This window comes from Dreissena polymorpha, chromosome 1 (assembly GCF_020536995.1).
Source record: "Dreissena polymorpha isolate Duluth1 chromosome 1, UMN_Dpol_1.0, whole genome shotgun sequence".
Lineage (NCBI taxonomy): Eukaryota > Metazoa > Mollusca > Bivalvia > Myida > Dreissenidae > Dreissena > Dreissena polymorpha.
In genome coordinates, this window is record NC_068355.1 from 33,103,487 (window position 1) to 33,175,575 (window position 72,089).

Sequence of the window (72,089 nt, forward strand, 5' to 3'; positions counted from 1 at the left end):
GTGTATGCGGATCAACCTTTCCCGTTGTTGTCCCGCATATCCGGCCTGTTGCATGGTGGTGATATTTATCATCTCGGTGGAACCTCCAGAAGATGGATCAGCATATATGATGTCTGCTGGGAGTCGAACTTCACGCCCAATTGCCATCATATTTGGGGAGAAACCAGTCGCTTCATGCGGTGTTGCTCGGTACGCACCCGCCAAACTACCTAGGTGTAGATCCCAGCTTGTTTGTTCACCCGCCAGGAAGGACTTTACCATTTTAATAAGTGTGCGGTTAAACCATTCTATCTGCCAATTGCCCTTTGGATTCTGTGCACTCGTTCTGGACTTTGTCATTTGTAGTCTACTGCACAGTTCCTTGAAGAGGTTAGACTTGCAAAAATAAACAATCTCCCTTGTTCTCCAGGTCAACGGGAGTCGCCATGTTCCCGATAACAACAGACTGGTTTATCACAGTTACTGCGTATTTATACGCACAAGAACGTAAAATACCAAAAATAGTACAACCCGACCGCTCAGTGCGCGATGCCATGTATAAAACGCGGAACGTTTAGAAAACTGATTACTGTTCAGACCATTTTCTTTGGATCGGGAATTTTTGTTAAAAAAAAACAATGTCAAATCTAATTTAATTTTTTCGGGGTTTTGAAAAAATACGTCTGCCGGTTTTGTAAACCGATAAATATAAAAGTAGTCGCCTTATGTAATTAACAGTTTGAAGCCATGGAGAACTCATAACTGATTGTAATGTAATAGTCGTATTTTCCACGAGTCCCTCTTTTCTCCGATATATACGTTTCGACTGTTTCAATCGCATACATGCAACTTCTTCCGTCTTTATCCATGACTCGATAATTCAGGTTTTGCCCGTTTTCATTTATTTCAAACGAATTCTGATTAATATTGACGATAAGAGTGCTAAAGAATGTCAAACACAAACGTTAACAATTTTTCGAAAGTATTAAATGAATTTCGGCATATGTTTCTATTTAAAGAATTGATGAAATGAGCACCCAATCAGGGGTTCTGAAATATTTTAAGAGTCTACTTGTCCACGGACAAGTTGGACCCACAAATTCACTTGTCCGTACCCAAGAAGTACTTGTCCGTACTTTTAAGATAGATAAAGGAAAAGGTCATTACTAATTAAGCAAATAATACAAGCATACACTTTTGTTAACTTCTATTTTAAATTATAAACATAGTTAACTAGAAAATTCACATGAACAAAAAATACAAGCAAGATGTGCATATAATAAGATCACGTTTAAGTCACACATGATACCATCTCGGATATTTAATAAGCTCAACATGACTAGACAATTCACTTGAAATAAAATAACCTCCGTCAATTTAAAGTATACAATTATCCGCTAATAAAGGAAACTCCTTACAAAGTTTACATTTACACACATCGGCAACGTTTTCAAGCCAATGAAAATCAATTAGCCAAGACTCAACAAATTCTCGTTTCCGCTTGGCGTCGTATGTTTATCATATTCATACTTGGCTTTTCTCTTCTTTTCCGACGCCGAACTGATTTTATCATTGGTCTGATTAGCGTCATGTCTTGACGTTGAAGTGGTTTTATTATATAAAAATCAAATGCAGGTCGTTAGAACATGTATGCGGCCATTTGCAATGTACGAAAAGTGTTATCTAATGCGTGGTTGGCTGTTGCTATACACATGTGTGCTGGTTTCTCTATTAAAATTTTTTTCTTATGCGTGATTGGCTGTTGCTATATATACTCGTGGACTGGTTTACTACATTAAATAAGTATTATCGGAAAATAACCTATCTCCAGTTGAAAAAGTGTGCCAGTCCGCAGATTAATCATAAGCTATTTATATAAACTTTTGTTTTTGATTTACGGAAAATAGAGTAGTTTCGTTCTCGAAAAAAAATTACCACGGAAATTTTACTTGTCCCCGGACAAGTCAGCTTTCAAAAACTGCTTGTCCGGAAGGGGAAGTTGACGACTCGGACAACTCGGACAGCATATTTCAGAACCCCTGAGTACGGTATTATGGAATTCAGTACGGTGTTATGGAATTTTTCGTTTAAAGTAAGTCTATTTCACACGCAAATTCAGTTAAGGCGAAAAGTGTCTTCCCTGATTAGCCTCTGCGGACTGCACATGCTACCAAGAGACGACACTTTAGCACATGCATTAAGTCCAGTTTTCCCAGTGCGGGACTCATATGAGTCGTGTTCTGAGAAAACTGGGCATAATGCATGTGCGTAAAGTGTCGTCCCAGATTAGCCTGTGCAGTTCGCACAGGCTAATCAGGGAAGAAACTTTCCGCTGTTATGGTATTTTTCGTTTAAAGGAAGTCTCTTCTATACGAAAATCCAGTTAAGGCGGATTGCACAGGCTAATCTGGGACGACACTTTACGCATATGCATTATGCCCAGTTTTCTCAGAACACGACACAAATGTATATCGGGTACCAAACTATTTTCTTTAAAACACTCATTTCTTGTTTTGCATCATGCAAAGATAAATCGTCATGTGGATTCTGAACAATAATTTCTCTTTTTCAGACCGTTGACCTCCTAAAAGTCCAGTTGAATCTGCTCTTAAAGCACGGCACGGCAGAGTGCCCACTCATGGTCATCTTGGACTCGCTTGACCAGCTGGACACCTCTCACAATGGCCGCTCTTTGATGTGGCTCCCGGCCTCCCAGCCGCCTCACTGTAAGATTATCGTGTCATCACTTCCGGAGGAGAATTACGAGACGTTTCCGGCCCTCAAGTTAGCGGAACTTTTATAAAGGCAACAGGTGTACTAGTATAAAGATAAAATACTATGTAAGGGGGGATGTTTATTCATAGAAGTACTCCCGGCTGTACAATTTAAACCTTGTTATGAGTGATAAAGAGCAACACACGAACCTACATTAATATTCAGTTGTCAGGAGCCTGTCTATTAACAGTTATTGTATTATTATTATTATTATTATTATTATTATTATTATTATTGATTTAGTAATTTATTTATGCTGTCATGTGGCTTATAGGGAAATAACATTGATTTAGAACTGAGAATTCACTGTTTAAACAGTAAAAATTATGTTGACGTCCAAATTGTATTATTCCTGCGAAAGTCATCAGTTTATCTCCACATAGGGCGAAAGGCATAAGTAAAGAAAATGTATTACATATGGTAGACTATCGATTTTTTAATCACTGTGACCATAGAAAATCAAAATTTTCACTCATGGCTGCGCCATAAAGTGTTAAGATATACATTGGTTACTGTATATTTTTTCTATCTCTTTAAAACCAGTTTTCTAGTTTACAAAAAATAAAGAAGAGTTATGTATCTACGTGTCCACTGACTATTTTAAACACTGGTGGCCACATTTTGTATTTGATTTGTATTTGAGGAATATGTTACTTTTTTAAAATACCAAACGACATCGAAATCTGTGTAGACCTACAACTTAAAAACACACCGCTAAGAAGTCTTTAAAATAATTCAGCAAACGCAAAATATTTCATTATTAACTTGTGATACATGTTTGCCGTTTTTTATAGAAATTATTTCCTGACGAGGATAGGTACATACAGGTCCCGGAACTAGATCAGAGGGATGCACACAGCATTGTGGCATTGTGGGCGCAGAAACGGAACCGGACGTTGACTCAGACCCAGATGGAACTCCTGCTGACCACATTCCGGAAGTGCCCGACACTGCTGTTCTTAAAGGTGTGTGCACGCAACCCTGGAAAGGTTTTATAAATGGAAAATGAGGAAAATCCGTGCAGAAAATTTAAATACAACGAGCAAAGAATTTTGACACTAAATCGGGCCGATAAAAACCATTCTTTCTCATTTGTCGGTTGTACCTACATTTCCACGAGGTTCATAAGACGTCGCCCTTCAACTTGGTGATTATAAGCCACTGCAATCGCAATATTGTCTTCGATTTGTATACTAAGTAATACATATTTAACGTGTAAATATATTATTTATTAGATTCATTCAGCCGGTAGAAATTCTATAGTGTCATTAAATGTTTGCTTTGCTGCGTTATTATTAGTGGGCTTAATGCACTAAATTCTGCCTTAATAAAAGCGCAAAATGTCTTTCCTGATTAGCCTTTCCGGACCGCACATGCTAATCTTAGACGACACTATTAGCACATGCATTAAGTCCAGCATTCCAAGAACAATGTTCAATTGTTTATCTACATGCTTAAGAAAGTTTTTTTAGCAGAAATTCAGATCAACATGGATATTTACTGCAGCAAATAACGGAATCACCGAGGCGGAGCTTGATGACGTGTTGTCTTGCGATGATGACGTATTGAATGACGTCTTCACCTACTGGACACCGCCCATGCGCAGACTGCCCCCTCTACTTCTCGTGCTTATACGGACGGACATCGACCAATATATCGGTATTGAACATACTGTTATTTTCTCGTTTGAATTCAATGTTTTACGAACGTCGAGCTGTTGAGAAGACAATGATGTCCAATGCATTATTAACGTCGCATATTATTTAAATTAAGATAAAGCGTTTATCGCAACGGTTGAAAGTCTGCCTTAAGAACTTGTGATCATAGGTTCGCTTCACCTTGATGCTTGCAGATTTTTTTTCAGCTGAGTAACACTTACTTCAATGTTCTTTAAGTGATTTTTTATGAAATTAGTATCAGTGGTAAATTAGCTACATTCTGCATGCAATAAGTGAAGGAATTTAAAAAGTACATGTACTTCATACCCACTGCGCGTATTTGTTTCAATGCTCTGTGATAGACTATAATTAACAGATGTGTTGTTGTTTTTTTTCACCGCAGTTGAGCGCGGTGCAGACGGTGCGTGCGTGTTGAACTGGTACCACCGTCAATTTACGGAAAGTGCGCACGGGCTCTACTGCGCAGACGAAGCGAAGAACAAGCGTCTCCATGGCAACCTAGCTGATTTCTTCGCGGGAGCCTGGGAAAATGGTAGTATTGAGCATAATTATGATATGTTTGGTCAGTTAGTCGTTATATCAGGAAGAATATCACAATAACTAGTATGCAAAAATAAAAATATACGTTGATTTTTCAATCAGGCTCAATTTGCTATGTGAGTCTTTGATAATTTTTGGTCCTCCAATATAGAAGTATAATGAAGAACATTATCGTTATCACGAGTTTTTAAACGTTTCATTATTTTCAAATTGCCGCAAGTCATTGCTAAATAGAGAATGTTTATATTGATTTTATTAATTCACTCCCTGTAATATCGAAATTTTCACCGAATATACATGTTAGCAAATTCATGTGCTAGCTCGTGAGTATTTATACAAGTCTCGCTGTAGGAAAACCAGACTTAATGCATGTGCGTACAGTGTCGTCCCAGATAAGCGTGTGCAGTCTACACAGGCTAATCAGGAACGACACTTTCTGTTTTAAGGGTTTTTTTGTTCAAAGGAAGTCTCTTCTTAGCAAAAACCCAGTTAAGGCGGATATTGCCGTCCCGGATTAGCTTGTGCCGACTTTAAGGGCTACTCTGGAAGACACTTTAAGCACATGCATTAAGGCAAGTTTTCCGAGAACGATGCTAAAATAAGCTTTTAAGTGTTTTATTCCAGGAAGAAAAAAAGCCGTACACGAACGCTAAAGGGGAGGTAATAGAAGAGGACATCTATGTGACGCCACAGCCCCTTCGCTTCGGAGAGGATGACTACAACATCCGGGCTCTAAACAATCTGCCCTATCACCGCCTGCACGCGGGTCACGTTGACCTTCTCAAGAAGGAGTGTCTCGCAAACGTGCTCTTCTGCGTTTCTAAGTTACATGCACTTCCTGTTGAGTAATTTTTATGGTTAAGAAATGGCACATCGTATGTTATAATTACTCACTTAAATTGTTACGACCTTATCCTCTATCATTGGTTTTAGTTGTCGTTTACTGTCACTGTTACCACTGTATGTACCATTATTGTATGCGGACTTAGTTACCTGATGTAATTGTAGGCTGATAAAATGACTTTTTTTACCTGTTTAAATACACGTTACAGTGAGACTGCACGATTTTGTCAAATAGTTATGAATTGATAGAAAATGTGTAAAAAAACTTATTATACATATATTTCAATATAAATTGAATAAAAGTTAAGAAGAACATGTATCGAAAAATGCGAAATAAGCCAGATATTTAATTCTGAAATGGAAAATGTATGTACGGTCGAATTCGCCAGCATGTATATCATGCATGTACGATGTGAATCTAAATTTAGTTTTAGTGCAGATTCGTTCATGCGACCCAAAGACACAAGGTTGTTTTACGGATCATTTTAATTTCCTGCAACGATATCTATTCATACGGCACACGTACACTAACTCCAGATCCTAATAAAAAGACGAATGCTTCGGTTATTGTAGGAAAATATGTACGAAAATTCTTCGTCACAATCGGCTCGGGGCGCTAATTTGTGTTTGCTGCATTTTATGAAATTCGTCTTCAATGTATAATTTTTCTTGCCTATTTTGTGTTATTTTAACATATTGTTATCAATATATTTCAATTTAACACATAAAAATCGTGCAGTCTCACTTAAATTTAGATTGTTTGAGTTTCTTATGTGAACATTATATATAGCTCTTAACAAATAAGTAAGTAAACTTTGCTCGGTAACATTTTTAGCTTTTCGTTAAAAAATATCCGAAAATAATAGTATATGTTTTAACTGTCAAAATAAACAAAAACACTGTGTCTTGTATTAACACTGGAACATGAGCCAAACACGTCTTAAAAGTATGTAATTCACGCATGTTTCTCGCGGCTCTCCCAGGGCGCTCTTAGACGACTTCACGGCGGCCAAAGCGGCGTTCCAGGGGTATTCCCTGCTCAAGAACATCCTGGATGCGCTTCTGCTCTCCCGGACGGGACTTCAAACGGATCCGGTTCAGTTCGTGCCACAGCTACTCGGGCGCCTGGAGGACAATGAGGTTGGAAGCCGGACTCATATAAGACTCGTTCTAAGAAAACTATTCTTAATGCATCTGCATACAGTGTCGTCCCAGATTAGCCTGTGCAGTCCGCCGAAACTTGATTTGCGTTTAGAAGAGACTTCCTTTTAACAACAAATTCCATAAAAGCGGAAAATGTCGTCCCTGATAAGCCTGTGCTGACACTTTACTCACGTTGTCCCAGAACAAGACTCATCTTTATTAACATACATTTAGACAATACAAGAATACACAATCATGTATTGTACATATACGGTAGGCATGGAAAATCGTTGAATAAACAAGACCTGATGGTAAAATATCATTATTACTAAAGAAAACCAGCTAATTCAAGTGAAAATATTTTTTTTATCAAAGTAATCAAAACATTCGGTTAGATTTCATAACAACTAATATGTAAACAGCCCTTTTACAAGGCCAATTACTGAACAATATTTCTTAAAAGTTCTTTATGAATTGAGCCGCTTCATGCGACTACTGGTCTTATGCCGTATTTGGTCAGCGAAGCATGCATTCAGTCGGGTCAGGAGCTACCCTGTCTGCTAATGACATCACGTCTGGCATTGACATGATGACGATGACGTCATGTGGCAAATACGTCATCACAGGTGCATTATACGCTTTGTTGTTACTTTATAAAGTACCGGTAGTTGCTGTTTGTTGTTTTTTACGAAACTAAATTGACGTTCTTAGTTAAGCTCTCGTTGACATATAAACATTGTAAGAGTGGATATTTTATTACAGTTTTGAACTTTCTTAATCACCTTATATAAGCGTAATCGATGCCACATATTGCCATAATGGTGAAACAAATATTGCCCGAGAGAAATCCGTATTTACAGTTTAATGGTGTGATGAAAAATTAAATAATTCACAGTCATATACAGAAACGAAACCAAAATAAATTGGTGATCAATTGTAATCAAACGTAAAACGATTAACAAGATGGTCTCCTATACATGTAGAGAGATTATTAACTCTTTACATTCTTTAGTCTGCGAGGAGGAGGAGGAGATCAAAATCTGGAACATCAAGGTCGACCCTCCACGGTTGCTACGCAATGTGACGGGTAAAGCTCAGTGCAGAAAGGTCGCATTGTGTCATGGTGACGAGTGGATCGCCATGAAATTGGGAACGGAATAAAAGTAGAATTTCTGCACACAGGTAGGCATTACTAATAAAAAACTCAATATTGAAATATATATTTTTAATTTTGTATGTATACATGTTTATTTGTACTTTGCTAGTCTTTTAACATTGATTTTACAAACAAACAGAACATCAACACAATAATTAAGCCAAGCCGAAAATGACTTACACTATATATTAGGATAGAACCTGTAACGAGTTTCTTTTCAAACACCCTATTGTTATTCAACAGTGTTGGTTGTTACTGACGAATTTTCGGGGCGAATAAATTATATGAAATGAAATAACAACGAATGTCGGATAATTTTTATCAACAATCAGTTGATTTTACTTTAGAAGAGACTTCCTTTAAACGAAAATTTCTATTCAAGCGAAAAGTGTCGTCCGTAATAAGCCTTTTCAGATTCACAAACCGATCTGGGACGACACTTTTCGCACATGCATTAAACTCCATTTTCGCAGAGTGCGGCTCATACATAATTATATTTTACTTATTTTTAGGGCTGTTTCGTTTCCGGTTTCGTTTCAATTTTAACGTCATTTATTATATTTTATTAAGTTCAAGTTGTTATTTTTAGCGCATGTTTTTAGTCCTCTTGATTCGCGACTTTAATAACATACAGCTTATTTATATTTATTTTTGTTGTAAAGAAATATTTCAGAGAAACGCATTTGCTTTTTATATAACATAAAAATTATATTAGTTAAAGGTTACACATATTCAATAAAACAACAACGGGGACTGTGTGCGCAGAGAGAAAAAAACAACATTTCAATGGCCTCGCTATAAAGTAAACATACACCGCAATAGCATTAAGAAAACTAACAATTATTCTTTAATTAGCCCCAATAAAGTCTGTTTACACAGAAAGTGTTTTCCGGCGGACCACCATAACAATTATATTAGTTAAATGTTTAATGTTACACATTATTGTTTTTAGGAAATATTAATGTTTTCGCTATCAAGTAAAAATACACCGCAATATCATTCGGAACACTAACAATTATTCTTTAATTACCGGTAGCCTCAATAAAGTCTGTCTCCACAGGACGTGTTCCACTGGGCCACCAGGATGCGTTGTTTGTGACCGGCAGTGCGGGAGAGGACTCGCCGAACATAGTCGGCGTGTATAATGTCGGCAGACTGGAAACATTATGTCGTTCAGAATATTGCATCATGAACATGTCATTTAAATTCATTACTGGTTATTTAAATTTATATTAATTACATAAAAAGATGTTCTCGACATGTCTGTATTTCAAACGGTATAAATATAAATATTTCAAAGCGGTTGTCAGCAACATTCACTTTTTGAGCACAAATACGACTTTCATGAAGATCAAAAAGCGAATGTCAAGAAGCAATCAAGCAGTCGCTACTCTCAAGATTGTTATCTGCAACAACGAAATTGGCACGCAATATTTTTTTCAAATTTGTATTGAGGAAAAGCAAATAACAAGAAGCAGTTTAGCTTTCTTTTACCACCTTGCGATGGTCACATCTGAATAAATACTAAATACAGGTGTAAAACAGTTACAATTAAATGCAGCATAAAGGTTAAAAAAACAACAACATTGTTTTCATTGAACATTGAATTCGAAATAGGATTCGGTTGTAAATCAAAGCAAAATCTGAACCATATGACTTAACTAGGTCTGAAAGCGGACAGTGTCGCCCCTGATTAGTCGGTGTGGACTGCACAGGCTAATCGGAGACGACACTGAACGCATATGCATTAAGCCCGATTTTTCCAGAGCGAGGCTTAAATGATTTTACAGATTTAGGATACCAAAGAATTGTGAATGGAACATCACGAAATATACCGGTAAGCAACAAAAAAATCTTGATGCAAATCACATGTACACCCAGATTTCTTCGAGTAGAGCTATAGGTTTGAGTGATGCAATATTGTCATAATAGCGATGGTCTATGAGCCGCGTCATGCGACAATGGGTCGTATGTCATAACCACTCACCTTATTCGACCACGTGGCAAGAGTTTGTACGGGCCATTTAAAACTTGTAGATTATTGAAACAGATACGTTCATAAAAGTTTCGTTTATCTCGTAGAAGAATACATGCTGAGTCCGGTGTATCTGAAAAACACATGGTAAGACCAAAAGTAAGTACATGATATTTCGCATCGGTCTTCATTTGGGTTTTAACAGAGTGATTTGGGTTTATTAAACCACCTTCTAAAACCACACATGACCTATACAGTTAGATAAGTCCTATTCACATTACATTGAATGTCCTTACCAACTTTATCATGTCAATGTCTTTAAAAGTTCGAAATTAAGACAACATGCTATAGTAGAAGCAAAGCAGATATATAACATAGAACAATATTTGACAGAAACGACTGCCAAAGTCAATGTCTTTTTGTGTTTCGACACGATCATCATTAGTTTACGAGGAAATACTTTATCATAAGTTTAACAACAATCAAAGTACAAGGCATCCCTAAGCTGTCGCATGACTTTAACCCATTTATGCCTAACGTCTAGAAAAAAGGCCTTTGCAAACAGCGTAGACCCATATGAGACGCCGCATCATGCGGCGTCTCATCTGAGTCTGCGCTATTTGCTTAATGGAACTTCTGTAAGAAGTATTCTAAATATAGAAATAAATATACTAGACATCCCTAATTTTGGAAATAAATTGATTCAATTTAGAAGGATGGGAGAGTCCACCAGGCATAAATGGGTTATGATACATGTATATTGTTTCTCAAAAGCGATGCGTCCGTATGTTGTTTTGATTTGAAAAACAATGTCCAGTAGGAGCGATTTCTACAATATTTTATTTAATACTAACGTAATTATGGAATGCATTTTAAAGGGACTTTTTCACGTTTTAGTTTATTGACAAAATTAAAAAGAAATGTTTCAGATTCGTAAATTTTCGTTTAAGTTATGATTTTTGTGAGGAAACAGTAATACTGAGCATTTACCATGCTCTGAAATATACATTTTATGCATCTTTTGACGATTTAAAAACCTGAACATTTTAAATTGTTGCAACGCGAAATGACTGAATAATCTGGGGAGTTCTGTTGTTGTCGTTATATTTATTTTATGACACTACGAGAATTGCTTATATAAAGTATAAAATACATCATTCATGGTATGAGAACGGATGGCCGAGTGGTCTAAGCATTAGACTTTAACGTCAGAGGTCAGTGGTTTGAGCCCAGTGGAGGGTTACTTTTTTGTTTCTTTCTTGATTTTAAACAGAAGCTTTTTAGATCAAATGTTTACATTAATTAATATAAAGCATTTAATGATACACTACAATACATGCCAAAATCTGTAAAAACGGTCATTTTGAGTCCATACACAAGTCATTTAACTTTAGGCTTGCTATGCTGTTAAGCATGTACTTAGACAAGACTTCAATACTGTATGGTGTCACATACATAGGTTTTACGTATTTGATTCATACCAAACCTGATACCGTAGGGATGGTAATTAAGCAAATATTTACAAAACAAATATGCTCGATTTAAATCATTATTCCAAGCAATCGCGGTTCAATATGGGAACATGAATGCTTTCGTCATAAAATGAGTCGCTTTCTGAGAAAAAAGGGCTTAATACATGTGCGTCAAGTGTCGTCCTAGATTAGCCTGTGCAGTCCGCACAAGCTAATCATGGACGATACTTTGCGCCTAAATAGGATTTTTGCTAAGAAGAAACTTCATTTAAACGAAGAATGTCGTAAAGAGAAAGTGTCGTCCCTGATTAGCCTGTGCGGAGTGCACAAGCTTATCTGGGACGACACTTTACGCACATGCATTATGCCCAGTTTTCTCAAAACGTGACTCAAATAAATGACAAAATGCTTCCATGAACGAACTGTAACATTGATAGAGCAACGACGCTTGACAGAGCCACGACGCTTGACATAGCTACGACGCTTGACACAGCCACGACGCTTGACAGAGCCACGACGCTTGACAAGGCCAGGACGCTTGACAGAGCCAAGGCTTGACATAAAAACGATGTTTGACATAGCCATGACGCTTGACAGAGCCACGACGCTTGGCAGAGCCACGACGCTTGACAGAACTATGACGCTTGACAGAGCCACGACGCTTGACAGAGCCACGGCGCTTGACAGAGCCAAGACGTTTGACATAGCCAAGACGCTTGACAGAGCCACGACGCTTGACAGAGCCACGACGCTTGACAGAGCCACGACGCTTGACACAGCCATGACGTTTGACAGAGCCACGACGCTTGACAGAGCCACGACGATTGACAGAGACATAACGCTTAACAGAGCCATGACGCTTGACAGAGCCACGACGCGTCTTAGGATTGGAAACACACTGTAACTCGGTGGCGCAGGAGAGTATGTCATCGTTCTGGAACCGTTGTCGGGAGCCCTTCACGGCTGCCCACATTCTGCTACACTGCAACCTCTTTTCATTGCAGAGGCGCCGGCTTCGAGCCGCATTGCACTCAAATGGACTAGTGTTAAACCTTTTCATCGAGGAGCGATGCAAAGGCCCGGTCTTCTCTGTGCTGTCCAAATATCTACTGGACATTCTGATAACTGACAAGAAATTGGTCTTTGGGAAAGAGGCAGTAAATCCCACCAACGTATCATACATCTTGCGCGGAAACATACCCGGGCTGATTCTAGTAATATGGTACCGCATTCTTATAATTATTGGAGTGATAGGTGCAATGCTAATTATAATTAAATATTAATGCAAACTTTGTATAATAGTATAGTCAAATTTTATATTATAAATACAATACATATTAAATGATAGTAACAGTCAAAACAATACTATATTAACACTTACGTACGCTCTGCGTTTCATACCCTGGGAATGTATATTCCAGTATATTCCTTATGCCCTTAGGAATACACTGTTTTAGACCACCATTGTGGACTCAAGAATGGTTACACGATTTTTCTATGATTTGACATAGTGACCTAGTTTCAAACACGTGACTAAAATTCTATCTTTATATAATGTTCAAACAGTCCAATATTTTCTGACTAAGTTCCATAAAGATTAGATGGCAAACGTGGCCTCTAGATTTGTAACGATCTGAAATATTACACATACCGCACACCAAATGATGCTGGACGCTTGACATAGGATGATTACAGAAGCTCACTTTGAGCACGGAGAGACGTTCTTTAAACGAAAAATATCATAAAAGCGGAGAGTGTCGTCCCTGATTAGCCTATGCGGATGGCACAGGCTAATCTGGGACGACACTTTACGCACATGCATTAAACCCCTTTTTCACAGAGCACGGTCCAAATATATTAAAAGATCACTAGTAAGAACAATAAAGTAAGAAAGCATAGATAAACACATAAGTTTATCAATTTATACCAAACAACCCAACAAGAAAGTGTTACTTGTCATAATATACAGTCATGCGCCTTTTATGCTCACTAGAAACTATTTTTATACATATGTAATGTTGATCTTATCAATATCAATCTTATTTTATATTATGTGAAGTTTAATTTACCTTAAACTTAAATGTCTATTTTATTATTTTATCCATATTTCATGAAGTCAATGTCGAAACAATGACACCTGAGTTACTGCACTGATTACCATGGTACCATGTGGAATACTTAATTGTAACATGTACTGTTACAATTTTGTTACACGTATACACTATATGGGCCTTGTTCTGAGAAAACTGAGCTTAATGCATGTGTGTAAAGTGCCGTCCGAGATCAGCCTGTGCAGTCTGGACAGGCTAATCAGGGACGACACTTTACGATTTTTTGGTATTTTTAGTTTCAAGGAAGTCCCTTCGTATCGAAAATCAAGTTTTGGCGGAAAGTGTCGTCCCTGATTAGCCTGTGCGGACTGCACAGGCTAATCTGGGAAAACACTTTACGCTTATGCATTAAGCCCAGTTATCCCAAAACAAGGCTCAAATAGTTTCATCATGTGATCTTTATAAAAGTGGTATACTCTTCTTTTCTCTCTCTTCTCGCTATAGTCCCAAGCTGCAGAGAAAAAATACTGAAATAATATCACGTTATCATATTTATTGTAATAAAACGACGCCAAAGTGTGTCTGGTGCCATGTGGAGTACGTAGTTGTCACGTGAACTGTTACAATTTTTGTTACACGTATACACTATATGTTCATAAAGTGGTTCTATGATCAAACAATATAACGATTTCATAAATAATAAAGCACGCTTTGGCGGAAAAATCTCGATGGCATATTTCACTGAACCTGATTTCCTCGTTGTGATCATCCCCCAACTTGGGAATGTTAAACTCGTCTATTGCTTGTTTTATGTTGTAATGCCCACTTCATACAGAGAATATGTTACTATTCTATCATTGCATAATTTATCGAATCGGCTAGGCTTAACATACCATGGCCTGAAATGCGTATGTGAGTGTTTTGACCCTTTATTACTTAGATACGTATTTTCAGCATGTGTAGTCCCTTAGAAAGTACTTTGAAATTAAAGGCCTTTCTTCAAGTGTGTAAGGCTTCCTTTCCAACACTTAGATACTGGTGAGTAGCAAACAGCATAAAACCTGAACAAATTGCGAGTTATTCCAAAGCTGTTCTGGTTTTATGCTGTTTGCACATAGTCATTTTCACTTTGCTTCTGAATGGGAGAGGGTTTAATATTATACTGCGGGGTTGATATATACGTGAATTCTTCAGCAAATACAAAAGCTTTTTACAAGTAAAAAGAACTAACGTAATAAAAAGTATTTAAAAACATCTTATCCTAATGCTCACGCACGCGCATTGGCAATAATCAAATTGTAGTTCGGCCGAGTTAGATACATTGCTTCTTTCAAATCAGATAGTGTTGCAATCTACTATTGTTCTTATCACTTTCTCGTTTATATGGCTGGAATGTGAGCGGCATTAAAAAAGGTATTCAAGGTCATACAATGGCGAAAAATACGAATCTCGGAATGGACGTCGCCAAATTGTCTGTCACGTGATTGCATCCCACTTTTATTTATAATCTGAATTAGCCTGTTAACCGATTTATTTCTGAGAAAACTGGGCATAATGCTTGTGCGTAAAGTGTCGTCCCAGATCAGCCTGTGCAGTACATTTTCGTTAAAATGAAGTCTCTTCTTAGCAAAAATCCAATTAATGCGGAAAGTGTCGTCCCTGATTAGCCTGTGCGGACTGCACAGGCTAATCTGGGACGACACTTTGCGCACATGCATTATGTCCAGTTTTCTCAGACTCATTTAGTACAGTTACTCAGGACAATGAAATATCGATTGAATGGTTTCAATGTAAAATTGTATTGTTGGTATATATCAAATCGCTCCAAATCGCTTGGTGCAAAATGGTACCACATACCGTTAAATTTAAAGTACACAAGGTACCTTTTTGCACCATGGGTCGAAATAAAACTATGAAGCGCACGCGAATGAAATTGAAAAAAGACTGATCCTTTTATGCTACTTTGAATTTTGAGCTGAAAATACTGCCTATGATTGGTCGGCTAAGTAAGGGCATAAGATTGCTGATGATGGACGTTAGGTTATAAAAGTTAACATATTATCAGAACTGTTAAAATAACTATATTGACTGTGATCTGTGAAAAAGGGGTTAAATGCATTTGCGTAAAGTGTCGTCCCAATGTGGGACGACACTTTACGCACATGCATTAAACCCCTTTTTTTACAGAGCATGAACCCATTATAATCTGCTCTTGGTCTGCCATCCACGAGTGTTATTTGAAACCTTGGCGTTGACCCATGCCAAGTTTTGTTTTTAACTATGACTTGCAAGATTCAAAGGCTGACACTGGGACGGATGATTTAAGTCTATAAGTAAGGGAATATTTAATATATATACCCATCACGTAGTTGTTAGATCATCAGGGGAATATTAGAGGAGACTAAAAGTTGATACGCTCCGCTTATGGAAATTACAGATAATTTTCATAGTTCACAAGAGGTCTCTAAAAAGAGAGTTTTATCGTCCATTTTATCGCGATAAAATCTTCTGTCTACATTACCTGCACATTGAATAAGTAATGAATTTCAAAACGGAAGATTACAGATTAGTTCTGAAGTTTTGGAATCCTACCTTTGCGCAGAGACCCGGTGTGGTTTTATGTGATATGGATGAGAAGAAGAAAGAGAATTGTTATTTTTTTAAAGTGTTTTCAGACATAATTTAGAATTTCAAAGTACCAACTTCTGTTATGGACTACTTGTTTTCTCCTGTTTTGTTTCCATAAATTTTCAGCGGAATTCCAAATGATAGAACGAGTAGGCAGCGAAATTGTAGGTCAAGTAGAACTTGAAGTAATTAGTACATTTAACAAACTACCTAAGCTGTCGCTAAGCAAATAGACGACAATGCACTCTGATTATAAGAGCAAATACAACATTGAAAAAAGAAAAAATATTTAGTTTCAAACAAAGTCCGTGTAATGTGCATAATATTCATGAAAGAACACTGAGTAAAATTAAATGCAGTCGTTGCAAACTCATGGGCAATGGTCAGTGGATACAGAGTCCGTCCATATACCGTATTTTCGTTTTTCGTCTTAAATTTGACAACCTTAATACGAAAATGAACACATATTTAATTCGTTTACCGATTTTGAAAGAACCTCAACTTACAACTACTGAAAACCAAATAATTTTCTTTTTTGTTGTTCTCATAAAACAAACATAAATAAAACATAGCCGTTAATTATACAGGTATGTTGTTAAACGTCAGAATGAGAAATATGAAATAAGACTCTTAATATAATTGCTTATTTATTTTTAAGTTTCATTACTCATTTCCAAAAAAAGATAGTTATCATCTATACAAAAAGTAAATGCAGCTTTATAACAAAAAAAAACAACAACATTATTTTAACGTTGGCGCGTATATTAATTCGGTATATTGAAATTCCTATAAGCTTCTTAAAAACAAACAACAGTTTGTTTATGACTTGAAACTTAAGTGTTTTCGTTCAAAAAAATATTTTATGTGTATTTAAAATATGTCATGCATTAACCCATTTATGCCTAGCGTCTAGAAAAAAGGCATTGGCAAACAGCGCAGACCCAGATGAGACGCCGCTTGAGGCGTCTCATCTGTGTCCGCGCTGTTTGCTTACAGGAATTTCTGTAAGAAATATTCTAAATATATAAATAAAAATACTAGACATCCCTAATTTTGGAATGAAATTGATCCAATTTAAAATGATGGGAGAATCCACTGGGCATACATGGGTTAAAAGTCCCATTGGTCTTAGTTGCGCTATGGCTTTAAACTCCCTATTGTAAACACTATTTTCATATGACAAAATGTTCTTCCTTTGATATTGTATCCGCATTTCTCCTTCCCACATGCTTCAATAGCATAACTTTGATTTCCGATTCTTCTTAAATTATTAAAATCGACAACTTTCCCTCATGACATCATCAAACGTTACTAAAACAAAACTTTTGTTGTTATTTAAGTATCTGGTTGACACATTCATTTCCTCGCATTTTCATTTTCGACCGCCGAATTAAAAAAAAAGTACCAGCTTGCACTCCTCCTGTTCAATATTATGGGCACAAAATACGTTTCACGAAATACGTTTTCTTTCAGGTTATGCTCAATTATTCGTTTACTAATGAAACGCTATTTTCTACCGCTACATTATTGCAGTTTATTGTTAGTGATGTTCCGAATAAGAATTGTATGTCGATAACAGGAGCTCTGAATTATAAGTTCTGTTAATTTATAACTTAATTGAACATTAAATGTACAAGATTATTTTAATTTTGCGCACACCAATACTAATAAGTGCTGCGATTCATTCGAAAGATCCCATGAGACCACATTTTAAAAGGCATTCTAACAAAGATTAAATACGGGCCGTACTCTGTGAAAAGAGGGTTTGATGCATGTGCGTAAAGTGTCGTCCCAGATTAGCCTGTGAAGTCCGTACAGGCTAATTAGGGACGACACTTTCCGCTTTTACGGTATTTTTTGTTTGCAGATAGCTTTTCTTATAAAAAAAAACAGTTGATTTGCCTCTTAACAAATAGTTTAAATAATCAAGCTCGCGTAACGAGAGCCTACACGATTGCAATGTGAATATATAAGTCGTGTTCTGAGAAAACTGGGCATAATGCATGTGCGTTAATGGTCGTCCCAGATTAGCTTTGTAGCCGCACAGGCTGATCAGGGACGACATTTTCAGCTTAAACAGAATTTTTTGCTTAAAGTAAGTCCCTTTTTACCAAAAATCTAGCTTAAGCGGAAATTGTCGTCCCTGATAAGTCTGTGCGGACTGTAGGCACATACATTAAGCCCAGTTTTCTCAGTACACGAATTATATTATTATTGCAATATCAAATTAATTTATGAACATGACTGATAAATGTTATAAAACATCAAATACTTCATATGTTCTTACTTCATGGAAAATTCACGAGCAAATTAACGCCAATACCGACAAATTGACTCGTGTTTGATATATAATTGATTACAATTTGTCCATGTTTTCTATGAACGAATTTGCACAAATTGGGATTACACAACTGAGTACCTGTTTTGAGTACAAGAAAGCAAAACATTATTTGCCATTGAAAAAAAAACGTTACGTTATTATGCTCGACTTCGTTTGAAATGTATTAAAGTCGTTAATACAATATCGTTTTATCGTTTTAAAAATAGTAATACGATCGTATATACGCGTAAGTCCTCAGCAAGTTTTGACTGTACAAACAATATATGCAAGGGTATAAAGCTTTCAGTGTCGCGGTGTTCAGGGACTGTTTCTTCTGAACTTGTATTCAAGCTTATTATAAATTAACGTTTAAATTGCCAGTTACATAGTACGCTATTTGCTGTTTTCAGTAAATAAAGCCTTAGTTGTTTATTTTATAAGCATTCGCTATTTAAATGGTATGTGGGTCATGAAAACTGAAAAAAAAGATTTATCAAAATTACAAAATACGCGATGCAAAACGCGAACTTCACGAGGCAGTCAGCAAAACAGAACAAACTGGTTAAACAGTAACAAATTACATGCAAACACTTTAAACTTACATAAGATTTTTAAAGCACATAATCGGAACGACTGACACAAAATATTTGTTGCAAAATGAGAACTTTTGTGGTTTTTTAAAAACCTTATTGCCGGGATTTAACCATTAATCCTGTGAAAGCATTTCTTAAGTATGTTTTCGTTTCGTATGTATCATATCGGCTGTGCTCTGGAAAAAGGGGGTTGATGCATGGGCGTAAAGTGTCATCCCAGATTAGCCTGTGCAGTCCTAACAGGCTAATAGGGACGACACTTTCCGCCTAAATTGGACTTTTCTAAGAATATACTTTCTTCAAACTAATATTGTAATAAAGGCTGAAAGTGTCTTCCCTGATAAGCCTGTGCGGACTGCACAGGTCAATCTGGGACGACACTTTACGCACATGCATTAAAACCTCTTTTCACAGAGCACGGCTCATATGTATGGGTCTGTGGCTTTAGTATAAATCCCTCTATCTCACGGAAACATAGTAAATAAGAGCCAGTGTATTGAGCGAGGGTGCATCCATGACGTTCAGTTACGGGTTGGTTGGCGGAAGATCGTGTTTGTGATCAGCGGTTCTTGTTTCGCCCATGTTTGGGGCAAAAGAAGACCATTCATGTTGCTTTGGCCCACTTCATTGTGCCCAAGGACTCTGTAATGACGGTATGAAGGTCTGCGTAGAACTTTGTTTTCACTTATTCTGGGTAAAGGCTTAGGAGCTGAGCATAGTACGATGCTTCCTTCCTTTCATAAATGGGAGCTAACTGGGAAGTCTACGATGTCATTTCCGTATCTGACGAGTTCGTTCTATATCAGAGCTATTCTAGTGTGGTATGTCTGTATGGTACCTGCGCACAGGTTTGCGCACGTAAAATACGTCTAACGTGAGAAGAACTGTTCTCGTTCTATTTGTTTTCTTTTTGTTCCGACTGCTGGTGTAGGGCCCCCTTCCAGCCGCGATAAGCAGTCTTGGGAAGGTTTGAGCGAGCAATTTTTATGACACCTTTTCTAGCCCTTTCCTCATACCTGTAAGTGAGCAGTGCATTCTTAAAGAGGGCTGCTCAGTCGTTTATGGATCTGCCGGACTCCACTGCTGCTCCTTGTAACTTAAGGGGGAACCAATAACCTAGACCGCCTGCGTGCAGGATTACGCCTACGGCTTCCAGTGTGCCCGCATCTGCCGGTTCGTCGTTCGCCCGTCGCCACAGCACTTGTTGTTCTGATCGATGGGGCGAGGTTGATGATGGCAGAATGACTTGTGTGATGACTTAGATTTGAGTGAGGAAGATTTTCGCAGTTCGTCGACGAACAGGGTCGAGACGGCTTGAGACAGAGACGGATGTAGTGGACGTCCACGATTTCCTTTGTGTCTTGTCGTGCCCGTAGCGTGCCACAACGCCTTGCTGAGAATCACCTTCTTGCCCGTTGATCGTCTGGTGGTTCCTCCGCGCAGTCCGCCGATTCCAGTATTCACGGTAGAGATTCTTAATTCATCGAGGGTTTAAGAGTACCACCACGCTAGCATGAGTAGGTGCCGTCTTAATACGTTTCGAGTACTTGACACGTGATACCATTGGGCGTTTTTCTTTAAATAAATCCCGTTTTTTTAAATTTTATCCAGAATCCCAAAGTACAGTTTTTTCCATAGACTTATTAAATGTTATAGATCGCACGGGCATACATCACTCTGCAATAGAAACCTGCCATCTTAACTCGTTATATCAACATGCTCAATGATCACATTTCGTGTTTAAAAAGTCCTAAGGCCATTGATAAGCGTCAAATTATCCCAACAAGAGTTGTTCATGATTATGGATAATACGGTTTGTTTGCAATTTCAGATTCAACATAACAATTCTCTAATGTGTGAACCCGCCCGTGAACTTGACCTACACGGTTGCCTGAGAAAATCAAAATTTGAGGATTCACGACTTATTCAATGCAGAAATAACTACCCTTTCTGGAAATGTACATGTATTGTAATATTTTGACAGATGCTGGGTCAAATTTTAAGAAATAACACGATACACAATTCGCGTGACCTACGTTCATTTACATGGACATTAGATATGTACATTTTTAGAAAGGAAATTCATTTCTGCGTTGAATAAGACCGAGTTCATGGAAATCGATGCACTATAGATGAAGTTATGGATGTTCAAAGCGATGTGTGTTTTCGGGTTGACTGTATAAATAAATATATATATATATATATATATATATATATATATATATATATAATATATATATATATATATACATATATATTTCATTGGCGTGTTTTTTCACCGTTTACCTTTTCACGGAGGATTTACCGATTAAAGCGATATTTCAAAGCCAATGTAGTAATGTCTACATTTACATTCACCCAACCTTGTTTCTTAGACAGACGCCGTTAACGTTGCCTTTGGTAAACCTGCCTACCAAACAGACACCAACCGTCCATATACGGCGGACCGTAACGTTGACGAAAATACGAAATCGCGTTTGATTGAAGACCAGTCATGCACCCACACAGCGTCTCACAACGTCTCATGATGGGTGAATCTCGAGCAGATATTCCTCATCCGAAGCGTCAAGATTTACAAGAGGAATGTATGACGTAAGTGTGAACCTTTAATTTGATGAAACTCATAATGAATGGGTTTGTCGTGCGTTGTCATTTCTCGTGTGGAAAATCGTTATGAAAATATATTGTAAAATGTAAAACCGTTCAATCGTTTATATAAAAAGATTGTCAAAATATAATGTTTCGTATCAGAATCTTTTTATGTGTTGTAAGTCAATATGTTTGTTCAAACAATGCCGTGTTTGGTAATGCATATTTACGCAAATCTCTTCGGCGTATGGAATTCAGACATGTCTAGTAAGTCAATATGTTTGTTCAAACAATGCCGTGTTTGGTAATGCATATTTACGCAAATCTCTTCGGCGTATGGAATTCAGACATGTCTAGTAATAGACAACTAACAAGAACCCTAACCATATGAGTCGCGTTCTGAGAAAACCGGGCATAATACATGTGCGTCCGCACAGCTAATCAGTGACGACACTTTCCGCTTTTATGTCATTTTTCGTTTAAATGAAGTCTTTTCTTAGCAAAAATACAAATAAGGCGTAAAGTGTCGTCCCTTATTAGCCTGTGCGGGCTGCACAGGCTAATCTGGAACGACACTTAACGCACATCTAAGAAAAAAACATAAATTCATCTTCAATTACAGGCTACATGGACAAATCCTTGAAGTCGTAGACAGTGCTAAATAGTTAGGTGTTTCCATTTCAGATGATCTTTCTTGGAACAAACATATTACCAACATTACAACGAATGCTAATAAATCTCTTGGTTTCATCCGCAGGAATATACAGACTAAAAATGAAAACATCAGAGAAGTAGCCTATAAGACCTTAGTTAGACCCCAGTTAGAATATGCGTCCTCTGTCTGGAGTCCACATACAAAAGAAAATAGTGACAATATAGAAAAAGTACAACGTAGAGCAGTCCGCTTGGTGAAAAACGACTTCTCATTCTACAGCAGTGTAACCGGTATGCAGACTGAACTTGGCTGGCAGACTTTGAAGGACCGACGTGACCTCTCCTGACTGACCCTTTTTTTACAAAATTGTGTATGGCTTGGTAGCCATTTTGCCGCCATCATATCTTGAGAGGCCTATGAGGATGACTCGTCATATGCACCCACTCTCATTCAGACAAGTCCATACATCAGCCAACTACTTTAAATATTCCTTCTTTCCTTACACCATAGTTCTTTGGAACGGCCTACCGGCCTCAGTTGTACAGCAGGCAGACCTAGAGGGGTACAAGCAGCCTACCGGCCTCAGTTGTACAGCAGGCAGACCTAGAGGGGTACAAGCAGCCTACCGGCCTCAGTTTTACAGCAGGCAGACCTAGAGGGGTACAAGCAGCCTACCGGCATCAGTTGTACAGCAGGCAGACCTAGAGGGGTACAAGCAGCCTACCGGCCTCAGTTTTACAGCAGGCAGACCTAGAGGGGTACAAGCAGCCTACCGGTCTCAGTTGTACAGCAGGCAGACCTAGAGGGGTACAAGCAGCCTACCGGCCTCAGTTGTACAGCAGGCAGACCTAGAGGGGTACAAGCAGCCTACCGGCCTCAGTTGTACAGCAGGCAGACCTAGAGGGGTACAAGCAGCCTACCGGCCTCAGTTGTACAGCAGGCAGACCTAGAGGGGTACAAGCAGCCTACCGGCCTCAGTTGTACAGCAGGCAGACCTAGAGGGGTACAAGCAGCCTACCGGTCTCAGTTGTACAGCAGGCAGACCTAGAGGGGTACAAGCAGCCTACCGGCCTCAGTTGTACAGCAGGCAGACCTAGAGGGGTACAAGCAGCCTACCGGCCTCAGTTGTACAGCAGGCAGACCTAGAGGGGTACAAGCGTTGCCTTAGCCACACTCTACTCACCAGTCGTCCCTGAATGCACAAAACAGGGATTTTTAAACAACTTTTAACCTATAATTATGTTTCTTCTTGTTTAACACTATCACACTTTTATCTTCACCTCACTTTCATGCTTTGAAGTCTCCCTTTCAATGCTTTTAAACCTTTTATTCTTGCACTGACACGCGCACCTGCCAAAAGTACCCGCAAGGGGGTTCCGGCAGTATTGAAAGATAGATAGACATGCATTAAGCCCAGTTTTCTCAGAACGCGGTTCTTATATGCGTCGTGTAGGACATTCGTCACTTGTCTAAAATAAAAGCGGATGGTTACAATAATTTCTGTCACGAGTATGCATCTGCATATAGTGATAATTCCTATACTCAGGACTTGTCCATCATTGCGCGTGTCAATAAAATATCAAAATAATACTAAATAATATGCATTGAATCAAACATTGTCCATATATGGACAATATACTCACGTTAAAGCATCAAAGGGCAGTGTATCGGGCATATCCATAGTTTGAATATTAGCTGTTTATTGGACGAGTTGATATCAAAGTAATTAACGCTCTCGAGTTCGTTTCCTGGGACTATAACCAGTACTTGGTGTTTATAGGGGTAATCTAAAGAACGCTCCCATAGTGGGGATCGAACCCGTGACCTTCCGATCGCTAGGCGGACACCATATCCACTACACCACTGAGACCTCTAAGTCTATGGCCGCTAAGTCTTCAGTTGTTATACACGTATTTAAGGTATTAGACTTAGAGACGTCGAGCTTTACGTCGGGTTATCGGAGGCCGGCTTTCAATCTCTTGAAGGGTTTCACCCTGGAGAGGTCGGCGTTTCATACACGTTTGAGCTACCTACACCGGTGTACGGTCAGTGGGTACGGATTACGCGTAGCACTCCTAACGATGTACTCACTCTGTGCGAGGTTAAGGTGGAAGGTGCTCCGTACTCTGCAGCCAATGGTAGGTTGCGTAATAAGTAAATTTTTAAGATATTTATAAAACTATTATTTCTCGGTTTCATATTGAAAAATACAGAATGTATATGCAACTGGTCGGCGTTGGAACAGGCACATTACGTGAAAAAAACACGTAAATTTATATTTGAGGATACATGTATTAACTGACTAGTGCCTAGAAGACAGTAGAAAGCGATGATGCCGCAGTCAAAACATATCCAAAATGTAGAAACAAATCCTATTACAAATGCTCGTTTTCAGGCACACGTTATTCGGTTTTCCAAGGATATGTTCACATTGGCACTGCAATCGACGTTTCCGCGAAGGTCCTGTCAAATCTCCTCTGCGCATCAAGCTGTTCCAAAACAGAGAACTGCATGTTTCTTATTTATACTTACTATTTATATTTACTATGCCAAATAAGCTGTTTGGCTTTGAGACGCAGTTTTTCCCCATATTCAAATAAAACTATATCATCCGCGTCATGCGAAAATCGGTCTTATGGCATATGCGGCCAGAGTAGCTCAAGCCAAGCCTGCGCACTTTCCCATCAATGGCTAGGCTTTTCGCTTTAAAAAAGGCACGCAAGGTTTGGTAATAACTCCAGAGTAGTTTATTCAGTATTCATATTCTTACAAGACTGTGCGATTGCGCAGGCCTGGCTGAAGCTACGTTGGGATCATATTGCATAAGATCAATTTTTGCATGACCCGTATACAAATCTTATTGCGTCTTATAAATAGAACATCTAAGCACAATACTTGCCGATAGAAAAGAGAATTCACCTTGTGTTGTTTATAGCAAACTGGTAAATGTCCGTAGACTATTTTGACTTGCATACGTCACACATGTGTGGTTAGATAATTAAACGATTTTCCTTCTACATGTATCATAGGCACTCTACTATTAGGTAGTTCTGTCTCACAATACAAGACAAATGGCATTTACCGATAGGTTTTCATAAATGCCTTTCCCTAAAATGTGTGTTATTTGATATATTGAAAACAATACTGTGTTATCAACAGAGAGTAGTCTGCATTTGCAAATTTTGCTTTGACAAATAGCATGCAGCTATTCTGGCGACATGACTTCGTCAGCATCAAATTGCATCACAGTAGTTATCAAATTTTAGGATTTACCAGCATGATTTAGTAAAATTATTATTATTGACAACGTCTCAATAACGTCTGTCACCATGAAGAAAAGTGTGCAAACGTCTTAGTGGTGTATTTCCTTAAAGCGATTTCCTTAACGTTACGTCAAGTATATACTGAATGCAAAGACGATGGTGTGCTCAAGTCTTAATCCAGTCATTGTTACCATTTTCACATTAGAGACCCATGTGACATTGACACTTTACCGGAGAAATCCAAAATCAAACGATATTAAATCTCCGCGAACGCCAATTACAATGTGAAAGCTCTTAATGAAATATTTCATAAGATATTGACTGTAAACCAATGTCGACCAAAGTATGACGGCGAACTAATGGACGGATAGGCCAAAATCAATATGTGTCCCCTAGTTTGAATAGGGGAGCAAATATAGTACCAATACAACGGTTCATAGTATTTTTATTTGAATTCACAACACTTTTTCACAGTACAATACTTTTCCCATTTAAATGAGATAACTTGTAGTTATCTACTTTAAATAGTGTGCAGGAACAGACTTGGATCAGCAAAAACACATCACTAACATAAACATGTAAATCTCTTTAAGTCACATAAACTATATTATTTCCATAACAAATTCAATGTTTAAGCAATAACTTGTACACTAAATAAATGCAACATTTTGCACATAGAGACCCTCATAACCATACCATTTCTTAAAGATAATTCAGATCCAAATTAATTAAAAAAGATAGTTCATGCATATCGCATGCATGACATATCTTGCGTGGAGTTCTGTCTTACATTGTTTAACAGCAATCTTTTCCCCAGCTACTCTGCAGTCAAATGTTTACTGCCATCTTTCAAGATGTCAACCTTAAGTTTCTAACATTCAAGCAAACAATGTTTTTCCTACCGCACATTCAAATATTCAAATAAATATTCACAAATAAAGTCATAGGAATTTAGGTGCCCACATAGAAAATCAATAAATGGTGTTGATTTATTTAGAGAGCATAGCATTGCACAACCGAAATATTTAGTATACTTTAACCTCTACGGACTTAACACTGGTTTGTAATGATGGATAAAACAACATGAGTTGTGTAATGTGCTTTGTCTAAACCATACACTGCATGTAGGCAAGAATATAAACACTCCCAATTTAATTAGCTAGACAATGCAAATGTATGAAACTTAATTTAACAGATAACCTGTATATAGTTTAGATAAATATTTTAACATTATTATAAAATACTATTTACAGTAATTTAACTTTAAGGACTATGAAGACATAAGTCAGACATATGCACACACAACTGTGCAATAAATAAGAGAGTTTTTAATCAATATGAGATACACAATCAATTTATATAAAGCATTTAATAAGTTTCTATAAAGTTTATATAAACCCTATATTTACAAATGCAAAATGTTCATTTGGAAAAGTTGAAAATATTTACACATTAATGTAAAAATTGCATCTCAAAGTATCAATTAAGTTCAATGCAAATATGCTTGTATGGTAACAATTGTTTGATATGCATTTAAATTAACGCAAAATGTAATTTTATTTTCTATGTATCAATATGATTAATTTGAAACATTTCACACAATTAACAAACATCAAGCTATTTTCAGCTGTTAAGCAACAGAACAACAATGTTTCATGCATTCAATTACAGTTCATTATAAACAATCACATGTTTAAGGAAATATGGCCAAACTGTTACACAAATAGTAAACTGCCGCTATCATCAGCCATAAGTCAATTATTATCATGTATAATATAAATACAAGTACAATATAATTGCTACAATATACACATGTCTTTAACAGACATTTTTTTGAGCAGAAAATTTCCTTTATCGTCGCAATTGCAAAACTGTAAGCATTGTATGGAAAACTAAATTTTATGATTTCAAATAAATGCCATTATATTTTTATTACACATGTTTTTTAACACTGAGTATCATATTGTACCATAGCTATTAATTCATTGAACAGACGTATATTAGTTTAGTAAGTATTCCACAAAACCCCAATACAAACTGATGGCTGAGTATTAAGTGTGTCATATTTTTGATAGCTGTATGAATGCACTTGTTATGTTGAGAGATGAACAAAATCATTATCTAACAAGGGATACAACTTTTTTTCAAGCAAAAACATCCCTCTATCTTGCTTAAAAATATTCATCACTCTCGCTTGATTTGCAATTGACTGATTTCCAAGTTGAATATATTAATTTTTCTTAAAATAATGCAAAATAAAGTTAAACCAATCTTTCAATAGTTGCTTGACTTTATTTAGTGAAAGGCATTACATGTACTAGTAACAAGATGTTCCTCTTGTCTAAAGGATATTTGCCTCTTCAAAATGTGTTGTTCTGTATCATTAAGAAAGTTTTAAATGAGCATTCCCACAAGCAATGTTTTTTTATATTATCTGGCACCTAAAAGATGTACATGATGAAAATTGTTATTACAAATAAATGTTAACAGCGAAAATCAAAATGGCAACAATAAACGCATGATTTACATTGCAAATACAATCATTTCACAATCGCTATATATACAAGTGACTAATGTACTGACCGATATATACAGTGAGCACGAATTATTGGTCAAGTTAATCTGGTCGTCTAAATGCCTATACACAAACATATAAAGCATAATAAACTTTACAAAAACAAAAAAATAATTATCATAACTTTGGCCATTTTTCCTACACCTCATATTTTCGTTTTTAAATACTCAGTTCCAAAACAAATACAGCATTTTAAGCAACACAAAAGTCATTCATAAATCATATTCATGCAAATTAATAAATAACTGGTCGTGAATACAGAATAGACAATTTAAGGAAGATTAAATGATTTTGTCTAAAATTAAGCAATATTTTCAAGAAATTGTTAGACAATAAACAATATTCTTGATAAAAACCTGACACCAATGGGCACACTTAAGAGTATCAAAGCCATAGCATAAACATTCTCCATCTGGCTAAACAATTCTTGTAACTACCACCTCTATATTACAGGTTAAGCCACAAAAAACTGAAGCATGTCTCATTACATGAAAATAATACATTTCTTTAAATTTTGTCGAAGTTACCAGCATCATTTAAACAGCTTTGACAAATGTCAAAATCAACATTCAGACATATATTTACTAACATTATATTTTCCTTAACATTTCCAAAATAAAATGTCATAATACAGACACAGTAATTGGATAGACTTGTAAATTTTGCGCTTAAAATACTATATAACATTATTTCTTTTATCAAGTAATCTTAATCTTATTATATTTAAATATAGTTATTTAAAGCCTTCAACATAAAATGACTGACAGCATCATAGTTCCAATAAAACATGAACTATTGTTTTTCTTTGAACACAACTTAGTGGTCACATAAAAACATTGCTGGCCACAAGACTTTCTTGCTTTCCATTTTTTGTTGTGATTTGTCACTATGCGATTTCTGTCTGAATCAAATCACTAATTTTCCACGTGTCCCAATTCCAAAGATGAGACATTCAATTGTACATGTTCACACCAGACATGGGGTATGTAGAGACCTTCAATTGTACATGTTCACACCAGACATGGAGTATGCAGAGACCTTCAATTGTACATGTTCACACCCGACATGGGGTATGTAGAGACCTTCAATTGTACATGTTCACACCAGACATGGAGTATGCAGAGACCTTCAATTGTACATGTTCACACCAGACATGGAGTATGTAGAGACCTTCAATTGTACATGTTCACCCCCGACATAGGGTATGTAGAGACCTTCAATTGTACATGTTCACACCCGACATGGGGTATGTAGAGACCTTCAATTGTACATGTTCACACCCGACATGGGGTATGTAGAGACCTTCAATTGTACATGTTCACACCAGACATTGGGTATGTAGAGACCTTCAATTGTACATGTTCACACCAGACATTGGGTATGTAGAGATCTTCAATTGTACATGTTCACACCAGACATGGGGTATGTAGAGACCTTCAATTGTACATGTTCACACCAGACATGGGGTATGTAGAGACCTTCAATTGTACATGTTCACACCAGACATGAGGTATGTAGAGATCTTCAATTGTACATGTTCACACCAGACATTGGGTATGTAGAGATCTTCAGTTGTACATGTTCACACCAGACATTGGGTATGTAGAGACCTTCAATTGTACATGTTCACACCAGACATGGGGTATGCAGATACCTTCAATTGTACATGTTCACACCAGACATGGGGTATGTAGAGACCTTCAATTGTACATGTTCACACCAGACATTGGGTATGTAGATACCTTCAATTGTACATGTTCACACCAGACATGGGGTATGTAGAGACCTTCAATTGTACATGTTCACACCAGACATGAGGTATGTAGAGACCTTCAATTGTACATGTTCACACCAGACATGGAGTATGTAGAGACCTTCAATTGCACATGTTCACACCAGACATGGGGTATGTAGAGACCTTCAATTGTACATGTTCACATCAGACATGGGGTATGTAGAGACCTTCAATTGTACATGTTCACACCAGACATGAGGTATGTAGAGACCTTCAATTGTACATGTTCACACCCGACATGAGGTATGTAGAGACCTTCAATTGTACATGTTCACACCAGACATGGAGTATGTAGAGACCTTCAATTGTACATGTTCACATCAGACATGGGGTATGTAGAGATCTTCAATTGTACATGTTCACACCAGACATGAGGTATGTAGAGACCTTCAATTGTACATGTTCACACCAGACATGGAGTATGTAGAGACCTTCAATTGTACATGTTCACACCAGACATGGGGTATGTAGAGACCTTCAATTGTACATGTTCACATCAGACATGGGGTATGTAGAGATCTTCAATTGTACATGTTCACACCAGACATTGGGTATGTAGAGACCTTCAATTGTACATGTTCACACCAGACATGGAGTATGTAGAGACCTTCAATTGTACATGTTCACACCAGACATGGGGTATGTAGAGACCTTCAATTGTACATGTTCACACCAGACATGAGGTATGTAGAGACCTTCAATTGTACATGTTCACACCAGACATGGAGTATGTAGAGACCTTCAATTGTACATGTTCACACCAGACATGGGGTATGTAGAGACCTTCAATTGTACATGTTCACATCAGACATGGGGTATGTAGAGACCTTCAATTGTACATGTTCACACCAGACATGGAGTATGTAGAGACCTTCAATTGTACATGTTCACACCAGACATGGAGTATGTAGAGACATTCAATTGTACATGTTCACAGCAGACATGGAGTATGTAGAGACATTCAATTGTACATGTTCACACCAGACACGGGGTATGTAGAGACAAGCACATTTTAAACAGCCTTTATATCTCGGAGCTTTTTCGGTATGGGGTTAATATGATAACAACGGTAGCAGCAGGCTGTCCTTCTGATTTGCTGGTTTGATTTCGTCAAGGTACGTCTGAAAAAAGAAAGATTCATAACAGTTAATGTCAGTTGTTCATTGTATGTGTTACGGATGATAAACAAGAACAAAAATAGCACTTTTATACATTGAGTTACATGAAAAGTTAATCATAACCACTTTATTACCAACTAACTATAAATCTTACCATCAATCAGGAAATATGGGTTGATATTCGAGAAACATACATTTCTTCCATTGGAAAAATATCACCTTATCATTTATAACAATAAGACAGGGCCATCTAGCCAATAGCAAATAAAACGTGCTGGAGAAGAGTTTTACTGAGATGTATGTGTAAGGTAGGCAAAAGGCAACCGATGCAACCACAATTTACTTTTGACTGAAAACTTCACTACTATAAAATAAATGAACCAATACTAGAGCTTTGTCACGGACGTGACAAATACCCCCACATGCCGCATTGACACAGGTTATTTTGCATGTTGTCTTCACAAAAAAGCGCACACCATGATCAATGTTTAAAACGCACTAAGTGACCCCGTGACCTAGTTTTTGACCCGGCAAGGCCCATGTTCAAACTTGAACTAAACATTATATAGCTACAACTTCTGACAAAGTTTGGTGAAGCTCTGATGAAAACTACTTGAACAACTAAAAACTAATAATAATGCTGTAATACGTGATCAAAACGAAATATTAAAACACTGCCAAATTTTATGAGAATCTTTATAAAAAAGACAACAATATAGATATAAACATCATGAACGTTTCCATACCAATATCTGCAATAAAATAAACCCAGAACAAACGCAAAATGAACAAAGATACCTATCAGAGTATGAATGCGCTAAAGCACTGCTAGACATGAAAAACAATAAAAGTCCAGGATCAGATGGCATATCTGCAGAATTTTACAAAATATTTTGGAATTATATTAAGCAATATGTCGTTAATTCTCTTAACTATTCTTTAGACACCAATAATCTAACAGAATTGCAAAAACAAAGCATAATTACTTTACTACCTAAGACCGCAAAGAACACCCTTTTGATCGATAACTGGAGGCCCATCTCGCTTTTTAACGTTGATTACAAAATAGCTACAAAATCCATTGCCAATCGTATAAAACCTCTTTTAAATAATATAACCAGTGTAAATCAAACAGGATTTATCAAAGGAAGATATAATGGCGAAAATGTAAGACTTTTGCATGAAATTATTGAACTAATGGATGAAAGTAACGAAAACGGTCTCCTATTTTTTCCGATATAATAAAGCCTTCGACAGTATGGATCATGGGCTTATGTTTAAATGCCATTTCAGATTTAGTGAGCACACCTTACAGTGGGTAATGCTATTTTATAAAGATGCAACATCACGCGTTACAAATAATGGTAATTTTTCAGATTTTTAGGAAATACGAAAATTTACGAAATAACAGAAAATACAAAAGCTTGCAAAATGGTATATAAAGCACTCGGGGTAGTACGCAAACTTTAACATAGCTTTATCAATAATACATTCTAAGTATATAAGGGGCAATATTTCTGTCAAAATGCTTGATACAGTTGTCTGCTCTTGTTTATAGGATGGGGTCATGTTGGTAAACAAGTATGCAAAATATGAAAGCAATATGTCAAGGAAAAATTGGGGTAGTACGAAAACGTTAACATTTGCACGCTTATGGAAACGCCGACATCGGGGTGAGTAGGATAGCTCCACAATATATTTTTCATATATAATAGTCGAGCTAAAAATGGAATAAAAAAAGAAAACTACTTGAATAAGAGAGCGGACACCATGCTTAAGTTTTAAAAAGTACTAGACACCATGCTCAATTTTCAAAACGCACTTAGTGACCCCGTGACCAAGTTTTGACCCGGCATGACCCACATTCGAACTTGACCTAGACATCATCTGACCAAGTTTGGTGAAGATCGGATGAAAACAACTTGAATTAGAAAGCGGACACTTAATACGGACTGACCGACGGACCGACCGACCGACAGACTAGCTCACACACGACCAAAAAAACCCACAGCTGGATTGAAAGATGTATTGACACACAATGTTAAATCTACATGCACCCACCAATCTCTGAAAGTAAGGCCATGAAAAAGGAAAACTAACCCAAGGTTCGCTCTGCATGATGTTCATAGACTGAGGGTTGTGGAGCATGGGGATCTCATAATCTGCAGACGATGACTGCAAATGCTCCTGGGACATACTCATTGCTCTGCAACCCAGGTTTTCTGGAATAAAAGTAAATCATGCATCAAACAAAACAAATTCAAAGCAATACTAGCGTTTTCAAGGACAACCCCAACTGATTTCAACCCAACAAAACGTTTGTCAGTGCCTCGACCTATCATATCAACAAGGTAATGTCAAAAGATTTAACTCAAGCGATGTTCTAGAGTTGTAAAGCATGTTGAAACTGTGAATGCATTCAATGCATTGAGGCTAAAATCAATAGAGAGAGAGAACATTAGTTCATTTTGGTTTATCACAAAACTTTATTTAAAGAATGTTTAAATAAAAACAAGAGCTCCGCGGTCTGAGACAGATGCCTCCCAAAACAGAGCCTTGAGACACATCACTCAATTCCTTGATGACATATCGAATTGATACCAATTTAACACTTAATGTCACAGTGACCTTGACCTTTGAACTAGTGACCCAAATTTCAATAGACATCATCTACTGTCTAAGACTGATGTACATGTGAGTTCTAAAGTCAATTGGTAAATTTTTTATTCATTGGAAACGATTCTCACACTAATTGTGACAGTGACTTTGACCTTTAACCTGGTGACCCCAATTTCAATAGGGCACATCTACCGTCCATGGTCAATGCACATCTGAAGTATCGAACCACTAGGTCAATTTGTTGATGATTGATTGATCGGAAAGGATTTTCACAAGTATTGTGACTGTGACCTTTGACCTAGCGACCCCATTTTCAATAGAGGTCATCTACTGTCCTAGGCAAATGCATATGTGAAGTATCAAGCCTATTGGTCAATTTGTTGACAAGTTATGGATCAGATCATTTTCACAATTATTGTGACAGTGACCTTGACCTTTGAACAAGTGACCCCAATTACAATAGAGGTCATCTACTGTCCAAGACCAATGCACATGTGAAGTATGAAGCCAATATATCAATTTGTTGACAAGTTAGTTATAGGAAATCAACTGGTCTACCAGCACACGAACGACAGACCGGCAAACATCCTGCAAAACAATATACCCCCTCTCCTTTAAAGTGGGGCATAAAATACACGTGGCGGGTTAACAAGAAATGGTTTAAATATACTTGTTCAAGAAAAAGTGTTATACATATATGAAGATTTACCAAATGCAACACTTTTCTATGTTTCAGTACAATAACAAAAACTAACGTGAGAACAGTTTAAAAGTAATTTACTTGTGTTTTATTTTGAAATAACTTGAATTTACAGGGTTTACATTTACGCACTGTTATTTTTTAAAGTAAAAATTAACCTTGAATACATTGATATAGTGACTCATCTGAGAATACGACAAGTGAAAGTATGACAGCTTGTTTATTGCAAAAGACATGTGCACAGGTCGGTACTGATTAGTCTCTTTATAGGCAGGGCGCTACTTCTAATAGGGGTCTGATGCAAAGTCGGATACACACTCTTTTTAATTGCGTCCTTACAAACCGACAAAAAGTATGGTGGAAAAAACGTGTCAGAATGAGTGCGCTGTTGTAGATTAATTTAATATTTTAAATTGATTTATAACAAACACCATGTCCTATTGATATTCGACACACATTTGCATTTTTTAGAAAAACAAGAGCTTATCACAATAGTACCAAATCCCTGCCGACATGTGTTTGCGTGTATGACATTTGTTTTAGAGAGTAGAATAATATTTGTAAAACATGGCACCTGTGCCATCCATTTATATTTTAAGGATCAATTAGTTATATAGTGTTTGAGATATGCTGTAGAGAATAAAATATAAAGAAATGAAAGAAAGCGAGGAAATTAGAGAAGAAGACTATAAACAGTTACTGTTCTTTGTCACTGTATTTTTCCTTACAAGTTATGCAAATGCTTTATTCTTTCTTTTAAACAAAAATATTCACACAACTTTACACAACTGTGGGCACAATGTTAGTTAGTTTAAACGTATTTATTGCATCAAATATGCATGGGATTTGATTACAAGTTTTTGCAACATTATTTGTTAGTTATTAACCCTGAATAGAATATAACTTACACAGCCTCTGAATCCCATGTGTGGTGAGATACAGTGATATTAATTTGATCTTGTGCAAAAGTGACTTGGCCAATGATAATTTAGGGCTTTGTCACAAGATGACCATCTACCAATCAAAGCAAGACTTCATGGGGATCAAACAACTGAAGTATCAATTTAATCCCGTGAGAAATGTAGATGTTGTTTGATAAAATCTTTTTACGTTATATGCAGACAAAACGCTCATTTTACTGACCAACTACATGTAACGGTGGATGATTTCATCGCTAGGCACTCAACGTTGTGGGGTGACCCTTGACCTGGTTAGGAAAAGAGAGGCAACATGATAAAAATCAAACAATAAATTAAAGCAAATTAAACAAGGGCTGTTTGTAAAACATGCATGCCCCCCATATGGGCTGTCCGTTGTAGTGGCAGCCATAGTGTGAATACGTTTTTTGTCATAGTGACCTTGACCTTTGACCTAGTGACCTGAAAATCAATAGGGGTCATCTGCGTGTCATGATCAAGGTACTTATGAAGTGTCATGATCCTAGGCAAAAGCGTTCTTGGGTTATCATCCGGAAACAATTTTACTGTTTCAGGTCACCGTGACCTTGACCTTTGACCTAGTGACCTGAAAATCAATATGGGTCATCTGCGTGTCATGATCAAGGTACCTATAAAGTGTCATGATCCTAGGCAAAAGCGTTCTTGAGTTATCATCCGGAAACAATTTTACTGTTTCGGGTCACCATGACCTTGACCTTTGACCTAGTGACCTGAAAATCAATATGGGTCATCTGCGTGTCATGATCAATGTACCTATGAAGTTTCATGATCCTAGGCGTAAGCGTTCTCGTGTTATCATCCGGAAAGCATATAACTATTTCGGGTCACCGTGACCTTGACCTTTGACCTTGTGACCTCAAAATCGAAAGGGGTCATCTGCGAGTCATGATCAATCTACCTATGAAGTTTCATGATCCTAGGCATATGCGTTCTTGAGTTATCATCCAAAAACCATTTTACTATTTTGTGTCACCATGACCTTGACCTTTGACCTAGTGACCTCAAAATCAATAGGGGTCATCTGCGAATCATGATCAATCTACCTATGGAGTTTCATGATCCTAGGCATATGCGTTCTTGAGTTATTATCCGGAAACCATTTTACTATTTCGGGTCACCGTGACCTTGACCTTTGACCTAAAAATCAAAAGGGGTCATCTGCGAGTCATGATCCATCTACCTATGAAGTTTCATGATCTTAGGCGTATTTGTTCTTGAGTTATCATCCGGAAACCATTTTACTATTTCGGGTCACCGTGACCTTGACCTTTGACCTAAGGACCTCAAAATCAATAGGGGGCATCTGCAAGTCATGATCAATCTACCTATCAAGTTTCATGATCCTAGGCATATGAGTTCTTGAGTTATCATCTGGAAACCATTTTACTATTCCGGGTCACCGTGACCTTGACCTTTGACCTAGTGACCTCAAAATCAATAGGGGTCATCTGCGAGTCATGATTAATCTACCTATGAAGTTTCATGATCCTAAGCCCAAGCGTTCTTGAGTTATCATCCGGAAACCACCTGGTGGACGGACCGACAGACAGACCGACTGACATGTGCAAAGCAATATACCCCCTCTTCTTCGAAGGGGTGCATACAAATATTGATATGCTTAAATATGTTTTGAAACTAATGTTTGCGAATAAATTAAATTATAAAGAAATTCATACTTAAGTTTGTGCATTTATACTTGTATTAGCTGTCATGCATATGCATCAGTGTTGTTGATGAAAGTGCGTTATAAAAGTACGATCTTACACGAGAATCAGTAATTATGCTCTATAACTCCATTAGGTTTTATTAAAACAATCCATATTGTGACAACGTTGCTGAAAACTGCTACAACTAGGTAGCTCAAACATGTAAGACAGCTTACTAGACTGCTACTGTTGTTTTTGCTGCTGCGTCGACTAGGCTTGGTACTGCCAAACACTTAACACGATAAGCTAAAAGACATATGCTTGGCAATTTGTCAAAATGCAACATAATATTTCACAATGGCTCCTTCATGAACATGATTGATTACAAGGGATGCAAGTGACTATGCTTTATTTGTTTTTAGACACTACTATTCAAACAACTTTGCGAAAACTGTGGACACAATCACACAATGTTAGTTATAACCGAGAATTGCATATAGGTTACAACGCAACTGTGGGCAAAATGTTAGTTAAAACCCTGATTAGAATATAAGTTTCATATCTTCTGATTTCCCATTATAGTGAGATACTGAAAGTAAAATAATACTGGGTAAAAGAGTGACTTGGCCAATGAAACGATGGGGCTTTGCATGCAACAAAATCACCACTTTTCACTTACTGTTCAACGGTTTAACACAATTTAAGTTCCAATTTAATCCTTTGAGAAATTTAGATTTGATACAAATCTTTTTATAATATATGCAAAAAATGCCGCTTTGACTAAACAACTTAAAGAAAATTGACTCCAATATACCCTCTCCAAAACGTGGTTTGTGGAGGGTTATTATCATTAATTCACATCAACTGCTTTGAGATTGAGATGTTCAGAAATAAGTAAGGCCATGGGTGCATCATGAACCTGCGTCCAAGGCTGAGGCTATTGCTGGAGACCGGAGTAGTACCGGTTTGACATTCCGCCTGGAATCTCATTTCACTGAAGGGTCACATATGGCGCAGTCGCACCCAGCAAGGTTTTCAGGAAGGGTGTCCTCTGAAATCAAATATCAACGAAGTGAATATCTAGTTGCATCATCAGAAGGTCATTTTTATATTTACTGCAAGGTCCAACCTTGACAACAAGTTACCATTTGACATTACATTAGACACAGTATAAAGGAGTGAAACTCCAGCTGCTGGAGTAGTATTGAATTATTATTATAAACAATTAGTAGGTCCTTTATTTAAGGCAAGTGACCGATTGCCCAAACAGTACAAAACAGCACAATACAAAACAACATAAACACAAATAAGAATAAAGCTGGGGTCACCGCCTTGAAACGGTCAATGCAAAGCATTGGGGGTTTAAACGGGTTTTGGATCGCTCAACCTCACACTTGGCCCAGCAATATTCATAATACATCCAAGTGTAAATGAAATTTAACCTCATAGCATTGTAACTCAAATTTAACAGTAATAAAAGGGAATTAAAACGCATTCAATTTAATTAGCATTTAATTACTCAATGGTGTTGAAGATACCAGAGCAACAGAGTTACAACTTTTTGTGGAACAATGGAATGAAACTATAAACAAGTGTCAACTACATTCCTTATTTATAGAAAAAGATTTAAAAATATAGCATCCACACAGGCCATAAACTATTCAAGACAATATAACACGGTTTTGCAATGTGACAGCACACTTAAAACTGTATAAACTGTCAGGAAAATTACGCCAATTGCATAAATTCTGATGGTATTTATGCTCAGACAAGTCGCATTTTTTTAGGCAGTTCATACACAAAAATAAGTTAAGAACGAGAATGCCAACAAAATGCACCCAGTTAGAAGACTGGTTTACATTGATCGTGAGTACATTGGCACACATGTTTACTGGTCATTTTTTCTTCATTAAACAAGTACAGAGAATCTGGCTTGTTACTAAACTTGTACACAAAATTCTGCCCACAAACATTATTGACAACTTTCATAAAGAATCAACTTAAATTGCCTTGAAATAGTGAGCAGATGTAATAGTGGATGCCAACTGCCCAACAGCCAACATGCAGCTGCTGCTGGTTGTTCTATTATACATGAACCTTCAGGAATAACCAGGCCAATCAGGGATAAAACTTTCCACTTTTATAGAATTTTTGTTTTAAAGAAATATGTTCTAAGCCAAATCCAATTTGTAAGTGGTGTCCCTGATTGGAGTCAAACTCTTTACGCATTCAACCCGTTTCCCAGCGCAAGGCTCATATCTGTTTTTAAAGCTTCTATTACTCTGATTATTACAACACAAAGTGAACATAATCTGTTATATCTAATTCTTTTAACGTGTTGTTGTTTCTGTTTTCATTTTTGATGAATGGCTTGGTGTAAACATTGAACTCACTTTGCCATAGACAAAAGTAACCCAACAATGCTGAGGTTTGCATAAAAAAGACATAATTTGGTAACTCGTGAATGAAATTAAAAACAAATGATGAATTTGCCTTGTTTTCAATTATACAGGGTTCGACACTAAGGCACGTCCGACAGACATTGTCTAGTAAGATCGGTGGTTGGGCTAGTAAAACTGTGGGCTAGCTGGTCGTACATACAAAATCTATACTGATTCATATTACTATAACTAACCGATGTTAATATGTAAACTAACTATTGTATCCATTATTTACATCAGAACAAAACTAGCGTATATAAATAAACGCGGAGCATTCACATGATTCATCGCTATTTTTAGACGCGAAGGAGAGCTTCCCGCAAAAATAGCTTGTTCTCATTGGTAAAGTTGTCATGAATATTAACACTTTGCATGCTAGGAAATTTGTAGTCTGCTAAAATGTTGTCTGCTGAATTTCTAAAATTAGCATTTTCTTAATTTTTTTTCCAAGAATACTATCAGAATAGCAAACAGTTTGGATCCAGATGAGACGCCACGTTCTGTGGCGTCTCATCTGGATCCAAACTGTTTGCAAAGACCTTCAAAATTCGGTTCCAGCACTGAAATAGTTAATGATTTTCTGCCGTGTCGTAGAACTTTACATCATGTTTTTACGACTTCTATCGAAAATCGGTATCGTCAATGTAAACATTTTGGCGTAGCAGATGAGAGAATGTAATTTAAAGAGTGACTTTGATCAAGATTGGATTTTCGTCCGACAAATAAGTTAATAAAGAAGAATCCGACGGTAAAACTGACACAGATTATGATGGAAAAGGGCATTGCAGCTGTGGTAGCATGGAACACAGCGGTCAAGGAGGCCAGAATTTGATAACGTTTAATAAATGTCACCTGCTGTACAGACATCATTTGTTTAACTGGTGATAAACAGTAAAATTACAACAATCAATTTATGTTGTTAAATAGTTTTATTTTATTTTTTACTCTGGGCATCAAAATAACTTTCTTGTGTTCACTAATTATTTTCTAATAAAACCTGATTAAACAGTTACACAACACAATTCTGATTATTTGCTATGTCATTTATGGTCTAGTAGACATCAGATTCGGGCTAGTACATTTTAAGAGGAGCTAGTCCGATGGTCTGGCTGTAATAAAAATTAATGTCGAACCCTGTTATAGAACATATAGACATAACAACAACAAAGGGCAATAACTCTTAAAAAAGTGAAGGGTTATGGTTCTTGTGCATTGCTCATCTTCCCATTAATTTCTACACAACCATGAAGTTTTATGTTTAAATCTTTTAGCCTATTTGAGATATAGCCCTGAAAAGTTCTATCATACCAAAACAAAAATCTTTTTTCACTATCAATAGACCATCTGTCTATAATCTTCCTTGTTAAGAAGAACACTCATTGCTCTCAAGCAGTGGTTGAAGTGTGCGGTTATGACTTAGTATTAATGAAAGTACTGACAATGCTTTTGAAGAGGATGGATATAAAAGCATCAATTTAAGTTTATCTACATCACCACAATTGTGTTTGTGGGTACGAACATTTTGGGTACGAAAAAAAATGGGTACAAAAATTATGCCCCCCCCCCCCCAAAAAAAATGGGTACGAAAAAAAATTTGGTTACGAACAAAAAATTGGGTATGAAAAAAAAATGGGTACGAACAAAAATGTAGGTACGAAAAAAAATTTTGGGTACGAAACAAAAAAAATAGGTACGAATAAAATTGGGTACAAAAAAATGTGGGTACGAAAAAATTTGGGGGTTACAGGGAAGTATTTCCGTGTGGAACTTGGCCCATTCAGCGAAACTGGGTGGCGGGTTACACTCTCAATCAAATACAACAAGAAATATCTGTCAAAAGAAATTTGACGTGTATTTGCTGTACCTGCACTTACCATAAAAAAGTTCTCTTACAGTAAAACGTTTTTTGGGTTATAACATTACATTTCAGCAGATAAAGAGCATGTCAAGTTTTGAATATATCTCTCTTTAATTCTCTTTAATTACACCATGCTCTTTAATTTCACATGTATATCATACCAAACTTAATATTTCGTTGTTTCCTTTCCTAAGTTAATAATGTTATGTGAACGGACTTGAGTTCACATGCCCATGTGCATGAACATATAATATTTCTCTTTTGATTATTGTTTTTTCTCTAATTCAATAAGCTTAGGCATGTTTGTTCGTTAAGTACGGCAATAATTTCATGATGATTCCCGAAAGTAGTTATGAGCACATAGTGGTAAGAGCAATTGAAGAGGTGGGTTTGCCCATGAACACATGGTAAGGGTCACTAAATCTCCGCGATATGACCTAATACATTATGTGTTTAAAACAGCAAATAATATCCAACAAACGAATGAATTATCAAACATAGCATGTGTACTGATGTGGCTCTGTAATTTCTGTTTGAAAAGTTTATTAAATATGCAACATGAATATAACTAATTTAAAATTAACGTTTTCAAACTATGATTAAATCTTTTTTCCGGAATATGCTGTCCTATTTATAGCTGAGCTTCCTTTACCTTTATCAATGATATGATCTGATGCCGATTAGAAAAATCGAGCTATCTCAATCGGACTGGCTCGGTCTTTTACATAGGTCGCTAGTGTGAAGAATTTTTTCATGGTATGATAACTTTGACGAGCCGCTTCCAAGCATCGTCAAAAACTTCCTTCTGCAGTATTTAGAGGGAGAATATTTAATTACAAGAATTTAATGTGACCATACAAATCGTTCAATTAAAACTTTTAATATCATTTACATTTTCTGTGCTTTAAACTGTAAAATGGTGGTATTAAGTCTGAGAAAACATCGCACATTTCTTATTGTAGTACAGTGACCCCGCGTTTATTCAGACACGTACGTTCCGGTAGAAATTTCCAGATTAACGAATCTTCCGGATTATCGAAACCAGTGCCGTTTCAAGAGTTAAATACTTACCGTATGACATAAACCTTATGTTTATGTACATTTACATACTTATTTCCCGTCAAGAATGATATTTTCTTGTTACGCAGACATTTATTTAGTTACTAAAATAAAATGTTGTTAAACAATGTAAATACAAAAACCGAATTTTAGTACATGTACATGTACAAACATGACGTAAAGCTTTGTGAATGTTAGGATCACACTGATAGGTGTTGATAGCTTAGTATCTAATCCATATTTCGTTGCTGTATACACTTCCCATGAGGACTGCGTGTTTCTCGTGTGATACTGCCGCAGTGAAAAGACGTTGCAATGGGTGGAATGCGAGCTGTACGTTGGTGGCGTCACAAATCAAGAGTGTTGAAGGCAAATAAAATATAAAACTGCGATACTGTTTTAATATCCTTATTTATAACCCGTCTCATACAACAGAATGTTGAAATGATTAAAATAGCGACACGTAACATTCGATGCGTTTTAAATGGATTGCTTAAATAATCCTAGAACAACTTTTCACGCACGATGACGGTCCAATTGTAATCAGCGTCTTAATTGGTCGCGTGTTCAGCTCATTAAAGACATTTAAGAAGATCATTGTATCATTTAAGATGCATTGTGTAATGCCGACATCAATAATAGTTTTAAGTCGGAGTCAAATCATGTTTAGTCACGCCTATTAGCTCTAACGCCTAATCACAATAATATTTCACGCCTCGGTGAACGCGCTTTTGTTTAAACCACGGGATGACGATTGAGCCTAAAACAACAATACTTCACGCCTCGGTGATTGTGCTTTTGTTTATACGGCGAGTGGGCGATTATGCCCCCATGTTGGGAAGCATCCCTATTAACAAGCCATAATCACAGCTAAATACACAGATCTGTGTTGCGAAATCTACGTCCGGATTCGGAACGCGAGATGCCTGTCTAAACGGGGCAAAATATTGCATAATAAATCTGTTCCCCTTGACTTTCGTCCAGATCGCGAGATGGTCGGACTATCAAGATCCGGATAAACGCGGGGTCACTGTATTTATATTAATGCAAAAGTGGAAAGTGAAAGTAAAAGCACAACAATGATACTATTTAACAAAAAAGATTCATTAAATTGATTCTACAATACTCTTAATTAAGTGTTGCTTAGAGTCATTTTAATATTAAAAAAACAAGAATATAAGTAAAACTTATCAATCAGAGCTCCAGATAAGGGTCGTATTTTCGTAATTACGAATTATTTTCAATGCCGTTGCGTATTAATTTTAAAATCTTGTCGTATCATTAATAATTACAAAATCAAGTTACGAATATTATTTTTACATCGGTTTGTATCTATTTTTATTGAGTTCTTTTCGCGTATTAAAGATCTTTGCGGTGCTTATATAGAATGGTTATCGGGTTTGTGTAACAAAGAGCATTTTTTCCAATAAAAGCGGCGTATACAGTCTATCTGTCCAAAAACAATGGCGGCGCCCATCGAACGTCCTAAAAAAACTGCAAAGCGTCCAAAAACACGCTTTTAACATATTGCACGCAAAGTGGGCCGAAGTTAAATGTTTATAAAGACATTATAGAAAAGATCTTATACAATGTTGTATGATCAGTTGCCGACACAGTCGGAAAAGCTAAACAAAAACGCGATACGATGGGTCCTAACTTAAAAAAAACACAAAAAACATTGAACGAGTGAAAGGGACAAGTCCCGTGGCTAATCGTTGAAAAGATTGAAGGGGAGACCCGTTTTAATTGTGAAATATGTAAAAATTTATCTAAGGCATGCGATCTAAGCACTGTTTGGGCATATGAAGGTATTTGAAAAATAAAATTGTATAATACTGAAAAGACACCGTTGAACTCGCATTATATAAAGTTGCTAGTATGTTTATTTTGATTTTTTTGCATGAAAATAACCATTATAATTTATTTTTAGGTCATTAAGAAAAAATAAGAATTATTTTCCAAAACTTAGTAGTAGTGTTAAGAATAAAATTTCAGAGTTAAGAATTCTTTTTGAAAATCTGGTAGTAATTTTAGAATTTCACAACACCTAATCTGGAGCTCTGTCAATGCTCCACAATAATGCGCTAAGTTAATATATGGGTTAATTTTAAGAATGAGTTCCACAAAAAAGGAAATACATGTGTAAATCAACAAGCCAGAACAATCAAGGGGTTAATTGGGTAAATATGTTACTTCTAGAATGCTCATATTTGTTTCATTTGACGGAGCTATCTAGTTTTTGGACCTAGTTTTGCAATAGACACATTTTTTATTTAGACCAATGTTCTGACAAAGTTTCGTGAATATTTGAAATAAATATAATCTCTAGTGTTTTAACAGTGTAATTTTTGATAACGGGCAATGTGTGTTTAACAATGGGAATAAATGTCATCACAAAGTCACTACATAAGCACATTGTGCTAATGTTAGCTAAGAAGAAAACAAGCTAGGTACATCTGTATTAGAATTGACAGAGCACTGTGAACAGTGTTTTTATTCAACGAGTTTGTAAATAGGATGGGGTCTTTTGCGTTGCAAGGCGTTTGACTGAAACTGGTTAATGGAATTTATTTCTTTCTGCTTAAATTAACTATAAACTTGACTTTAAAGTGTTTTACCATAATAATACAATAATGCACACATTGAATCTTCTGAAAACTAAGTTGTTGACCGGACTGGGGTTTTCATTCGATAAAAGCAAAATACTTTTTCTAGTGCATAATCACAATGAGGGTATTGTTTTAGTCTGTATATGCTTCCTACATCACTTAGTTAGGATTGAACACTTCTCACTATCACCATACCAGCTGTCAATAATCTTCCTTGTTAAGAAGAACACTAATGGTTTTCAAGCAGCGGTTTAAGTGTGCTGGCATGGCTAAGTATTAAAATCTTCCTTTCGCAGTATGTAGATGGTGTGAATGAAGAGAGTGAATATTTACCCTTTGCATGCTGAGAAATTTTTCGTCTGCTAAAAGATCGTCTGCTGAATTTCTAAAATTAGCACTTTCTTCGATTGTTTTTCAAAGAATACTATCAGAATAGCAAACAGTTTGGATCCAGATGAGACGCCACGTTATGTGGTGTCTCATCTGGATCCAAACTGTTTGCAAAGGCCCTCAAAATTCGGTTCCCGCACTGAAAGGGTTAAATCCTTACAATGGTAATGTTATCATAGCAAATTCAACTAAAAGCTTCTATATATTTTACAAGTTTAGTGTTGTAAACTTCAAATTGGCGTTGATAAGTCAATGTTAACTTCATCCCTGTTTTATGCCAAGTTCCTATTGATGAATATATTAAAATATATTTATATTAAATGTAATTTCCATGTCAGTCAGCAATTAAGAATTTAATCAAATAATATATTACGTTAAAAAGTACTACATGTTGTGTATAGATGATTGCTTCCGAATGTAGTAACCCTTTACCACTTTGATGCACATTTTGACTCATTTGAAGTCCCTTTTAAAGTTTAATTTAATACATTATCTTTCTTACTAGTTTTAAGTTTAAAGGCTTCATTCCACCCATGAGCCACTGATGAGCAGCAAACAGCATACAACCTGAAGAGCCCGCCGCCCGCCAAGGGTGAAACTATTATATGTCCCGTTTTTAAAACGGGCATATTATTTAGATCTCTGATGTATGTTTCCATAGATGTGGCATTTACTCCTCTTTTGTTTTAAATGCAATCCTCTTTTTCTGTATCGTTCCCACGACATAATAACTCGATGGAACGAGTTAGCTATGTCGTGGAAATGACTAACTAAGTCAAGAGAACGCGAGAAAAAAGAGGGATGCAAAACTAAATACATGAGTGATGCAATGAAAAAAGAGCAGTGCATTAAATAAAAGGAGAATTGCATTAAACAATATACTGCACTCCTCTTTTATTTAGTTTTGCACTCCTCTGTTTTCTATCTCGATTTTTTCCCTGTACTAAGTAAGCCGTTCCCACGACATAGCTAATTTGTAACATTCCCACGAAAAATAAGTCGATCCCGTCAGTCAGTTAGCTTACAGGCCAATAACCACATTTGCTAAAACTATTTTTAGAGGACCAAAATACAAAATGAAATGAATATATTAAAGCAAAGAATATTTAACAGTCATTTTGTTATACAAATTATGTCACCTCTTTTTGTGACCAGCTTATACAACTGCATTCAAATTTAAACCGCTGTTGTAGAGAATCACTATGCATTTACAACATTAGACATAATTTACAAAACCTAAGTGACAAGCCCGTTCAGAATATAACATATATAAGTAGTTTTTGGTCTGTCTAAGTGTTTAAAGGGATCTTTTCACGCTTTGGTAAATTGACAAAATTGAAAAAAGTTGTTTCAGATTCGCAAATTTTCGTTTTAGTTATGATATTTGTAAGGAAACAGTAATACTGAACATTTACCATGGTCTAATATAGCCATTATATGCATTTTTTGACGATTTTAAAACCTAAAAATTATAAAGCGTTGCAACGCGAAACGATTGAATAATTTGGAGAGTTCTGTTGTTGTCGTTTAAATTTACGAAACTACGAAGATTGCTTATATAAGGTATAAAATTCTTCTTTTGTGTATACTCGGCGGAATAGCCGAGATGGCTAATGCGTTTTTACTTCAGACTAACTCCAGGACTCCGGGGGTCACTGGTTCGAGCCCTAGTACCGGCTACTTTTTTTTCCTTGTTTTAATTTTATTCTTGATTTTTTTACTGGAGCTGTTTTACTTCAGACTAACTCCAGGACTCCGGGGGTCACTGGTTCGAGCCCTAGTACCGGCTACTTTTTTTTCCTTGTTTTAATTTTATTCTTGATTTTTTTACTGGAGCTGTTAAGATCCAATGTTTACATTTATCAATATAAAGCATTTAATGACAAACTTCAAAATATGCCAAAATCTGTGAAAAGGCCCCTTTAAAAGGATGTGGTCCATGGAGTGTGGAATGTAATCTAGACTGTAGGATCATAACTAACATTAATGATGTTAGTCAACATAAAAAATAATAAACCTATTGGCTTTGCATGTTGGGGGCACTGATGGTGCATAGTATGTTAATATTTATAAAATCTACATAAACCATGTGACCCTTAAAAATTCAGACCAAGTTTCATTTTACTAAAACAAAATATAGCATTCAGAGTGTCTATAAGTTTTTCTAAGCATTTAAATGGTAACCTAAGTTTTTAATACACTTAACTTAAAATTGACAGTTTTTGTGATATTGCGATGATACAAATTCGGACCAATGAATCATAAGGGTAGCTTCTACAGTTTCAACAATTTTTGCGTAACCTTTAACCTGTTGACCAGTTTTTTTTATATCCAATGACCCAAATTTTACCGAGACCTAAATATTTTTCAGATAAACAGTTTTATTTCTATAGTGAAATTCATGTGTATGAATTCGCTTGGAATATGTTTAAATTTGTCATATCTTAATGTTGGAGTTTACTTTACAAGATCTGTACTGTAACTGTGATCTACTTTTAGTCATTTCTTTCACCCAATTGGGAACGGGTCCGGTACACATGCCCTTGGGAATTTTTCGCGTTGTGAAATCATCAGATTGGGAAACAAGAGGGCCATGATGGCCCTGTATCGCTCCACTGTTTTTTCTTTGCGAAAAAAACGTGTAATGCGCATGGGTTGAAATGTATTCAAGCATGTGACTTTCTCTTTCTATCCCTCGTCCCACTGGGCGCTTAAAGTTGGAAGGGTGAGCATTTATATATATGAAGAAATATAACTAAACAGACAAAAAAGCCTCGGAATTGTTGCACAGGTCCTTTGCTTATAACGTAGGTACATTTATCTCTCCAAAAGATATTGTCGTTCTTTCTATTTCACATATTTTTAGATGCTGAAGATCAAATCTACGCATTTGATTTGAAACAGATTCACAAATCCCATAGGAATCAAAATGCCTTAACCCTTTACCAAACAACACATTTTGGACTTTCCCAATTTGAAAGAGGTTGCAGACGTCAATTGAATTAAAATGGAATATGAAGGAAATGATCAGGTAGAGTAGAAATAATTGTGATAAAAATAGAGAAATTGCTCATCAACCCACACATCCCTACGACCAACAGGCCTGAGAATATTATGATAATCTAAAGATTATTTCTTTGTATTTATAAATGTATTTAATTAAGTAATACATTTGACTTCTAAGATCAATTCATAACTTATATTAAGAAAATTATAAAATGGTCAGAAATATATATGGATTGTTTAGCAATTGACAATCATTTCAACAATTCATGATCAGTCACGAGTCACAAATGGAACAATGAATCATTAGTTATTAAAAAGCAGCATATACGATAGTTAAGAACATTGCACTTCATTAATTTCAACACCTTCTCTTGGATACAAAGTTTGAGTTTACCGTGCAGTATCATATATTGACTTTCCTTGAAATAATTATATCATGTTCATGGAATTTGTGTTTTTAACATCAATAATATATTATTAAACTGGTTTAAACACTACAAAAAAGGCATGAAATTAACATGTCATCCAAAATATTTTCATCCGGATATATGGTCACTTTCGACATATTTAAATAAAACCCGACTTTTTTCAGTTTATAAGAAAAACATTCATAACAAATGTTCTTACTTCAATGCCTTTGTAAGCAGTCACCATCTGACCTAAAATGGCACTAAATGACAGGGTTTTATCTCATGTTTACAAGATTTTGATGTTGTTGGTCACAGCCAAACGGCCGCAGTAATCTCCACTGGTAAACATCATATGTTCAGTTTTGTGACCCCCGGGGCCGGATCAAATTTGAGCCCAGGGGAATAATTTGAACAAATTTGGTAGAGGACTATTAGATATCACTACATACCAAATTTAGTAGCCCTAGGCTCTATAATTAAGGACAAGAAGATTTTTAAAGTTTGCACAAAATAGGCCTTATTTAAGCATATGTTCATTTTTGTGACCCCTGGGGCAAGGTCAAATTTGTTCCTAGGGGCATAATTTGAACAAACTAAGTAGAGAACTATTAGATGTCACTACCTACCGAATTTGGTAGAAATAGGCCCAATGGTTATGGACAAGAAGATTTTTATAGTTTGCACAATATGGGCCCAATATAAGCATATGTTCAATTTTGTGACCCCTGGGGATTTACAGTCAAATTTGATCAAACCTTAATTTGAACAAACTTGGTACAGGACTATTAGATGTCATTACATACCAAATTTGGTAGCCCTATGCCATACGGTTATGGACAAGAAGATTTTTTTAAAGTTTGCACAAAATAGGCCTTATATAAGCAAATTTTCGATTTTTTGACCCCCCCAGGGCAGGGTCAAATTTGACCCCAGGGGCATAATTTGAACAAACTTGGTAGAGGACTATAAGATGTCACTACATAGCAAATTTGGTAGCCCTAGGCCCAATGGTTATGGACGAGAAGATTTTTTAAGTTTTCACAAAATAGGCCTTATATTAGCAAATTTTCAATTTTTTGACCCCCCGAAGCAGGGTCAAATTTGACCCCAGGGGCATAATTTGATCAAACTTGGTAGAGGACTATAAGATGTCACTACATACCAAATTTGGTAGCCCTTGGCCCAACGGTTCTGGACAAGAAGATTTTTAAAGTTTTCACAAAATAGGCCTAATATAAGCAAATGTTCAATTTTTTAACCCCCGGGGCAGGGTCAAATTTGACCCCAGGGGCATAATTTGAACAAACTTGGTAGAGGACTATAAGATGTCACTACATAGCAAATTTGGTAGCCCTAGGCACAATGGTTATGGACAAGAAGATTTTTAAAGTTTGTACAAAATGGGCCTTATATAAGCAAATTTTCAATTTTTTAACCCCCCCCGTCTGGGGCAAGGTCAAATTTGACCCCAAGGGCATAATGTGAACAAACTTGTTAGAGGACTATAAGATGTCACTACATAGCAAATTTGGTAGCCCTAGGCCCAATGGTTATGGACAAGAAGATTTTTAAAGTTTGCACAAAATAAGCTTTATATAAGCAAACTTTCAATTTTTTAACCTTCCGGGGCAGGGTCAAATTTGACCCCAGGGGCATAATTTGAACAAACTTGGTAGAGGACAATAAGATGTCACTACATAGCAAATTTGGTAGCCCTATGCCATACGGTTATGGACAAGAAGATTTTTAAAGTTTGCACAAATAGGCCTTATATAAGCAAATTTTCAATGTTTTGACCCCCCCGGGGCAGGGTAAAATTTAACCCCAGGGGCATAATTTGACCAAACTTGGTAGAGGACTATAAGATGTCACTACATAGCAAATTTGGTAGCCCTAGGCCCAATGGTTACGGACAAGAAGATTTTTAAAGTTTGCACAAAATAGGCCTTATATAAGCAAATTTTCAATTTTTTGACCCCCCGGGGCAGGGTCAAATTTGACCCCGTGCAGGGGCATAATTTGAACAAATTTGAAAGAGGTTCACCATAGGAACATTCTTGAGAAATTTCATCAGATTTGGACCAGTAGTTTAGGAGAAGAAGATGTTTAAAGAAAAAGTTAACGCACGCACGCACGGACGCACGCACGGACGCACTCACACACGACAGACCACAGGACCATGACATAAGCCTTTGGCCAGTGGAGCTAAAAATGAGTCGCAAAATCTTCCAATTGGGAAAATCAAGTTCTGAATTGTACCAATTGAAGAATGGTATTTCAATGAATTTGCCTACACCATCTTCAACTTGTCCCACTGTTTCCAGTGTTTACTGAGCACCATTGCTTGGTGCATAGACTTTGTCATCAACAGTTTCAAGTATCATAAGACTTGTACAAATAGCTTCGTCATGTTCGTCGTCAATCTGCATTTGGCTACTGTCATCTTGGACATTTTTTGTTGCAGTTTGGGTGTGGTGTTGTCATGAAAACACATTTATTTATGCAAAATCAAAATACTTGTAGAAATTGTATAATTATGTTTCTATGCATAGATATAGTACACTATTATCATATTTTCTTTGGCTGGGCACTTGTGCGTTCAAAAAATAAAATCATATATCAGATGAGCAACATTATTCTGACAGGTTAACTGTATCGTCAAGGATCCATAGTCAATATGACAAACATTAAAATGTTGTCTATGTTATGTCTATTGCTTGGTTTGACACATTAGTAATACATTGATTTTTGTTATCTTGTGAGAAATGTTAGCCATATATTTTTTTCCAAGTTTAAACCCTTTGTCAATAATAATTGTTCCATGTCACATGCCCGCAGGATTTCCTACAATGTCTGAAATTTTAATGCATTTTATGAAAATGCAATTAAATCAATTTGAAAAAAAAGATTCAAACAATATTTAAACTTATAAATGGATAAGACTACAAAATCAACTCCAGATTGCTGCATTTATCTGGCTATCAGTCATCACTACATTACTCATGTGTTTTCACTTGCGGCACATGATCTTTCTTGTTCAAGCTATTTCCGTTGTAAAAGTGCATGCTTTAATCTAATGTTATTTCTTTAAAGTGAATCTACACTGACTTTTTTAAAGGGGCCTTTTTCATGTTTTGGTAAATTGACTAAATTTAACAAAGTTTTTTCAGATTTGTAACTTTTCGTTGCAGTTATGATATTTGTGAGGTACTACTGAACATTTATCATTATCTTAAATATCCACTATATATGCATCTTTTGAGGATTTAAAAATCTGATAATTATAAAGCGTTGCAATGCAAAAGGATTCAATAATTTGGAGTGTTCTGTTGTTATGGTTATATTTTTTGAAACTATGACGATTGCTTATATAAAGTATAACAAGAAATGTGTCCACAGGACACGGATGCCCCCAACTGTAACTTTGTCACTACATAAAAGTATAACTGTGTAAACGCTTGGTAGAAGTTATTAGGTTTTTTCAAATCCTAAACGCAGATTTCGAACCTAAACGTGGCCCCTAAGCTCAAGGTCAAGGTCACAGGGGTCAAAATTTGTGTGCGTATAGAAAGGCCTTGTCCATATACACATGCATGCCAAATATGAAATTGCTATCTGAAGCGACATAGAAGTTATGAGCATTTTTCGAAATCTAAACGCAAGGTGTGACGGACAGACGGACAGACAGACGAACTGACAGTCCGATCACTATATGCCCTCCTTCGGGGGCATAAAAATGTCTTAAAATATCAAAATAAATCAGAAAGCCACATAAACTAGAGAGCGGACAACATGCTTAATCCTTGAAATGCACTAAGTGACCCTGTGACCTAGTTTTTGACCCGGCATGACCCATATTCGAACTTGACCTAGATATTGTCTTAATACAACTTCTTACCAAGTTTAGTAAAGATCAGATGAAAACTACTTCAATTAGAGAGCGGACACCATGCTAAATCCTTGAAATGCACTAAGTGACCCAGTGACCTAGTTTTTGACCCGGCATGACCCATATTCGAACTTGACCTAGATATTGTCTTGATACAACTTCTGACCAAGTTTAGTAAAAATCAGATGAAAACTACTCCAATTAGAGAGCAGACACCATGCTTAATCATTGAAATGCACTAAGTGACCCCGTGACCTAGTTTTTGACCCGGCATGACCCATATTCGAACTTGACCTAGATATTGTCTGGATACAATTTCTGACCAAGTTTGGTAAAGATCGGATGAAAACTATTTGAATTAGAGAGCGGACAGGAAGTGTGACCGACCGACCGACCGACCGACCAACCGACCGACGGACAGTGCGAAAACTATATACCCCCTTTTCTTTGAAATGGGGGCATAAAAATACATGTACATCCCTAATTGTATTAGCACAGATGGCCGATTGGTATAAGAGGTAGACTTTTACTCCAGGGGCCAGTGGTTCGAGTTGAGGGTTACTATTTAATGTTTATAATTGAATTTTTGCTTTTTTCCTGAAACTTTTTAGATCCAATGTTTACATGTATCAATATAGAGCATTTAGTGACAAACTTCAATACATGCACAAATCTGAGAAAAAGCACTTAAACAAGGGATCTCAAGTTTGACTATACAACTTACTTATGGTCAAATGCAATGGTGTGGTAACTGTGGTTTATAAGCCGATCTTATGTTACAACAGTGGTTTCACCTGTTTTATAATTTTCAATTCTTAACAAAAAGCAATTTCGTTGAATTGATATCCCCCGCCTTATCCTCATTAATATCTATACACCTATGAAGTTTCATGTTGAAACTTATTTAGTGTCTGAGATATAGCCCTAAACGTTAGTGACAGACAGACAGATGGACGAACTGATAGGCGGACCGATGACTGACGCACGGACAATGACAAAGCTATATCCCTGCGCCTTATGCATTTAAATAAGCATAACACGTAATCTGAGTGGGAAACACAATTTGCAAAATCAGAAATGCAAACAAAAAACAGGAACACATATTGTACTTTTGAATGTCAAATGTATGCTTTTGACAGTGTAAAGCTTAAAAGTACATGTCAAACAGTTTAGAAAGGCTGTTTTTTGTGACATATTGTGAATATATTCCATTTGTAAAATGCTTGCATCAAAATTGTGAGATGGCTGACCCATGCAGGTCACACTCAAAGAAGTAAAAAAGCCCATCAATATGTATAGGTTTTGATTGCAGAATAACTCCATGATTTATTGCAGTAAAACCACATGATTTATCGCAAAACATCCTTGAATTTTAGTCTATGTCTACAGAAAATAGGTTGCGGGTGTTTGTAGAAGGATAATTAACAAGACTATTGCCAAGCAATAAAAGTCCCCTACCGGCTCCACCATTGTCAGAAATTCCACCATTGTCAGAACATTTTTTTTATTTGTTGCCATAGCAACCAGAATTTTTGACGTAGGAACACAATGAAATGACGCGCATAATGTCCATATTGCCATCTATCCATGTTCCAAGTTTCATAAAAAAATATTAAGAACTTTTAAAATTATCACAGGATCCAGAAAACCACCATTTTCAGCATTATTTGTAGTCTATTTGTTGCTGTAGCAACCACAATTTTTGACGTAAGAACAAAATTAAATAACGTGCATAATGTCCATATTGCCACCTATCCGTATTCCAAGTTTCATGAAAAAATATGAAGAACTTTTAGAGTTATCGCAGGATCCAGAAACAAGATGTGTTTGTAAAACACAATGTCCCCCTATATGACGTTTGACCTTGAAGGATGACCTAGACCTTGATCCTTCACCACTCAAAATGTGCAGCTCCATGAGATACACATGCATTTCAAATATAAAATTGCTAGCTTCAATATTGCAGAAGTGACATTACATGAGCAATTTTGACCCATCTATTTGACCTTAAAGGATGACCTTCAACTTTCACCACTCAAAATGTGCAGCTCCATAAGATACACATGCATGCCAAATATCAAGTTGCTATCTTCAATATTGCAAACGTATTCATAAAATAAGCGATTTGGGCCACATATATTTGACCTCTGACCTTGAAGGATTACCTTGACCTTTCACCACTCAAAATGTGCAGCTCCATGAGATTCACATGCATGCCAAATATCAAGGTGCGGTCTTCAATATTGCAAAAGTACTCATAAAATGAGCGATTTTGGCTACATATATTTGACATCTGACCTTGAAGGATGACCTTGACCTTGACCTTTCACCACTCAAAATGTGCAGCTCCATGAGATACACATGCATGCCAAATATCAAGTTGCTAGCTTGAATATTGAAATACTGCAAAAGTGTACATTAAATGAGCGATTTTGACCCATATATTTGACCTTTGACCTTGAAGGATGACCTTGACCTTTCACCACTCAAAATGTGCAGCTTCATGAGATACATATGCATGCCAAATATCAAGTTGCTATCTTCAATATTGCAAAAGTTATTGCAAATGTTAAAGTTGGCGCAAACCAACCAACAGATCAACCAACCAACAGAGCAACCAACAGACCAACCAACAGACAGGGCAAAAACAATATGTCCCCCACTACTATAGTGGGGGACATAAACATCACCATTTTAAGCAGTATTTCTAGTCTATTTGTTGCCATAGCAACTGGAATTTTTGATGTAGGAACAAAATGAAATAACGTGCATAATGTCCATATTGCCATCTATCCATATTCCAAGTTTCATGAAAAAATACTAAGAACTTTTAGAGTTATCGCAGGATCCAGAAAAGTGTGACGGACTGACGGACGGACGGATACAAAACCATAAGTCCCCTCCAGTGAAAATGGTAGGGGACTAATTAAAACAAAATTAACTAGAGCTTTGTCACAGACCTGACGTATACCTCCACATGCTGCATTGACACAGACTATTTTGCATGCTGTCTTCACAAAACAAGAGAACCTAACTTATGGCAAGTTTTAAGAATTATTATGCCATTTTCATTTATGGCCATTTTGAACTTTTAATTCTTGAATTCTTTCACATGACACGCCGTCCAATGACTTTGAAAAAAACATTGATATAGTTATGGCTCGGACAAGATCATTTATGGCCATTTTTGACCTTTGAACTTAAAGTATACTGACCTTGGCCTTGGAGATATCCACACAATTCTTTCGAGCGACACACCGTCCAATGATGGTGAACAAATGTGCCAAATGATTTTAAAATCTCGCAATGAACGACATAGTAATGGCCTGGACAAGCTCATTTATGGCCATCTTTTACCTTTGAGCTAAAACTGTATGACCTTGACATTTAAGATATCGACGTAATTCTTTCTCAGGACACACCGTCCCCTGATGGTGAACACATATGGCAAATTATTTTAAAATCTCACAATGAACAACAAAGTAATGGCCAGGACAAGCATTTGACTTTTGAACTCCAAGTATGACCTTGGCCTTGGACATATCGACGTAATTCTTTCGCGCACCACACCGTCCCTTGATGGTGAACAAATGTACCAAGTCATTTTAAAATCTAGCAATAAATGACATAGTTATGGTCCGGACAAAATTTCTGGACAGACAGACAGACCGACAGACAGACCGACTGACAAAGTGACTCCTATATAGGCCCTATTACCAATGGTGAAATTATAATGTTAATTGCAGTAAAATTTTTAACTCATTAAAATTCACTTATGACTTCAATTTGAACCAACACGTTTGCTCAAGACATTATTATAAGGCAAAAGGGACATTATTTATTGTATCTAGGTATGAAAACCATTGACATAAATGATAACAATTGTATATGCAGTTATATGCAAGTACTATACTGTCATAGATGATCTAGGAGAAAACATAGCACATTGATATATTTTATGTTAACATATACATGTCCATCAATTACAATTTGTTTGCAAAGTTTATTGTGGGGCTTGTTTGAAACTGCATAATAAGAGTGCATATTGAATCTTCTAAATACAAACCTCTTGAACCAATGCTTAGTAATACTAAAAATACTTTTCCAAGTAAGAAGTAACAATGAAAGCATTGTTAATTGAGTGTGTCTTTCAGTTTCAGTTTAAAATTTGTCATTATTAATAGACTAGCCCGCCTAAAATCTTCCTTGTTACGGAGAACACTGATTGTTATAAACTAGTGGCTGAAGTGTATATTCTTGACTCTGTATTGAACCACTAAAGGACAATGTACCATACATCCTCCTCAAGTCTGAAGGTTTAAATATCAAAAGTGCTTTTTGAAAGAGGCAATAACAAAATTTCCAACTAAAAGTGTTTTTTTTATAGATTGAACAATTTCAAGCATAAATGTTGTAAAAGAAAAGTTGGATTTCAGACTGAAATCTGCAAACAAAACTAGAGCTTTGTCACAGACGTGACGTATACCCTCATGTGCCGCATTGACACAGACTATTTTGCATGCTGTCTTCACAAAACAAGAGAATCTAATTTATGACAATTTGGAAGAATTATTATGCAATTATCATTTAAAGCCATGTTGACCTTTGAACTTTTGAATTCTTTCACATGACACGCCGTCCAATGACTGTGAACAAAATTAATTTACAGAGTCATTTTAAAATCTAAAATAAACCACATAGTTATGGCCCGGACAAGCTCATTTATGGCAATTTTTTACCTTCGAACTCAAAGTGTGACCTTGACCTTGGAGATATCGACATACTTTTTTCGCCCGCCACACCTTCCAATGATGGTGAACAAATGTGCCGAATGATTTTAAAATCTCACAATGAATGACATAGTTATGGCCCGGACAAGCTCATTTATGGCCATTTTGACCTTTGAACTCAAAGTGTGACCTTGACCTTGACGATATTGACGTATTTTTTTTCTTGCGACACACCTTCCAATGATGGTGAACAAATGTGCCTAATGATTTTTAAATCTCACAATGAACGACATAGTTATGGCCCGGACAAGCTCATTTATGGCCAATTTTGACCTTTGAACTCCAAGTGTGACCTTGACCTTTGAGATATCGACGTAATTCTTTCGCGCGACACACTGTCAAAAGATGGTGAATAAATGTATTGAATTATTTTAAAATCTCACAATGAATGACATAGTTATGGCCCGGACAAGCTCATTTTGTGACTATTTTTTACCTTTGAGATATTGACCTAGTTCTTTTGCATGACACACAGCGTCCGTTGATGATGAGTAACTGTGCCAAATGATTTTAAAATCTTACAATGAACGACATATGAACGACATAGTTATTGCCTTGACAAGCTCATTTAAGGCCATTTTTTTATCTTTTAACTCAAAGTGTGACCTTGACCTTGGATATATCGACATAATTCTTTTGCGCGACACACCGTCCAATGATGGTGAACAAATTTGCCAAATGATTTTAAAATCTCACAATAAATGATAAAGTTATGGCCCAGAAAAGCATTTGACCTTTGAACTCCAGGGGTGACCTTAACCTTGGAGATATTGACATACTTTTTTCACAAGACACACCGTCCCATTAGGGTGAACAAACGTACCAAGTAATTATAAAATCTAACGATAAATATCAAAGTTTTGGTCCGGTTAAACTTTCTGTTTAAAACTCACTAAGTGTCCCCGCGACCTAGTTTTTGACTTGGCATGACCCATATTCAAACATGACCTAGACATCATCTACATACAAATTGTGACCAAGTTTGGTGAAGATCAGATGAAGTTTCGGTACAGACCGACAGAGCGACAGACCAACCGACCGACAGACCAACCGAAAGACCGACAAAGTGACTCCTATATAGCTCCCATTACCAATGTTAATGGGGGTATAATAAAAGTTTCTTACACAAAAAAAGAGAACAAATGTTAATATGTATGTGCCACTTTCAGTCCATATCATACAGAACTAGATATGTCACAGACACTCATCCCCCATGGACACAGTCAAATTTAATCAAATATAAATTATAACCAAAAAATCTTCTTAATATACTTAATACTTGAGCAAAATACTACAAACAGTCATAATTTTATGAAGCGCAGATATATATATATCTCAACACATGAAAAATGACAGACATAATTTTGCAATAGTTGATTGCACAAAAAATGACTCCCTTTAAGATCACTTAAATATGATCTTTCTAAGGCTGTTAAGTGAAATTTGCCAGCTTTTAAAGAAAAGTCGAGTTAAAAAACATATTTATTTTTTTGACCTTTGACCTTGAAGAATGACCTTGAGCTTCCAACACTCAAAATGTGCAGCTTCATAACGCCGCGTTGAATTTATTTATTTTTTAATTTTATTTTTCACCTTTGACCTTGAAGGATGACCTTGACCTTGAACTTCCACAACTCAACATGTGCAGCTTCATAAGAACGCTGCTTTGAAATTATTATCTATTTGACCTTTGACCTTAAAGGATGACCTTGACCTTGAACTTCCACCACTCAAAATGTGCAGCTTCATGAGATACACATGCATGCCAAATATCAAGTTTCTATCTTCAATAATGCAAAAGTAATGGCCAACGTTAAACTTGAATTTTTTTTTCGGATGGACAGACAGACTGACATACACACATACTGACATACTGACGGACAGTTAAACTGCTATATGCCACCCTACCGGGAGCATAAAAAATCTGATAAAGAGAGATAACTCAAAATCAAAATGTGCATTGTTACTGATTGTTCATAGTTACATAGTTGTTTCAAAATCAATATATTTTTAGTTGTGGCGACCTTGACCTTGGAGATATTGAAGTAATTCTTTCGCGCAACACACCATCCAATAATGGTGAACAAATGAGCCATATGATTTTAAAATCTCACAATGAATCACAAAGTAATGGCCCAGACAAGCTCATTTATGGCCATTTTTGACCTTCAAACTCAAATTGTGACCTTGACCTTGGAGATATTGACGTAATTCTTTCGCGCGACACACCGCCTAATGATGGTGAACAAATGTGCCAAATTCTTTTTAAATCTGACAATGAACGACAAAGTTATGGCCCGGACAAGCTCATGTATGGCCATTTTTGACCATCAAACTCAAGTTGTGACCTTGGAGACATTGACGTGATTCTTTCGCGCAACACACCGTCTAATGATGGTGAACAAATGTGCCAAATGATTTTAAAATCTCACCATGAATCACAAAGTTATGGCCCTGACAAGCTCATTTATGGCCATTTTTGACCTTCCAACTCAAATTGTGACCTTGACCTTGGAGATATTGACGTAATTCATTCGCGTGACACACCGTCTAATGATGGTGAACAAATGTGCCAAATGATTTTAAAATTTGACAATGAACAACAAAGTTATGGCCCCAACAAGCTTGTTCCGCCCGCCGGCCCACCAGCCCGCCCGCCGACATCCCCAATCTAATAACCAGTTTTTTCCTTCGGAAAACCTGGTCAAAAACACAAAGGGCCATAACTCAGCACAAATTGGTGGCTGTCAAAATTCCGTTCTTTACTGATGTACTTAAACTATGAAAGTTATGGAAAGATTCACACAGAAGTAAAAGAGGAAATAATAAAACACATTTTGAGAATATATATTCTTTAGTGGCAAAAAACAGACACAAGGCCATAATTTTGGCAACACTCCACACATCAAAATTCCTTTCTTTAATATCATTTAAACATAAGGCTTCTCTTCAGTGCTTAATCAGCTCAGAAAAGAAGTTGTCCACTCCTGGAGATTTCCCTGCCTTCAGACTACGCACTCTCTCCTCCACCTCTTCCTTTAGTAAGCACGGACAATCGTCAACCACTTTCTGGTCTGAGATCGTACTGACAGAGAAAGCGCGCTGGTCAAAGCAGGTAGTTAAAGTAGTCGCTGGGTTAGATTTGAACAAAATACTATAAACGACCACTGATGATGTGACATAACAACTATGAAATCTGTGCTTTTTGATGAAAATACGCTTGGCGGTTTGGAGCTAATTGACAACTGACCTCTTACAAATAACAACAGACGACACTCCGCTGGGCCAGCTACTACCATAGCTCACCGCATTTTGTACTCAGGTGTGTAAAAAAAGAACCAGTACATTCGTTGAATTCATATCCCCCGAAACATAAATTGAGTTGTGGATGGGTGCAAACCTTTGATATAAAGGTATACTCATAAATAATAATTAAGTGTATGGAAATTGGTTTATGAATTCTCCTCATTGATATCTAACACCCATGAATTTACATGTTGAAATATGGTATTGTATCTGAGATATAGCCTTGAAAAGTTACATCATACAAAAACAGCCAAGGGCATTAACTATGAGTTAAGAAAATGCAGGGTTATGGTTATGTTCATGTAACTTCTTTTCATTGATTTCTTCACATCCATGAATTATCATATCTGAGATATAACCATGTAAAATTCCATTGTACAAAAACAACAAAAGACAATAACTCTAATTTAAGAAAGTGAAAGGTCATGGTTCTTAGTCACGGAACTTCTCCTAATTAATATTGATGCATGGCATCTGTGATAAAGCGCTAAAATGTTCCATGATACGGAAACAAAGGGCAATAACTCTTATTAAAGATAGTTTGAGTTATGTGTATTGTGCATGGCACTTCTCCTCATTGATATCTACACATCCATGAAGTGCCATGTTGATATCTTATATAGTTTCATAGATATAGCCCTAACAAGCTTTGTGACAGAAAGATGGACGAACTGACCGACTAACGGACGGAAAAGGCCATTTCTATATCCATCAGCCTTTGCGGGGGATAACAAGGACCATTATTCTGCCAAAAAAGTGTTTCACTTCAAACCTCTTTACAAGCATATACATATAAAAACCATCCAACTGTGAAAGTTTGAAAGAGATCCACCCATTAGCTAAAAAACAAAGAGATACACAGCATAAGTTTCAAGACGGATGTTATCAAGGACGAAATTACGGATGGACAGTTTGATTGACAAGTACATTGCTAAATGCCTCCCACTCGGTGGGCCCATAAAATAATAAAAAATGACAAAATTCTGCTAAAATGGCACAAATTCCTTTCTATATAATTATATTTACATTAAGGTCATTCTACTATAAAAGTGTGAGCAAAATCGGCTCAGCAGTTTAGGAGGAGTTGAGTACACACTTTCAAGGCCTATATAGTCCATAGAAAAATCAAAGCGCTGAAGGCACTAAAGTTGTTTGCAATTGCATAATATTAGACGCAATTCATTTTCCAAAATTAATCGCAAGATTGAAATTAACACAAGTCATTCAAATTTATAAAGAGTCTTTCTCGGCACGGATGCCGCAGTTATCAGGTTTATTGTACCTAAAAAAACTTGCTTGAAAAACGTGGTATTAATCTTGGTTTTTCAAAAGCAAAAAAGAAATTAAGCTGTGAAAGTTTTTTACAAACATTTGGCGCAAACTTAAGGAGAAATTGAGCACACAAAATATTTGGGCTTATATATTATTGAAAATCATACAATGGGCCATAATTCTGACACAACTGGTTGTCTTTACATGTATTTACGAATATTTGCACACTAATGTCCCTCAGCTGTGAAAGTTTGAGCATAATCCACCTACAAGTTGAAAACACATTCTTGATATCGGACACGGAAATAAAAAGTCCTTTTATTAATTTAACAGCAATAACTAGGTAAACAACCCAATTGTTCAATTTGGGATTGAAATATTCAATAATTAAGTGTTTCATTACCAGTAAATGTCATGGTATCGCTATTTTTAAACAAGAGCACCGCATAACGGATGCCACGCTCGGCTGCGAAAGCTTGTCAGAATTTTCTTATATTTTTTTAGAGGTCACAGTGACCTTGACCTTTGACCTAGTGACCCAAAATGGGTGTGGCGTGTAGAACTCATCAAGGTGCATCTATATATCAAGTTTCAAAGTTGTATGTGGAAGCACTTTGATTTTAGAGGCAATGTTAAGGTTTTTGTTAAAGTTTTATATTAGAGGTCACTATGACCTTGACCTTTGACATAGTGACCCAAAAATGGGTGTGGCATTTAGAACTCATCAAGGTGCAACTACATTAAGTTTCAAAGTTGTAGATGGAAGCACTTTGATTTTAGAGCCTATGTTAAAGTTTAATATTAAAGGTCACAGTGACCTTGACCTTTGACTTAGTGACCCAAAAATGGGTGTGGCGTGTAGAACTCATCAAGGTGCATCTACATATGCTTTTCAAGTTTCAAAGTTGTAGGTGGAAGCACTTTTAGAGACAATGTTAAGGTTTTAGCTTGACGCCTACGTCGGACGGCGGACGAGCTGGCTATGACAATAGCTCGGGTTTTCTCCGAAAACAGCCTTACTAAAAATACATTTTACAAGTCAATGTCTTTAAATGAGACAACTGTCAATAAAATTATAACCAACATGTTTGTCCTAAATATACCCAGTGTTTTTTTCACTATTTTGATAATGAGGCTATTTCGCTTTGATTTGAGAAGTATCACGTCTTTAATGTACTAAAATTTTGTAATTAATCTTGTTAATTTCATGCTAACAAATACTTTATAACGGATAATAAAAGTATTGCAATATAATATTTTATAAGGTTCAACTTAAAGAGCTGGATTTGGAGATAATTAAAATTTGTATCCTTATAATAAAAAAACTTTTTTGAAAACTTTCAATTGGGAATTTGTTGGTCCCATTTGAGAAAATATATATACTTCTTTCAATATGGAATGGGCCCCCATACCGGACCCAAATTTGAACAAAAAAAACACTGATACTATAGCAGGACAAATATGATTGGTTAATTGTCTTCTCAGCAGGGCCCTTAATTTTTGCACCATATAAACTATATTTATTCGGTCAAAAACACACATTCTTTATTTGACATTAAGTTTAACGCTATCATTATAAATAAACTGTTCTGTGAATATTCCATGAAATATCACCCCAAATATACATCAGTGAAATACCGCCCCATATTCACATCAGTGAACTACCACCTCATATTTACATGTACATCAGTGAATTATCATCCTATATGTACACTATTGAAATACCACCCCATATTAACATCAATGAAATATCACCCCATATTTACATGTACATCAGTGAATTATCATCCGATATTTACACTAATGAAATACCACCCCATATTTACATCAGTGAAATACCACCCCATATTAACATCAGTGAATTACCACCCCATATTTACATCAGTGAAATACCACCCCATATTTGTTGCTAAAATGCAAAGTTTTTGTTGTTGTGAAAGTTAGTTTTAATTAAGTTACGTTTCAAACTAGAAGAGCAACGCAAAATGTGCATGGTTCACGGACGATCATGCCTTTTCCGCCCATTCCTGTAGGGCCCCATTTCTGCCCCATTTCCAATCTAAAATCGAAAATTGTAATAAAGTAATAAAGAGCTTTTTCATTTATCTTTTGTTAGTTAAATTGAATTATTAATTTTGTTAGTTAAATTTAATTATTAATTATTAATTTTATAAGATTTAATAAATATTTAATAAAATATTTATTGCAGGACCTTTGCCCCATATAACCCCATATTTACAACAGTGAAATACCACTCCACATTAACATCAGTGACAATAACCTCAATCTGTAATGTTATTTTTTCGTAGCGCAACCCCCCCCTCTTCTCTTTATGCGAATGTTTTATCTAGCGCAGTCTGGTTCCTTTTTCAGTTATTAATGTTTTTCTGTCCCTGACAACCATGCATGCTGATGGGGCAAAGGTCCTGCAATAAATATTTTATTAAATATTTATTTATTTTTATAAAATTATTTATTTAAATAATTAAGTAAGCCTTGTTCCAGCATTATCACTTTATATCAAATATATATATATATATATATATATATATATATATATATATATATATATATATATATACTTCTATAAACGGCCAAAGTTCAATTACTTAAATATTCTAAATATTCATAGCTAAGCAAACATCCTTAATTTTAATTTTGGACTAACATCCCCTGCGCCTTGCAGATATCGTCAAATGTTTGCATAAAATCTACTTTTGTTTACATGGAAGGCATATTGTTTGCGTGAAATCTACTAATGTTGACATTGAAGGCAGATGCAAACAGCATAAACGTGCAAAGAATATGAACATGAGCGCAAATATATCTGCCATCAATTTTCTTGCTGCATACAAGCATGGTAAGAAATCTAGGCCAAAACATCTGGATAAGACAGCTTCAGTAAAACAAGAGGGTCAACATTCATCCTTGTTGGCTGTGAGTACTTAAAAAGTGGATTTCTAGGAATAGCAGTTAATAACGAGAGCGCCGATGGCGTTAAAAGCATAGGTGCAAGATACAGGGAAGAATGGCGTCACGTGGTATAATGTAGTTCGACATCGCCATCCGCGAATTTCTCAAATCAATAATTTCAAACAATTACCGACTATTTAAATAGATAATCTTTCCATTTACATCAGTGTTTGAAACGCTTATGAAAAATAATTACCCAAGCCTTTCAAAATTTAAGCACGGACAGATCTGTATCTTTTCACAAATGAAAATAGACGCTACCCTATTCGTCTGCGTCAAGAATTTGTTGTAAAACTTGTGGTAAGCGTTAGATGCAGACGTGCACAACAGATTGAGTTCTGAATACAGATTTCTGAATGCAGATTTTTATAGAAACTCCTCAAAGCAGTTACTTCCCTTGCTTCGCCCGGTCAGTAACTTCTAGTATAAGGGAGGCCACTGCGTAGGAGATTGAGATTTATAGTGCAGATAGAATTGTTTTACCAACGAAATTTGTTTTAGGTTATAAGAAGATTTTTTGACATAAAACGGTCTTAGAAAAATTCACTAAAAACGGTGTCAGCAATATTCTTGGAAGAAAACGTTAGAAAAACGTTTCCAATTTTTTTTTGTAAGAATGACCATATACTAAATTAAATAGATATTTCGTCTGATTTTTGATCAGGTAAGGCTTCATAACGGGTAACCGAATGATGTGGATTTTTGAAATGTGGTATATACCATAAGCATAGGTGCGTAAACGCACCTATGCTAAAAATTGCATCCGTTTTCTGAATAAGTGGCTCTTGACTGACTTCATAGAAATACATGTTGAATGATATTAAGCACAAATCTTTCCCCATCACTGCCATGTCATGATAAAGATTCATAATTATGTATATTGGGCACCTATTATACATATTTCCATGTGAGCTGGTAGGGTGTTGGTAGTGAGATTATGTCTAAAGCTGGACTTTAAAACACATGATGAGACAGCAAACTTTTCACAAGAAACAGCTTGTAAGATACGATGTATAGATCAGTATTGTACAGTCAGTACTTGGTCCCTAGCCTTTAAAAAGATACACAGTTTTGGATACAATGTCAATTGTAAAAGTTAATGTTAACGACTAGACATATAGCATGTGCATTGTGACCAGAGTGTTACTTTTTTATTAAAGATGTTGGTGTTGTTGAATTTTATTTTAAAGCAGAACCACAAACATTGATAGGATGCAATGTGTTCACATGAGATAGGTTATTTTGGTTAACAGTGAAAATAAAAAAATAAAGTACCAACATGTCATTATTTAAGATTAGCAATGGTAAGCATCATTTAACTTAATTTCTAATTGTTTTAATCCAGGCAAAGGCCTGACTGGCCTTGGAGGTATACAAGAAAGAACACAAGAGCGCAAATGGTTCTGTGGCATTCATCTAAAACTTCATGTAACTAAAAAAACTTAGCAGGTGGTTTTCGCAAGGTTTTATCAAAAACTTCTAAAGAAATTTACCCAGCACCTTAAAGCCATGATTTTGAGAAAAAAAATAAAATAAATATGAGTAACAAGAGTCAGTGCATTATCATCATTTTCGTCATCATCATTATCATTATCACAATTGTCAAATAATAATCATAATATCTGTATAAATTTCATAATAATCGTCATCATCACCATCACCATCATGACAATCATCACCATTATCATCATCATCATCATCATCATCATCATCATCATCATCATCATCATCATCATCATCATCATCATCATCATCACCATCATCATCACCACCACCACCATCACCATCACCATCAACATCATCAACATCGTCGTCATCATCATCATCATCACATCATCATCATCATCATCATCATCATCATCATTATCATCGTCATCATCGACTCCACCACCACCATCACCATTGCCATCATCATCAGCAGCAGCAGCAGCAGAAGGATCATCATCATCCTCTTCCTCCTCCTCCTCATCATCATCTTCAACATCATCAACATCATTATCATCATCACCATCATCACCATCATCATCACCACCACCACCACCACCACCATCACCATCATCATTAGTGCTGCAACAATACGCCAGAAACCGTATTGCAATATATTGTCAGTTCAAAAACCCGTATTGCAATATATCGCAATATATTGCTAACTTGTACCAAAATTATAACTTGCCAATTATCCGATAATCCCGTATATTCCAGTTTTAAAGCAAATTCTGGTATATATTTACTATAAATGTGCTCAAGAATAACAAGAAACACAAACATTCGCAAATTTTCTTAAGTATCAAATAAATTTTGGCGTTTGTTACTATTTATTATTTAAAGATGTGATGAAATAACGTCCAACCGCGGCGTTTTTTTCCACTGAACACGCGTCATTCACCTGACGTGATGTTCCCGTTTTTATACAACACAAAATACACCCATACTTTCCATGCGACATTCTACATGTCTGTATAATTTTCGCGCGCTTTTTATTGAGAAAAAGCACTTTTTATATGACGCTAGATTTTTTATTGTCACATTAGCATTAAGATTTGGAAGCTTATTTCCGAAATTCGGATTACAAATTTAATAATGTTCAATTCAGAATCGAATGAAACATTTACAGCTGTGCGCAATTAATTCAACAATAATCTGTTCAAAAGCATCGAACGAATGCTGCGATGTAACAACGCTACTCCGTATAATACACTTTCAGAATGCTATTTTTACGAAAAAAAATATTTACACTGCTTTTTTTGTTTACCTTGTTATCATTATTTCGGATGGCTTTTCTGGACGAAATGTGAATGAATTTTTGTAAAATTTTCGTACCGGTATGATGAAAATCGTATCGCAATACAATATGCGGATTGCGTATTGCGATATATACCGATATACCGGTATATTGTTGCAGCACTAATCATCATCATCATCATCATTTATCAGCAATAAAGGTTAAACAAGCTCTCAGCCTATATAAGCTCTTAACCTACAAGAGATTGGACTCTGCAGCCTACAAGAGATTGGACTCTTAAGTCTAAACCAAAAGTAGGTGAGGGTCAACAGCAACATGCAGTAAGGTTGATATGGGTGTGTTGGTAGTGTTCAAGTACAACATCCATGCAAGTAAGAAAGATTTGTGTTCACCATGTAGAGATGGAAGGATGGGTCAATCAATATGTACCTCCCAAATCAGTCAATGCAGGGGCATACACAATATTTTTGGTCTTCTCATAAATATATTAATTTTAGTACTAGACACATTTTGCTGTCACTTATTATTATTATTGTGATCAACGGAAATAACCACTGGTGAGGAGCGTCAAGCAGATCTGGTAAACGGAAGGGCATGCTTAAATGTTGACTGTGGAGAATAGATAGCTAAGTATTACAATCATGTACATCCTAGTTCATGCATACAACTATAACCAAATTAAACACGATAAAGAGTAAATCACTTTACAGTCATATCAGATAATTGCTAAAAATTGTTCTTATTTTAAAAACAATAAATACAGTAGAAATGTAATGAAGTAGTTTTTGGATAATTAACATGTATTAACTTACAAAAATGAGGTCTATGCCCTGCAATGTTGTAACCTTCTAGCTCTTGAGCAATATATCAAAGGGAACATATAACGCTGCCATTTGAAAAACTCGGATGTCAACAAGAACAGCAAATTAACGCAAAATCAATTGCATACATTACTGTAAAAACTAATTTCTTTGTAATGGGATGGATCGCCATGATTTAGTTGTATTATGCAGCAAACACATTGACCGTATTGTTGTTTTATGCAGTGAACACGTTGGTCTCATTTACATGTATTGGTATTATGCGGCGAACATGTTTAGCTTATTTAGTTGTATTATGCCGCGAACACAAGACCTGATTGTTGTTTTACGCAGCGCCCCCACATCAATTTACGTAGATCATTTCTTAGGGGTTAAATATTGTATGATTATTATCATGCTTCTAAGTGTATAACAGTGCTGCAAATCCCTCTTAGAGTAATATTTACCTCTACCTTTAATCTTGATTAACATCACAGGCATCAGGGTGTTATATTTTACTACACAATATATGTATCCCGGAAAAAGCAACTTTTTGGAAAAAACCACTAATCTGCTGGTACAAATAAACATGACCCATTTGTAATCCTTTCAAAATCACACACCGTATCAACCGTTATTATCTAAAGGAAGCTATCATTGGTTGATATAATGGACCAGCAATGTTTGTACCGGGGTGATTAGTGGGTTTTTCTAAACTCGTGCTTTTCCGGGATCAGTCTATTGTACCACTCTTACCACACAGGCTTTTTTATTTAAATGAAGCACAAGACCACAAAAGCCAATAAGAAACATACAAATATTGCTACATTTATGAATATAATCAGTCAATATGTTAGGGTCAAATGGTATAGCAAGACAGTATACAAAATAAAATAAAATTCTGCAACAAAATTTGCTTTAATTTCCTTTGTTAAAATTATAAAGTAGTTTACTTAAGTTCAAATACATGTACTTCTTCAGAATGTGATTCAAACAGAAGAAAGGGAGAACAAACATAAATGTATGTTTCTCTCCTACCAGTTGATAAAAAATTATAATAAGTTTAAACAAAGTGAGAAATTTGAGTTGTAACCTATGTTACTATTTTTTTATAACAGACAATGGGTATATTTAATATTCTAGTCTGATCGGGATATATGTTATTCCAACGTCATGGCATATTTACATTATTCAGGGATTGGTTGCAATGTTTTACAATTGGTAGCATGAACCAATGATTTTTTAAAACATAAGTTATTGATTACAAATGATTGCAGGACTCCTATTAAGGGTTTCAGAATGCATTTTCTGTTTGTTTAAATAAATTACTCCGCATATTTGTTAATGATTTTTATTTCGGAACAAGGGATTGCAAACTTCTAAATAATAATGCTATTGGATTTCTATCCAAAAACGGGTACTTAGAGATTACTGGATAAAATGCTCACATTCTAAAAACATTTATACTTCTGCGGCCAATTGTATAAATCTGGATAACTCTTATCCAGCGGATAACTTTTGGTTATCTTCAATTTTATGATAAGATAACCACAAGTTATCCGCTGGTTAAGAGTTATCCAGATTTATACAATTGGCTACAGTATTCTTGAAAATGTATCTTCTTCACTAACAATAAATGCCACTTTTGCTCAGAAAGAACAGATACTGATGCTTAAGTTGTTTTTTTGTTTTTAATTTCAATCAGCATAAAGCCTATTTTCAAGTGCATTGTATATTAAGCAACAATGCAGAGTTCATTGACTTTTTATACTGAATAAAAACATGTTAAAAAAACGAATTTTGAAGGCCTTTGCAAACAGTTTGGATCCAGATGAGACGCCACAGAACATGGCCTCTCATCAGGATCGAAACTGTTTGCTATTCTGACAGTATTCTTTGAAAAAAATCGAAGAAAATGCTAATTTTATAAATTCAGCAGACAACATTTTAGCAGACAACAAATTTCCCAGCATGCAAAGGGTTTAAGTGTCCACATGGCCAGTTACTCTCCAGACATTGAGTCATTCCTCTCTCTCATGACTTGATATTTTGATAACTGGTTTGAGCCACTCTCTTGGAAAACCAGATTTAATGCATTGTAAAGTACCGCCTAGACTGGACTTATGTTCAGACTAGAGTTTCTTTAAAAAAAATAATCCATTAAAGCCGAAAGTGTTGTCCCCGATTAGCCTTCGCGGACTGTACATTCTAATCTTGAAGACACTACACACACATGTATTAAGCCCAGTTTTCCCATAGTGCGGATAAATTATAATTTATCAATGAATAAAGATAAAGCCATTTGCATTTCTATAATAAAAGTAACCATGATGAGTACTTAATGATAAGTATAACTTGTTAGTCGTTGAGCACTAAAATAAAAAATTCTTCTACTGCATTTTTTCGTAAGTACTTGCATATCTGACATCAGATTATCCTAACTTAAATACATAAAAGTTTGAGAGAGTCAATATCAAGGGTGGCAAATAAGTTTGATGGCATTTTCGTCTGGGATGCATATGTCCGCTTGACTAAACACAACAGCTTGCTGGCATATTTATTGTACACATAATATTCACGGGCACTGATTGGGTTTTAATTACATTAACTTTGATGTCTAAAGATTTTGCTTCTCTTTTTTAACTTGTTATGTCACATCTTCTTTGTAGTACAGAACAATTGTTTTGGTCCCAATAAATTAATGGGTATAGATGCTGTTTGATCAATTATAAAGAGTTCAATTTTGTAAAGACTTAACAATGATATTAATTCTATACACTGGCTTAAGACATTAATAACAGCTATCCTATTGATAAATTTGGTTTACTGGATCTTGATTCCTTGACATTTGTTTTCCCAGTCATAAAAAAGTCAATGACAGCCCTTAGCCCATCTAAAAAAAAGGGGGAGGGTTGGGCGTAGGGCAAGCCACCCTGTGATAAACACACTACAGTACAGCCAAAGCGGAACAAACGTATTTCGCGATCTGCGGCGGCAAGAAGAAACGAGTCGATGCCGCGTCAGTCGTTGAAGCCGCGTCAGTATGCGGCGGCAAGTCGCATTTCGCCGCGAAACTTCGCATCTGTCCGCCGAGGCATGCCGCGATCCGTGACATGATGCCGAGTCGATGTGCATCATGAAATAAAAAATCTTTTTAAAATTATTAGCTACATGTAGTTGACAAATTTTGAAAGAATAATTATAATAATAATTAAAATCATAATAAATGCATTGTGCGCGGATTGTATTAGCATATACATGTAAGCATAGTTAATGTGTCTGGCCAATAAAGTTTGTTTCCCGCCCGTAGTGTATGTATTTCACACATTAACAAGGTCACATAATTATGTTTTCGCACAAATAAGTGGTCAAGCCTCCAGCATATGGTGGATTCATAAATTAATTTCATGTTGATTTTGCTATTAAATTTAAGCTGAGAAAATTAGCAGTTTGAAGCCACATCAATAATC

At 36.2% G+C, this 72,089-nt stretch overlaps 3 long non-coding RNA genes across 56 annotated transcripts; 2 read left to right on the forward strand and 1 right to left on the reverse strand.

Moving 5' to 3' along the window:
* Window positions 1-1,895: 1,895 nt before the first annotated feature.
* On the forward strand, window positions 1,896-9,328 carry LOC127874027 (uncharacterized). 3 transcript variants are annotated; one of them, XR_008047047.1, is made up of 9 exons: window positions 1,896-2,022; window positions 2,552-2,791; window positions 3,549-3,719; window positions 4,261-4,413; window positions 4,816-4,965; window positions 5,598-5,813; window positions 6,800-6,956; window positions 7,972-8,141; window positions 9,176-9,328. It is a non-coding gene; the product is annotated as an uncharacterized LOC127874027 (long non-coding RNA). The 3 variants fall into 3 exon arrangements; XR_008046735.1 differs by having other exon boundaries at window positions 5,598-6,956; XR_008046931.1 differs by having other exon boundaries at window positions 2,552-2,763; window positions 5,598-6,956.
* Window positions 9,329-12,628: 3,300 nt separating this feature from the next.
* Window positions 12,629-24,937, forward strand: LOC127874894 (uncharacterized). Of its 3 annotated transcripts, XR_008047282.1 has the most exons (4): window positions 12,629-12,784; window positions 21,530-21,746; window positions 24,318-24,536; window positions 24,794-24,937. It is a non-coding gene; the product is annotated as an uncharacterized LOC127874894 (long non-coding RNA). The 3 variants fall into 3 exon arrangements; XR_008047373.1 differs by lacking the exon at window positions 24,318-24,536 and having other exon boundaries at window positions 12,644-12,784; XR_008047472.1 differs by lacking the exons at window positions 24,318-24,536; window positions 24,794-24,937 and adding an exon at window positions 22,501-22,595 and having other exon boundaries at window positions 12,645-12,784.
* Window positions 24,938-27,205: 2,268 nt separating this feature from the next.
* Window positions 27,206-38,137, reverse strand: LOC127876120 (uncharacterized). 50 transcript variants are annotated; one of them, XR_008047685.1, is made up of 10 exons: window positions 37,993-38,137; window positions 37,310-37,379; window positions 35,612-35,675; window positions 33,250-33,371; window positions 30,595-31,152; window positions 30,463-30,550; window positions 30,155-30,242; window positions 29,891-30,066; window positions 29,451-29,714; window positions 27,206-29,406 (listed from the first exon to the last, which is right to left on the reverse strand). It is a non-coding gene; the product is annotated as an uncharacterized LOC127876120 (long non-coding RNA). The 50 variants fall into 50 exon arrangements; XR_008047716.1 differs by lacking the exon at window positions 30,463-30,550 and having other exon boundaries at window positions 29,891-29,934; window positions 29,979-30,022; window positions 37,993-38,136; XR_008047683.1 differs by lacking the exon at window positions 30,155-30,242 and adding an exon at window positions 30,111-30,154 and having other exon boundaries at window positions 30,463-30,506; window positions 37,993-38,136.
* Window positions 38,138-72,089: the final 33,952 nt, after the last annotated feature.